Source organism: Ictidomys tridecemlineatus, chromosome 12 (assembly GCF_052094955.1).
Source record: "Ictidomys tridecemlineatus isolate mIctTri1 chromosome 12, mIctTri1.hap1, whole genome shotgun sequence".
In the NCBI taxonomy this organism is placed as follows: Eukaryota; Metazoa; Chordata; class Mammalia; order Rodentia; family Sciuridae; genus Ictidomys; species Ictidomys tridecemlineatus.
In genome coordinates this window covers 34,140,928-34,210,996 of record NC_135488.1, presented here as the reverse complement: position 1 = coordinate 34,210,996, position 70,069 = coordinate 34,140,928, and the positions used below count along the sequence as shown (strand labels likewise).

The window sequence follows — 70,069 nt, the reverse complement described above, 5'->3', positions numbered from 1 at the left end:
GATGACATATAAGTTAAAAAAAACTTACATAAAAAAATAAACTCGGACACATTCTCAGTGTGAAAAAAATCTGATAGTGATTTTTACTCTTCTTGAAATATATCAGAGGTTATAATGGTGCATGGGGCAAGATGAAATGTTATTGTTAATTAAGATATTGTGTTGAAGAAGAAGGGGTTCACAAGAACAGCTAAAATGTGTACAGCAGAATGAGATTTGGAATGACAAAGTTCTGAAGTCTCATAGGCCTACATTTCTTAATTTATGAAACAGAAGGGTAGTTATTAAATGCTCTCTGGTATTTAGAGATTATCCCTTTGTGTTTCATTGGCTGTATTCAGTGGAGATATGTGACGGCTTCCTACCACCCTTAGATGTCGCTCTCCCTGTCCTTACCCGCCTTCTTTCTCTGGCCCTGTGAGCCATGGTTGGTGCTGCTGATGAAGCCGCAGTGACTGTCCTCTGCATGGCTTCACTCAGACTTGAAAACAGCTGTTGTCAGGTTTTTTTCTGTTTATCAAGCCAATACCCTAAAGGCCACTTTCCCTCCAGGGCTGTTATAACCCTGTCACTTCTCTAGTGAAGCACAGAGCTCAAGAATCTGTGCATGCACTGATCTTGCCAGCACTGTCCCACTCCTGCATCACCAGCTGTTCCTGTCACCTCTGCCTTCTTCCTCACCTGACACCGCCATCCCTGGGACTGGTCAGATGGCTTCCTCTCAGACATGGCTGTTCTAAAACCTTTTCTCAAGTAATAGATGCAAGTGGTTAAAAAAAAAAAATCCCTCAAAATACAAAAATGCGGGTCTTTCACATCCAGACTTAAATGCCCCTGTTTTCTTCCACAGATGCAGGTGCTCTTCAGTTTCTTGCATGATCTTCTGGAGTTATCTACAACATGCCTTCCCTGCCTCCCTGTGTTTTGAACATAAAGGGCAGGGTACCCTCTACACATTGAGTCTTGTTCTTCTGAACATTTCACTTGAAGGTCTTTCCTCATCTGCCCACTGCCCAGCTGCATACAGCAGAGGGCGCCATTTGCCCAGAGCAGCCCAGGAGCTTGGGCTGAATAATGCAGGGCAGAAACCCTGGCTGTACAGAGCTTTCTTGAGACTGTGACATCTACTGAGTGAAGCAACTGTAACTTCTCTAATGAGGATGGGCATTTAGCTGACTATCAGCCAAGATTTGGTTTAAAGAACAATTGTCCTCAAATATGATTCTCAAAAGATTCGAATTTTTAGTGACTTTTGTGACAGTTATTTGGTGCTGGCAGCGCCACAGCCAGGGATGTCTAACTTGGTTTTGTTTCATCTCTCTGTAGGCCCTTTGTAACTGCGGGGAGCCAGAGACAGCAGACACTTCACCAGCTTGAGCCATGCGCTGCAGACACAGTGCTATATCTCTCCTCCCAGTAGCTGGTCAGGCCAGCAGTACAGACCCTACAGCTTCTTCACTAAATGTATGTAGACTGGCACACACTTCCACCTCCTGCAACAGGAAAGTAGGGGTGCTTTCCTGACTTGATTTTTAAAGAATTAACATTATAGTGATTGTTAAACTAAAAATGCATGATCTTGTTCAAGAATTATCTCACATGCCACAGCTGTATTTGGAGAGCGCTAGTTTACTTGGAGCCCTTTATTTGGGGCACCTGAGGCCTAAAGGTATTGAATTGTGCCCCAGATACCCTGCTGATTTAGAGTCACACCAAGAAGGCACGCACTGTTTTTAGCTGGGCCCTAGCTGAGGAGATAGGACATCTCATCTTGAAAAGTTCAAGAGACTCACTACCTACGCTTCCTATTTCTGATAGTGTTTGAAAGTGTGATCTGGACTAAATTAGCTCATCAGGCAATCAATGGAGATGGAGTTCACAGTTTAGCAGTAGGTTAAATTTTGGATAACCAAGGCAATTCATGATGATTCTAGAATGTTCAGCAGATATAGAAAAATCAGAAGGGATTAGCTGGCCAGTGATCTGCTGCTCCAACAATGGACTGCCGCTCTTTTCACACAGCACCATGTCCTGTGCCTCCCTGGGCTGTGTGGTGACCGTGGAATTCTCCACTGTGGAGATGCGGATCATTTTAGTGTGGAAGTCTCATGGTACCTGGATTAGTGGCATAGTGACACAGAAATGAGGTCAGGTCATGGGGCTGGAGTACCACAGGCTTGGTTGTACCTGTGGATTTAGGTTCAAGGAGAAGAGAGGTGGCTAGAGCTGGGCCCGCTGGTCTCTCGCCCTCATGCCCACAGCCTCATTTTTTTCTGAGTTGACTTTGACCCTTAGAGGAGTATTTTAGACCCAGAGGCCTTGGGAATTTTATTTCTGATCATCTTTTCCCTGCTTGAAAAAGGCTCTTCTCCAACTCTTCTTGTTCAAGTGTGCCCTTCATCCTTGCACACCTGCAATGTTGACCCACATCTGCCTCTGACTCTCCACCAGCCCTTCTTGTCCTCAGTTATGTGGACTACTGAGGTCATTGCTCCTGAGTCCTGCTGAGCTGGGCTGCAGTGAGAAACCCTCTGTGGAAGCCAGTGTGCTTTTCTATTTCAGGAGTGTAAGGATGGCCTTAGGCCTGAGCCTAAGTGACTCCATTTTAAAAACTTCAGTTTGAAAGCTGCAGTCTCACCTGGCATGCCTAAGGGAGCCCTCCAGTATGGCCTCAGACACAAACAAGTCACTTCTCCCCACCCTGAAAAACAGAGTGAAGCCTCTGTCAGGCTGTTCTCCCCTGAAAAATGGAAAGGTGAGAAAATCAGGGAGGGACCACCAGACCAGATGTTTTAACCCCAGGGTGAATGTTGTCACTGAGAAATCTGGTGGTAACTGATAAGGATTGAAAGGGGGGTCAAAAGCCCCAAAATTTAGTATAAATAATAGAGCAAATGAACAGACATTCAGCCAGCCAAAACAAGGATGCACCCAAGCTGGAGAGTCTGATGAGGACCTGGACTGACATCTCATCACTTGTCATCTTGTGCCTGATCCTTACCACTCTCCAACTCTACAGCCACATCTTGACCCTGGTGAGAGCCGCAACTTCTCCCTGTGACCCTCTCCTCAGCTGGCCATCAGCTCCATTCCAGGAGAAGCCTGCCTTGGTTCCTGACCTGATCACCGCGGTCTGAGTGAGTGTGTGTCTGCTGGACATAAAGCCTAAGGCTTGAGACTTTTGAACTTAGCATGCAGAGGGAATGTCTGTCATTAGCCTGTCATGATTAAGTGTGTTTGCAGTGCTTAGAATTAATCTAGAATAGTTTGCTGTGAATTGATTATGTCTGTTGCAGTGCCTAGCATGAACAATGGTCATCTTCTTGGTTAAGAACTTATAGAGTGAAATTTTATTAAGTGATTCTTGTGAGTAAAGCATTGAAAAGGGCAGAAGTGCAGGGACATTCTTTATTTCTCCCCCTCGACTGCATATGTTGCAACTTTGCCCCTCATGACAATGAGGAAATAGCTTTTGAAATTCTAGATCTCCAAGACACAAAAAATCATGGGTTTTCAAAACTTACTAAAGAGGATGTAACCTTGTACTTGTTGAAACTGTCCCCTATTGTAGAGGCCTCACTTAAATGCCATGGGTCCCATTTAGTAAGTGGTTTTACTTGCATGATTATGAAAGAACTTGTGTTGGGGCTGTGGCTCAGTGGTAGAGCATTGGGCCAGCTTGCACAAGGCCTCAATCAAGTTCAATCCCCAATACTGCAAAGAGTAGAAAGAGTTCAGTATATCAATGTGGATGCTACAATGGATTGTGCATGCGGTGTGTGTGCACATGCACACATGTGTTTCAAACATGAACTTCACTCACATAAGTGTAAGTTAACAGGTGTATAAGTTAACCTCATTGTCCCTCCAGAAAGTGTCATAAAGAGTTGAAATAATAGTAAATCTAAATAGCCTTTGAAGTTCAACAGTCTTATACTTGATATTAAAATAGTAAAATGCATGTTAATAAAGAACTTAATTCAATAGGTAGGCGTTAAAAAATCATGGTTGTGAATAATATTTATGAATGTGGGAAAATATTCACAGTGTAACAGTCAAATAAAATTGTGCCTATGCAGGACCTATATAAAGGAAACAAAAGCAATAAAATAAAAAAAATTCTGATAAACATAAAAATTAAAATAACAAAAATATTACCACTTAAATTGATAAATTGAATAATAATACAATGAATAATAATACAAAATTTCAGTTTTATCTAGTGAATCATAAGTTCCATAGAATTTCTTTTTTTGTTGTTTTTTTAATTTTTATTTTTTATTAGTTGCTCGAGACAATACAATGATCTTGACATATCATACATTTGATTCAAATGGGGTATGAATTCTCATTTTTCCACGTGTACAGATTGCAGGATCACATTGGTTATACAGCCAGATATATACATACAGTAATACTAGTGTCTGTTGTATTCTGCTGCCCTCCCTATCCCCCCTCCCCTCCCCTCCCCCATATCACCTCTCTCTACCCAATCTACTGTGATATATTTCTCTCTCTCACTCTTTTTTCTTTCCTTCCCCCTCACACCAACATATATGTATTTTGTATAATGATGAGGGTCTCCTTCCATCTTCTGTGCAGGGGAATTGCACAAGAGTTCCATAAAAAGTAGCATTGAATTTTTAATTTAAATTAATGATTAAAACTGTTACCTTGTGGGGTGTAGTGGCGCATACCTATAATCCCAGAGGGTTGGGAGCTGAGTCAGGAGGATTTTGAGTTCAAAGCCAGCCTCAGCAAAAGTGAGGCTCTAAGCAACTCAGTGAGACCCTGTCTCTAATTAAAATACAAAATAGGGCTGGGGATGTGGCTCAGTGGTTTGAGTGTCCGGGAGTTCAGTCCCCATTACCCTAAAAAAAAAAAAATAAAAGTGGAACAATCAATATATCAAATTTGTGACACAGCCTCTCTGAATATGTATATTGTTTCTTAAATATCAGTTATATCATGGAATTTAAAGTATGTTTACAAGCATTTTATGTTGGCATCCCCCCATCAACACAAGATATTGAACTTAGGACCTTGTGCATGCTGGGCAAGCACTCTGCTACTGAGCCACATCCCCAGCCCTTCTTACTTTTATTTTGAGAAGGGTCTTGCTAAGTTATCCAGGCTGGTCTTGACCTTGCCCTCCTCCTGCCTCAGCCTCCCCCACTGCATCCAGCCCAGTTCATAGCTTTGGAAAGTTGATCCCATTGAAAGAGTCTTTCATATGTTGGTTGTTTCCTATTAGATCATTCACAAGGGTGGACTCAGCCTCCCTTTTCCTTCAATGCCATTTCCTAAGAAAGGGGCCACCATGAGCCAGAGTCAGCTGCCTTTGAAGCAATTTAGTTGATACTTTCATAGTTCCTGGCCTTTACAAGAGGCTGAAAATATTGGAGATTTTCCTGAAGTTCATAATCAGCAGGTATTTCCAAAGTTTTTATCCTTGTTTCAGCCTCATCCTTAAGGTAGCAAGCCAGTCCAGCCAAGTAACTTCTTATGTTGTATTTCACCATTTCTAAGACACTTTAGTGTCTCTGACCCTGGAATGTGTCTTGCAGTCAGCATTAAACTATTTCAAAGTTCAACCCACAGTGTTTTCTTTCCTGTGGTACATTGATTACGATGGGGTATATTGAGGTATATAGTTGCAAATTCTTTTCAAGGTGATCTCAGTTAACTCTCCTAATAACCCTGTGAAATAGAAGGAGAAAGTCTTATTTCCATGTTGTTCTTGAGGAAATGCTCCGGAGGGAGGTTTCATTTGGGGAGTTTGCTTCTGTGCCTACAGACTGGAGGTGCTGGGCCCCTCACCAAGCCTGTGTGGCTGAGCCAGCAGGTCCTCGTCCTCTACCTCAGAGTTTTCTTCAGCTGTCCTATTGGTGAGCCATTTTATCTTTTAGGAAAGAAATGTATTCAATATGACAGCCAAAGAGGGAAGGAAGAGATGGGTCCATGTCCTGGTGGCTGTGGGGGATGGGCAGGGAGCTGCAGGTGAGGTGACACTGGACATGGAGGTGGTGGTGTGCAGAGGCCTGGCTGCCCAGCTGGGAGCCTGAGGCCCTGCTGCTGGCCTCACTTTCCCCCTCACTGAGTGTCTAGAGGTCTGGGCTCACAAACCTTGTGGTAAACCACAAAGCTTCTCAGCGTAAAGAAAGAAGAGCTCCAAGGCCTACATCTGAGGACAGTGGGTATTTAAAAGGGTTAACTCACCATTGTATTGTATATAATAGTGAAAAATTAGAAGAACAAGTCCAATCTGGCCTAGTTACAAAAACAGGATAGCTATCCAATGTAATATTCTCTAGCTTGTGAAAAATCACTTACATAATAAGTAATTACTTATATGATAAGTATTACTGTGTCAGTAATTAATGTGTCAGTAATCTTGATTTTTTAAAGTCATTTATATGTTAAGGAAAATCTAGAAGACTATACACTGTTAAGTGTTTATGTGGGTTAGTGGGTTTGCCAATCATTTAAATTTTCTTCTTTAGACTTTTCTTTAAAGTTTCCCTAGTAAACATCTAGTTTGTGATATATATTCACATAGAACTGAAAAAACATCAGTTGTTTCATACTGACACTTTCAAAGCAAAAGTAATACACATGATAGTGCGTTGGTGTAAGAAATCATGGTTAGCAGTTACTGTTGTCTCTTTCCAAAAATATCTTTTCAGAAATTTTGTGTCCACCCTTAACCTTGTAAAAAGCTTCACCAAGACATCATGTTACAGCTGTGAGTTCGCATCTTGCCCTTCTTGCTTGGTTTTGCCCTCAGTGATCCTGGGTTAGCACAGCAGATACCCCTCTGTTCTGGTACTGGTTGCCTAGTGTCCCCGTGTGTGCACAGACCTGATTTTTGTTACCTGCTCCCTATTACTAAATATTTTTTGTTTGCAAATTTGTGTCATTTATTTAAAAAAACTGAACTTTTTGTACATAGATTGTTGAACTTTTGCAAGTACAGCAATAGGGAAAATGTCTTGCAATTGCTTGAAATATCTTGAAATTACTGCCATACTAGGTTTAAATGTCAAGTATTGCCAGATCGCCTCCTCAAAGGTTGCAGCAGTTTATGTCCCTCTGTACCACCCCATACTTGCCCTGTGTATTCTCAGACTTTACTGATTGTCATCTGGTCCCTGAAACATCTCTCCTAGTTTCACCTGCACTTTCTAAGTTAGGAGAGTGCAGACTCTATTTTCATGTTCATTGGCCATTGTGCTTTCACTTTGGACATCTGTCAGTTGAGGTGCTTTGCCCATTTTTTAATTGGGTGGTTTCTTTTCCTTGTTGATTGGGATAAGCTTCTTGTAAGTTAAGGACATGAGCTTTCTGGCTATCAGATATATTGACTTTGTTTTAATTTTTTTTTCACAGTAAAGTTTTAAAATCCACAGAAGTTTTAAACCTTAATATAGCAAATTTATCAGTCCTAGATCACTTCTGGCTTGTGTTTTGCTTAGAAAGCCTCCTTTTGAAGGTTATATATTTCCCTCTAGGACTTCCATGGTTTACTTTGTTCTGTTTAAATTAGGAACTGGAATTCAAGCCCCTTTCATCCCAGGCCTCAGATGTCTTACGTATTTTATTTTCCTGTGTATAACTTAAAAACACAGTACTTTTCCCAAATTAAATAATAACTGATGGCAGCAAATAATGGAAGCATTTCTGCAACTTGTGATGAACCTCATTTCTTGGGATTAAGCATTTACAAATTGCAAAATGTTGGTTTTATTTTCCTGGTTCATTAAAATCTAAATTCCACTCAGAAGTTCCATTGATATCATAGTTTTACTCTATAGCAATGTATTTTTCCCCATCCCTCTGGACATTTGAATCTCTTTCCACAAGTGTCCAAAACCATTTGCCTTTTGTAAATATAGAGCATACTTAATTTTAAAAATCGAGTATATATATCATTACATTAGAGATTTATAAAAGATAATGTTATACATCTAAACTTGGGTTTCATAAATACATCCAAATGTAATGCTCCAGATTGCCTCAGAACAGGTGAGCAGGTCTCTGGCTTTCTTCATGGCTGGTTGTGTATGCAGGTGTTCTGTGGGCAGTTGAAAGGAGAAGTGCGTGAAATGTTGTAGGAGCCCAAACTGTGAGCTGGGGAGAGGCACAGGCTGGGCTAGTTTTTTCGCTTTTCATAGTTTGGATTTTTCTTTGATGGTTTTGCTGTTGGGAAGGCCACCAAGTGGGTGAATTTGTTTCCTTGTTGTCCCTCAGTAGATGATGATGAGCTCTGTGTTAGCCACCGGGGCACCACAGGGAGACAGTCACGTGTCCCAGAACCCTCTCCTGGTGCTTGTGCTCAGAGCCTGTGTATTTTGTGAGACGCCATTCAGACCTCCACTGTTGGTCAGACTCATGGCCACTCACTAGAATCATGAGATGGCTGTGAGCAACACTAAGGAACAGTCAGTGTGCATGTGATGATGGTACTGTGGCTACCTGTTGTTGAAAGGATAAAGAAATTGAAATGTAAAGGATAAGGTTTGTTTCAAGACCTGTAAAGCTTTTAAGTTCTGTTAAGTTGCATTTGGAACCTGAAATTCATGTGGCAGTTAAAACAACTCCCGGAGAGACCAGTAAAAGTATGTTGAAATCTCCCCTGACTATCTGGTTGTTCTGTAAAACCAACCCACCCTCCCAGAAAGAAACTGGGCAGTCCAGCACGTATACACCTCAGGGCTTAAGCCAATCAGTTCAAATGTATACCCTTCTTTATGCTGACCAATCATCCCTACCCGACTTGTTCCCGCCAGTGAATGTACTAATCATAGTTAAGAGTTGTTTGATTTTCCCGCTGCGTGTGATGATTTGTTATGACGTATGAAGTCCCGGCCCTTTCCAAAGAATGTATATAAGCTCTGTTTAAGCTGTTCATGGGGCTCTTTGTTCTCTGCTCCTCTGAAGTGAGCTCTGAGCCCCAGCATGCTGGACCCCCAATAAACCCTTTGCTGTTGCATGAGACAGTCTCTTGGTGGTCTTTTCCTCCGATGTTCGCCCGACCTTTACATCATAAGTCTTTATCTTTTAGAAGTTTATAGAATAAATTTTGCATAAGTGGAATTTCTTTTCTTTTTTCTTTTTTTTATTATCATTTTTATTTGTTCTACTTAGTTGTACATGACAGCAGAATGCATTTCAATTCACTGTACCAAAAACGGAGTACAACATTTCAATTTTCTGGCTGTACACATTGTAGAGAGGCACCATTTGTGCAGTCATACATGTACCTAGGGTAAAGATGTCCATCTGATTTCACCATCTTTCCTAGTCCCCATAAGCCTTCCCCACTCTCCCCTTTTGCCCAATCCAAAGATTCTCCACTTTCCCATGCCTGCCCCTCCAATCATAGATCACCATCCGCTAATCAGAGAAAACATTTGGCCTTTAGTTTTTGGGGATTGGTTTGCTTTGCTTAGCATAATATTCTCAACCCTATCCATTTACCTGCAAATGCCATACTTTTATTCTTTTTTAATTCGGAGTAATATTCCATTGTGTATATTACCACAGTTTCTTTATTCATCTGTTGATGGACATCTAGGTTGGTTCCACTGTTTAGCTATTGTGAATTTAGCTATTAAAAACATAGCCACACTGGTGTGGCTGTGTCACTATAGTATGCTGATCTTAAGTCCTTTGGATATAGACTGAGGAGTGGGACAGCTAGGTCAAATGGTGGTTCCCTTCCAAGTTTTCTGAGAAATTCCCACACTGCTTTCCAAAGTGGTTACACCAATTTGCAGTCCCACCAGCAAGGAATGAGTGTACCTTTTCCCCCAAATCCTCTCCAACACTTATTATTGCTTGTATTCTTGATAACTGCCATTCTGACTGGGGTGAGATGAAATCAGAGTAGTTTTGATTTGCATTTCTCTAATTACTAAAGATGTTGAACACTTTTTTATATATTTGTTGATTATTTTTATGTCTTCTGAGAAGTGTCTGTTCAGCTCCTTAGCCTACTTATTGATTGGGTTGTTTGGTTGTTTTTTTTTTTTTGGTGTTTTTTGAGATCTTTATATATTCTAGAGATTAGTGCTCTGACATGTGTGTGGTAAAAATTTGGTCCCGTCCTGTAGGCTCTGTCTTCACCTCAGTGATTGCTTCTTTTGCTGAGAAGAAGCTTTTTACTTTGAGTCCATCCCATTTATTGATTCTTGATTTTATTTCTTGTGCTTTAGGAGTCTTGTTAAGGACATTAGGGCCCAATCCAACTTGATGAAGATTTGGGTCTCCTTTTTCTTCTAATATGTGCAAGGTCTCTGGTCTAATTTCTAGGTCCTTCAAGAGTCCTTGGCTGGTTTTGAAAAGATGATCCACATAATCATTTTATATACCTGTTTAAAATATGAAAATTAAGCTGGACATAGTGGCACATGTCTGTAATCCCAGTGACTTGGAGGGGCCAGGCAGGAGGATCCTAACTTTGAGTTCAGCCTCAGCAATTTAGCAAGACCCTGTCTCAAAAAAAATAAAAATAAAAGATATAGATATATATGTATTTATAATATGTATATATTATGTATATATACAGAAAATATTAATTTACACATAAAATATATTTTATGTACATATAGTTTATGTGTATATTGTAGTTTATGTATGTATGTATTTATAATTCAGATATACATGTATATGAAAATTTTTTAAAAGGCTTTGGATAAAAGATCTCTTTGGAACAGCTTTTGTGCTGTTGGTTTTATTTAACATCCTTCAAAGCACTTCTAAATTCAGGCTTGGTGGACAGTCAGTCATTAGGTGTAGAAGCTGTTGGTTCTCCTCAGGTCACTTTTACCTTTCATGTTTCTTCCACGTGCTGTCTTTGTTTTCTCTTGCACTTTGAGACTTCTGCTGTGATTACTATTTATTATCTCTTTAAAAGGCCATCAGTTAGGGGCTGGGGATGTGGCTCAAGCGGTAGCGCGCTCGCCTGGCATGCGTGTGGCCCGGGTTCGATCCTCAGCACCACATACCAACAAAGATGTTGTGTCCGCCGAGAACTAAAAAATAAAAATATTAAAAAAAATTCTCTCTCTCTCTCTCTCTCTCTCTCTCTCTCTCTCTCTCTCTCTCTCTCTCTCCTCTCTCACTCTCTCTAAAAAAAAAAAAAGGCCATCAGTTAGGACAAGTTGTTTTTTAATGGACCACTCAAAAAGACAAAAATGCCACTTGTTAGGTCAGTTGAGGTGGTTCCGGGAACAAAGCACCAGGAACAACCAATCAGGTGCCAACAGACAAGAACAGCTAGGAAAGAGGAGACAGCAACTAGGCCAGCAGTCTCCATGGGAAGGATCAGTCAAGTGTGGCCTTGGCTCCTCCCCCTCACAGGACCCCTGTTAGTTTCTCCTAATAAGACCACATCTGTTAACTTGCCTACAGAAGTTCCTGCAAGACCAGATATACAGATTCACCAACCAGCCCGTCAATCAACTACTTCTTCAAGACCGCCAGCCCCTGATGCCCAAGATGGAGTCCTACAGCTCATGACCAACTCCTCTAGCTCAACCAGACCCCAAGGGCTGCCCCCTCCATCCTTTGAGGAAGTACCTCTTTTTTGTAACCCCTAGGGAATTTCCCTTACTACTACACTTCCTCAGGTTTGACACCTGTGGCCAGATCCTTCGAATCTCTTCCCCAACCTTTGCTCCTATGGGGTTCTTTTTCTGGTGCAGTGGTGCCCTAACAAAAATCTAAGCCTCCGCATGCCCTTTACTTTTTTTTGTGTTCCTTTCACCTTGGTCCCTCAATTAACTCTGTACAGTGAGGCTGAATTAACCTGGCTTGTCACCACCTCCCTTTCCAGGGCAAGGTGGGCCGACTTTCTACCAGTAAAGATTGGACTCTCCATGGCCTCCTCCCTCGCTGCCTCTGGACTCGGGGCAGGAGGACTTGGTTATGCAGTAACCGCTACTCAGAAGCTTGAACAATTTAGGGAAGTGGAAGGAGCATCTGCTGCCTCTCTCACTTCCCTACAAAGGCAAATAACATCCATTGCCCAAGTTTCATTACAGAACTGTGGAGCCCTCCATCTCCTGACAGCATACCAAGGAGGAACCTGTCTATTCCTGAAAGAAGAATGCTGCTGCTACATCCATGGCACTGGATTGGTCGAAAAGAACGTTGACACCCTCCGTTAATTGGGCGAAACTTAAATAGCAACAATCAAAGGACCCCTGGCCAAGCTGGCTAAACTCAACCCTCATTACGTGGCTGACTCCCAGTCTCACTCCTCTATTAGTAATAGGACTTCTATTAATGGTCGCTCCCTGCCTCCTCAGGTTCGCCTGAAAGTGAAATCACCAGAGTGACCTACAACCAGATGCTCCTACACCCCCACAGTCGCCTCCCCACCAAACTGACACCCTTCCTCCCAGAGCCCTTAGCCAGCAGGAAGTAGCCAGATGAAATTTGGTGCCCTATATCATCAGGATGCTAGGTATGTTGAGGAGGCTAAGGGATCAAAGCACCAGGCAACAACCAATCAGGGGCTACCAGACAAGCAGTGATAACCATCGTCAATCAGTAGGGTCTCCTGAGTGATCCTGGAAGGTCATGGAGCTCAGCAAGATCCTCTGACCAACCCAGGAGGACAAGCGACCCAAAAAACCTCCCTTCCTGTCCCAAGCCCTCCCTTCCTGCCCTAAACCTGATAAATTTACAATCCATCTGAGCCTGGGTGCGACTTCCCTGGACCCACTCTGTTGGACTACAGAGTCTCACCCAGGAGCAAATCTCAATAAAGCCTTATTCGGCAGCTTTTAGTCTGCCTCCTCTTGGTCACCAGTGCCTGACCTTACACCACTAATTTATGTGAGATGCCTTTGATTGATTGTAAGACTCCAATTTAAATTATTTTATTTGATTTATGAAACAGCTTATCTTGTGTTTTTGTTTGTTTGTTTTGGTACCAGGAATTGTACCCAGAGGTGCTTGATCACTAAGCTACATCTCCAGCCCTTTTTATTTTTTGAGACCATGTCTCACCAAGCTTTAGAACCTCTCTAAGTTGTTAAGGTTGGTCTCGAACTTGGGACCCTCCTGCCTCAGCCTCCCAAGCTGCTGGGATTATAGGTGTGCACCATCACGCCTGGCAAAATAGCTTACCTTTTGTCCAGTTTTACACACGTAAAGAATTAGGACAGTACAAAGCAGCCATAGTCTGTCTACATGGGGTTACACATATCAGGTATTTCCAGGAACTATGACTAAACCATCCACTGGATGTATTTGCCCATTTCCAGGCTTCTGTGTGGCACAGAATTGCCACACATTGACCCCAGGGGCCTCTCGTCCCCGCCAGACCTAGTCTTGTTTCTCCACATCACCTCACCCCGTTCTTTTGAAACAAAACTCAGGCACCCTTTCATTTCATTCATATCACTTTCAGTGTATCTCTAAAAGACCAGAATCAGAAACCTCTTTGCAGGGCAGGGATGTGGCTCCATGGTGGGGAGCTTGATGTGAAGACTTAAGTCCCAGGTTCCATCCCCAGTATTGGGGGAAAAATCATGGCTCCATTATCATTCCTAAAAATTACTGGTGACACAGTGTTATCAAATAGCCAATTTGTTCATACAAATGTACCCATTTGTCTGATTTTAAAAATTGTTTTACACAATTTGTCTGCATCAGGTTGCAGAGAGGTCAGCACACCTGAAGTTTCTCCTGTGTCTTTTAAGGCTCTCTTGGTCTGTCCCTCTCTCTTCCCTCCTTGCTGCTGTTGTGTTGAAGAAGTCAGGTGTTTTGTCCCATAGTGTTTCCAGGGTTGAGCAGCCGTGGGGTCCTTGATGTCCTTTCCCCTCTGGACCTCCTATGATTTGGTTGTTAGATCTCAGGGCTCCACCAGGTTCAGGCTTGGTGCTTGGCCCAGCAGGCACATGCTTAGGGAGTTTGGAAGGCGAGGCCTGGCGTACCCCAGTTTGGGGTGGGAAGGTGGGCTGAGGCATCCCCCTGTGACAGCCACTGTGGTTTAACCACCCAGAATCAGCTGGCACTGCTCTTTCCCCCAAGCTCTCTGGTGAGTTCTACACCCCCACCCCCACCCCACCCCTGTGGTGGTGCCTCTCACTCCTATAGCCACAGGGACCCTCGGAGACCTAACTGCTGTTCTCACTTTGGTCTTGCCCAGGAAACCCACCAACAGCTGGCCGACAAGAAGGGTCTCCATGTGGTGGAATTCCGGGAGGAATGTGGTCCCCTGCCCATCCTGGTCGCCTCCCCCCGGGGGGCCTTGAGGAAGGATCCCCAGCCAGAAGAGGAGGTTCCCGACATCAGGCTGGACTGGGAAGAGGTGAAGGCTGCACAGGGAATGAAGAATCTGTGTGTTCAGGTCTCAAGAGGGCCGCCACCTGACTTTCCCACCACTGACCTTCCCACCACTGACCTTCTGCCACCTGGCCTCCCCACTGCAGCACTGTGCCTGCTGCCCTAGGCGCCTGGGACTCCCCACTCACCTTGCCATGTTGCCTGGTTTTGTTTTTGTTTTCTCAGGAAATTCCAACCTTCTTTACTTGCATATAAATAATTCTAGTTTTGATTTATTGATCACATGATCTATGCCAGGCAGTGTGACAGGGATGTTATGTACTGACCTCAGTTCAAGACTACTTTAAATACTCCATGAAACCAGCAAAAGTAAATGGAGCAGGGAGACAGGAAAAGACCCACCCAGGGGTAATGTGCACAAGGATGTGAAGGGCTGTGGTGGCTGTGCCCGAGGCCCACTCGTGCTGGCCCATCCATGGGAGGTGACCTCCTGCCCTGTCCCCCATGGCTGCACCCACCTCCAGCAGGGCCCAGGCTGCCCTGGTGGCAGGAAGTGCCTCATTGTTCCAACTTGCACATCAAGTGCCAGCAGCAAGAACCTCTTGTCACACACTTGACACCGCTTGTGTGATGTCTAGAGAAATGTCTCCTCACCTCTTTTTGCCCATTTGAAAAATTGAGTTATTTGTGTTTTTATCATTGAGTTGTAAAGATGCTTTAGTATTGTGGACACAGGCCCCTGTAAGGGTGTGACCCACCATGTTCCTCCTCCATGGGCGGATCATCATTTCCTATTTCTTTTAATACTTTCTCTGCCCCCATCCTCCTCCAGTCCTCTGCCTACCCAGGTAGGCCCTTCTCACAGTCCCCCAGTTTATTGTCTTTAAGACAATAGAGTAGTTAAAGCACAATTAATGCCAACATGTTTTTTACACATGTAGATGTGCAATGTATGATAACAACACAGAGACCAGGCAGGAGTCCTGGAAATACACTGTCATGTGGTTCTTGCATGGGGTCATTTGAAGGTGGACTGGTTAAGGTAAAGATGTGCACTTAACCCTATTGTAAAGGAGTCACTAGCATGACACAGAGCTGTAGCTATTAAGCCAGCAAAGAGAATGAGATGCAATCTTAAAAATAACTCATTGTGCTGGTGCAGTGGCACACACCTGTAATCCTAGCTGCTCAGGAGGCTGTGCAGGAGGTTCGCAAGTTCAAGGCTAGCCTCAGCAACTTAGCAGGACCCTGTCTAAGAAAGGGCTGGGCAAACATACAATGCTCTTGATTTGTTGATTATACATGTCCTTTGATTAAAGTCCAAACATAACAAGTCTTTAGAGACATTTTGTATCAAAAAAAAAAAGAAAGAAACTGTGTTCTTTTGCAAGTTGCTAGATAATGTAGAAATTTGGTACAAAAGAAACAAAATGCAAAAAATGTGTACATATAAATAGTGAACAGGATTGCCTGAAGCGTGTAATACTTGTTTATTTAGTGTGTGCCCTTGCAGACTATTTTACATGTTTGTATGACATGACATACCTGTATGTGTGAGAGTGTGTATGTGAGAGAGAGAGAGTGTGTGAGTGTTTGTGTGTGTGTGTGTGTGTGTGTGTGTGTGTGTGTGTGAGAGAGAGAGAGAGAGAGAGAGAGAGAGAGAGAGAGAGAGAGAGAGAGAGAGTCTTTTATATACAAAAGAGGCTGAAATGTCTATCCAGGCAGAATATGTGATCAGACCCAAGCCTGTGCAGGGAGTTGGGTGACCATTAACTACGCTGATCTGATGGGTCACAAGTCCCAATGTGTGTCACCCACACTTCAGTCAGCAACAGCAGCCAATCTCCCAATTGTAGCAGCATTAGTTAGTTTCCCTGCACACTCTGTGTTCCTGACATCACAGTGCTATAAGTTGGTGGCCCTCGTTAAGCAAAGTCATATTTGCAAAACAGCATTATTTGTTTTTAAAGCTTTTAAAGAAATGATTTTCTTGGGGGAAAAAAAAAAGGCTTGGGACCCAGCTCAGTGGTGGATTGCTTGCATTGATGTGGGAGGCTATGGGTTCCATCCCCAGCACCACAGAACAAACTCAAAAAACCCTCAATCCAGGAGAAGGCAGGAAAAGAGGAGAAGGGGAACAAGGAACTGGCGGCCCCAAAGAGAAGCCTGGGAAGTTCAAACCAGCCGTTCCTCGACCGCACTAAGTGCAAGCCCTCTGAACACCTGTGCACATCCTGTCAGCGCACTGTGCTGTGTCCTGTTGAGCTTAACTTTGTCCTCCTGGTGTTCCCCTTCAGGGTCTGTCCACTTCTGGCAGCAGGCTGGTCGCATCTCCAGCTTTGGTCATGGCGTCACCCACCTCTCCTCGCAGTTCTCAAGTATTCAATGTTCTGCCGTGCAGTGCATGCTCCCTGAGGATGGTACATCTTGGAGAACTGTCCCATCATCATTCAGGTGGTGTCCCTCTTTGTAACTGGCAGTTTTCCTTGCACGTAGTTAATATAGTCTGAGCTTCATACAGTGACTACTGCTTTCCTTCACTAGAGTTGGCCCCGTGTTTCCCTCTTCAACACTTCACTCTTAATCTACGGTGGTCCCCTCGTACCCACGGTTCAGCTCACCAAGGTTTCAGGTACTTGTGGTCAACTGCAGTCCCAAACTGTTAAGTGGAAAATTCTAGAAATAAAAAAATTTCCTAAGTTTTAAATTATATTTCATTGTGTGTAATGCTATGAAGTCTCGCACCGTCCCCCTGAGGTATGAATTGTCCCTTTGTCCAGTGTGTCAACACTGTATACGCTCCCTGCCTGTTACTCACTCTTGGTAGCCATCTTGGTTATCAGATGGACTGTTGCAGTATCAGTGCTGACACTCACATATCCCTGATTTTACTTAAAGCTTAAGGGGAGCGATGGTGGGAAGTTTATTGAATTATGTTAAAATTATTCTATTTTACTATTAGTTACCATTGTCAATCTCCTCCTGTGCCTAATTTATAACAGTCATAAGAATGTAGATATAGGGGAAAACAGTGTATATAGGGCTCAGTGCCATCTGCAGCTCAGGCATCCACTGGGAGTCTCGGGATGTATCCCTGGGTGGGGGTACTACTGTATATTTTAAGTGGACTTCTAGACACCAAAGGGTTGGAACCTGTTTTTTGAACCCCTCTGATAATCTCTGTTAATTGGTACGTTTAGGTCCCTGACGTATAATGTGATTATTGATCCAGTTGAATTAGTATCTGCTGTGCTTCGTACCGTTCTGTGTAATTGCCCTGGTTCTTTGTGCCTGTTTTTGTCTGTCTCTTCTTTTCCTGCCTTTTGATTCCATCTACTCACATTTCTCAGCACACCTGTTATACTTCTTTTTAAAAATCTTTTTTAGTGGTTGCAATGTACACTGACAACTAACCCAGGTCCACTTTCAGATGACACTGCTGGGTGGAGACTGGTGTCAGTACCTCACAGCAACAAAGCATTCCTGGTGCTCCTGCCACCCCATGTCACACTGTCATCTCACATGTACGTATACAGTTCTCATCGAGGACATTTGTTAATTTTGTTCTGAACAAACTTATCCAAGAAAACTTAAGTTGTTTTTCTTTTTTATGTAAGTCTCTTTCTGGCCGGGATCATGGTCCTTGTCTTTAAAGGACTTCTTTTAGCATTTCTTGCCAGGCAGCTTCCTGGTGACACAGTCCCTCCGTGGTGTGTCTGAGAGTCTCTATTTCTCTTCACTCTGAGGCTGAGTTTTCAGGACATGGCTGTAGGTTGGGGGGCTTTCACCTCAACACTTCTAAGTGTTTTGCTCCACGCTCTTCCTTGAATATTTTCTGAGCAGTTGGATATATTGTGTCTCTGTTCCCAGAGGGCGGGCTTCTTCCTCTGGCCCCTTTAAAGTGTGTGTGTGTTTGATGGTGGTTCTGTTTTGGTGTTGGCTTGGCTTTCTCTTGGTGCTGCAGTTTGGATTCCTGGAGGCTGAGGCTGGGTGGAGTTCTTTTGTTGTTCCTTCTGCTTGAAGTTCTCTGAGCCATTTTGATTTGGTACTAATTTGGGAAGTTCTCCTCTTCTCTTCCTTGGATTCCCATATTGTCTATATGACACCTCTTATCTTCCCACAGTTCTTAGATGTTGGTTCTTTCTCTCCCTGTCTCCCTCCCCCTCTGCCTCCCTCTCTCTCCCTTTCCCTCTCCTCCTTTCCCTCTCCATCTTGCTCTCCCTGTCTCCCTCTCCCTGTCTCCCTCATCTCCCTCTCCCTCATCTTCCTCTCTCGGTCTCCCATCTCCCTCTCCCTCTCCCTATCTTGCTTTGCTTTGCTGTTTTGGAAGATTGTGTTGACATAGCCTCAAGCTGAGACATTCTTTGCTCAGTGGAGTCCAGTATGTTAATGAACTCATCAAAGCTGTTCCTCATTTGTGTCCCAGCATTTTGTGTCTCCATCCCTTGCTGCCTTGTCCCCTCTGCTGGTGCCTGTCTTTCCATGAGAGCCCTTGGCAGGTTAGTCATGGTTGTTTGGGGGGTTCCTGGTCTGAGGGTCCCAGCATCCCTCCTGGTGGGAGTCTGGTGTCCATGCTTGTTCCTCTCTCAGGCCTTTGCCTTTTAGTCTGCCTTGTAACTCTAGCACTGGGGAAGGGAGCTCCTGGAAATAGGCCTTGGGGAGTGTCCAGGAGTGGGAGGCAAGCTTTTTGTGGCCCCTCCAGCGGGTCCCCGTCTCCTGAGCCTGCATCCTGGGCTGGGAATGTCCCCAGTGCTTCTCCCTGTTGCCCTCTTAGGTGGAACAGCAAGCAGGACTCAGGGTGCTGGAGCTGGGTGCCTGCCTTCCCCCAGGTGACACAGGCTCTGGTGAATCCCAGTTGTTCAGACTCTGATAAAGCAGTTTCTCTAGAGGGCAGCCTTGTTAGGAACAGAATGCTCTGGCGTATGTCAGAAAGGTCCAGAAACATGAGGAACCTGGAGACAGTCTCAGTGGGAACACTGAACTCCTGCAGGTAAAACCCTCAAAGGTGGAGGGCCCCTGTGATTTGGCGGTGGTTCTGAGTTTTTCTTTTTTCTTTTTTTTTTTGGTGCTGAGGGTTAAGCTCAGGACCTCACTCTGCAGAACAAGCTCTGCCCACTGGGTTCCCTCCCTGGAGTTTTCAATATTCAACTTGCCTACTGAGCCTCCAGAAATCCATCAATCACAGCCTGCCTTTGCCAAGACTAGTATACACATTTTCATAGCAGCTTTGTTTATAGACAAGAACTAGAAACAGTGCAGGTGTCTATCAGCAGGTGAGTGGATGCAGGCTCCCCAGGCCCACCTTAGGAGACGGGGGGGGGGGGCAGGGGTAGGGCCATACAGCTGATCACTCAAAAATAGGAAAGGAAAGGGTGAGCTATTGGCACTTAACATTGATGATGCTCAAAATAATTATGTTGAAAGAAGCCAGATTTTAAACAAAATACAACATGCTGTATGATTCCATTTATTGAAACTTCTAGAAAGTATATAGTAACAAAAAGCAGATCAGGGGTCACCTGAAGATGTGTGGGGGATGGTGGAGGTGTGAAGGGATTGCAGAGAGGCAGGAGGAAACTTTTGGGGTGATAGACACATTGGTTATGTTGATTGTGGTGCCCTCACAGCTGATGCATAGTATTGGAACTGAGCAGAGTGTGCTTGAAATGTGCAGGTTGCTGCCCTTCATTGAAACTGTTTTTTGAAATTAGCTACAACCAACAGGGGACAGAGAAGCCTCCAAGTGGTCTCTTCCTTTACTGAAGACTATGATGTAGAAATTGATTCCAGAAGAAATCTCTTTCCTGTCCATGCAATGTTTTGAGCTTAGCAGTGCTTACCTGCTGTGTGGCTAAATCGATCCTGCTTCAAATGCTGGGCAAGATCTTCAGGGGTGTAAATACCACGTAGGCAACATGATGCTAAAAGCGAGGTCTCTCTGCCCCCAGATGCAGGTCCCTTCCCTCATGCATCAATCCTTTGGGGATAAAGGGGAGAAGCCCCGCCTGGGGTTCCAAAGCCTTTGGAAAGAAAGTTGAGGGATCCCGGGAGCAAAGAGGGTTGGGGACGTGCCAAGGGATGAGTAGGAGGTGTGCACTGGGAGGAGGGCGCTCCATGTGGGCCTCCACTGTGTACCCAGTGTTCCATGAGGCTGGTTCAGAGCCAGGGCTGCAGGCCAGGCACATCTGGGCACATTGCAGGTGCAGGGGACTCTGCCGAGCCTAGAGAAGGGGATACTGGTGCTGAGCAGCATATATCAGGGAAATCGGTTGCTCCCACCTGACAGATCCCTTTCCAGGGCAATCTTGGGGCCCTGCTGCAGGGACACCCAGTGAGGATGCTCGAGGAAACCTTTCTGTTCAGGAAGGTGGCAGGGCCAGGCGTGCTGGGGTCCTAGGGTGAGCTGGCTACAGGTTTTTACCTGAAGTCCCCCTGTCCCGCCCCTTGATGATCCTCCTGGAGTCGGGCCCCAAGTGACTTCTCCCTTGGCAGCCTTTGGGAGGCACCGAGGAACTGTCTGGGGCCCTGTCCCTGAGGGCGACAGGGCTTTCAGTGTTTGCTGACTTGAGTCATGGGGAGTTTGTAAGGAGGACTCCAGCCCTCCACCTCTACCCGCAGACATCCAATGGATGGCTAAAGGCAGAATTAGAAGGGCAGCATCTCTGCCTCAATATATGGCCCATCCATCCCCTTTGCCTGAGTCACCTTGGATTTGTTACTGGACCCTGCTGGCTGCATCAGTGCCCACCAGCACAAGGAACAGGAAAAAAAAATGAGAAAGGAAGCAAGAAAGGAAAAGAAAAAATGAAAAAAATAAACTTTATCTGTTTGATCAAACTGGGGAGAAGCAGCTAGAGGCTTGGAGGAAGCCCCTGACCCACAGAAGTGGTTACAGTTTATAGAAACAAAACCCAAGTGATCTATATACATAAATTTCTTTGGCCTGAAGAAGAAGCAAAAACGAGACAAAACACAGAAAATTCCTAGGCAGATGGCCTGTGCCCAGGCCTGATGAAGGGCGGGACCCATCTTAGCTTTCCTGGTTCCTGAGGTGGGCGTGGGGGTTGCAGCAGAAGGAAGTTGCTCTTAATTCAGAATCCAGACCCCCGCGCCCATGCAGTCTGTTTCATGTCCCAGGAACAAGGTCTGATTGATGTGCATCTGAGAGCCAAAGCAGGTGACACAGCTCTCCTGACAAGGCCCCAACTGGCCAATCCTGGGATGATGGACAGACCTCACCTGGTCAGGACCACCTGCTTTGGCAGCTGTGCAAAGCCCAAGCCCTTGCCCTCATTCCCCTCTCTATAAAAGCTCCAAGTCATTGTCACCTCCTAAAGACAGGTGAAGGATGTGGGTCCCCTGCCTTCCCCGTGTGGCTGCACTGATAAAAGTTCCTTTCCTGCTGGGCATGGTGGTGCATGCCTGTAATCCCAGAGATTCTCGGGAGGCTGTGGCAGGAGGATCACATTTGAGGTCAACCTTGGTGATTTAGTGAGACCCTCAGCCACCTAGCAAGACCCTCTCTCAAAACAAGAATAAAAAGGATTGGGGTGTGCTCAGTGGTAAGGCACCCGGGTTCAATTCCTAGTCCTTTACCTGGAGCTGAAGCTCCCTGCCTCCTTTTCTTTTCCAGATTAAATCTTCCCCTGTGCATTCTGTCTCATTGCACTTGGAGTTACCATTGACCCAACTCAGAAATTCCCATCTCTGGTATCTCCACTCGCTCTTGGTACTGGGGATTAGACCAGGGGCTCTGCCACTCAGCTACATCCTCAGCCCTTTTAATTCTTTATCTTGAGTCAGTGCCTCACTAAGTTGCTGAGCCTGGCCTCAAACCCACAATCCTTCTGCCTCAGCCTCCCAAGTCATTGAACATAGGTGGGTGCCACTGTGCTCAGCCTGTGGCTGCATTTGGATGCAGTCCAAGCTGCTGCAGGTTTGGGAAATGTTCTGTGGGCATCTATATAACAGTACCTGGACAGGGGTGCTTTCTGCAGGGGGCGCCAGACCCTCTCGCTGTTTTTTTCTGTGGATGTCTGCCTGGCCTGCAGTGGGTTGTTCACAGGACATTCAGGAGAGATCTAGGGCACTGGGCAGTGCCCTCCATCCAGCAGGTGACCTGGCAGGAAGAGCCCTTGCAGCAGGGAAGTGGGGTGGCACTCTGTAGGTGAAAGCACAGAGCTCTCTGATGACTAGTGACTAACACAATGTGAAGCAGAAACATCCCATGAACTTCATGTTCAAGTACAAAGCCGGCTAGGATGACTGGGTGGCATTGCAATCTCCTGAAGGTCCTTCTTGGATTCATACAAAAAGAGAGAGCGAGGGACTAAGGGGCAGGAAGGAAACACAACTTTTTCAAACACTGAGATCTGGAGTCCAGCTCCCGCCATGTAGTCAGTGAATGAATGGATAATAGTTGTTTTTACAGGACCATGTGGCCTGGGGCTGCTCGGCTTCCTGTGGGCCCTCGGCATTTTTATCTATAAAGCAAGGGCACAGACCAAGGGTGCTGTCAGCTTTCTGTTGCTGTGAGAAAGCGTCTGAGAGAATCCCCTGAAACGGAAACAGGGTTTCTTTTGGCTCATGGCTGCATAGGTCTCAGTCCATGTTACCTTAGCCCTGTTGCTTTGGGCCTGTGGCAGCACAGTAGGACATCCTGGCAGCTGGAGCATGTGACAGAGGAGGCTGCTCACCTCTGGGAAGCGGGTGGGGGTGGGGGTGGGGGTAGGACTGGGCTGGGTCCCAATATCCCCTCAAGGGCACACCCCTAATGATCTCATTCCCTCCACTAGGCCCCACCTCCTAAAGGTTCCATTATGTCCCAAGGGCCACAGGCTGGTGACCAAGCCCGTAGCACATGGGCAATGGGGCATTTAACATTCAAACCACAATACCAAGTGATCATTAACTAGTGGCTAACCCCTGGTCACTGGGCCAGCCCCTCACCACAGTCCAGGCCTGGGGAGATTGTCACCCGCAGACCACCCCTGCAGGCAGCTGCCCCAACCAACATGGAAGTCCTTGGCAGAGGCTCGTTCTTGACAGTGGGGTTTCCTTGAAGAGAAAGCTATCCCCTGCCCTGGGGAACATCCCTGGTTTGCCCACAGAGCAGGGCTGTGTTACTTTTTCTTATCTCTGAGAGCAACTCAATTCATACCTAGTAAACCTAGCCAGAAGTTTCTGTGATTAAGAACAGTGCAGAGCTGGGGGCAGTGGTGCATGCCTGTAATCCCAGTGGCTCAGGAGGTTGAGGCAGAAGGATTGAAAGTTCAAAGCAGCTTAGGGAGGCCCTAAGAAACTCAGCGAGATTCTGTCTCTAAATAAAATACACAAAATGGCTGGGGATGTAGCTCAGTGGTAAGGTGCCCCTGGGTTCCATCTCTGCTACCAAAAAAAAAAAAAAAAAAAGAAAAGAAAAAAGTAAAAAGAAAAAGAATAGTGCAGAAATAAAGGAAAACTCAGCTAAGACCTTAACCCTACAAACGCAGCTGCTTGAGAAAGATGCTGTCTCTGGGGCTAAGGGGATTCACCTCACCAAGACTCAGTTAGCCAATGCTGCCAAAACACATCACCCTCAGGGCTGGGTGAGCTCAGTGGCAGGGCACATGCCTAGCTCATCTGAGGCCCTGGGTTCAGTGCCCAGCACTGAAAAAACAAATTAGAAAAAATATATCATCCTCAGGTCCAGGGAGAGCAGTCAGAGCAGCTGTCTGCCCCTGAGACTGGGCCTGGGAGGACTCACTGGGAGGATGCCAGGGGGCTCATCAAAGGTCCGGGGAATTGCCACCAGTGCGGCCAAAGTCACTCCTAGATGGCAAAATGAAACCTGTGAGCCACGTTTTCTGTGACTCTCAGGAATCCCTTCCACACCTCTGTCCTTAAAACAGGGAAGAGTAATAATGTCACTCAGTCCCTTTGTACTGCTGGGACCACAGTGGTCTTTGGAGGAGATCTCATGGCTGCCCTGGGTCACCCCTGCTTCACATCCCCTTGGTGACCAGTGGTCTCTTCCCACCTGAATGCTGTCCAGACCCGACTCCTGGGGTGCAAGCCTTCCCCTCCACCCTCCACCAGTGCTCACCAGCTGCCCTGGGGCATGGGAGGCTGTGACCCAGGCTTGGGTAGGGCTTCCCCCTTAGCCAGAGCCATCCTGACAGCCCCAGGCTGCAGCCCCAGCCTGGAAGTGGCTGCCTGGAACAGAGCAGGAAGTTGCTCCCCGTGGCCCCTCTGGTCCCTCCCTTCCTCCTGTTGAAGGAGCATGTGAGGAATGGCTTGTCCTGTGCAGAAGCTTCCAAAGAAACTGCTTCAAAGCCCTGGAGCAGGGGAGGGGGTTGAAAGGTTTGGAGATGGAGCCATCTGAGAAGAAATGGCAGAACTTCAGAGAATGAACAAGAGAGTAGGAGTTCCAAGCCTCTGTCGATGGAGTTTCTAGCAAAACAGGATGTTGGCTTGCAGGAGCCAGAACAAATGGCCCTGGAGTGTGCCTGAGATGCAGTGTCCTTTCTCAGGCCCTGCGTTTACTCAGGACCAAACAGAGTCACCCCCACCCCTCCCTGGAGAATGGGGCAGAGCAGGGGATTCGAGATGGTTCCGGAAAGTGCAGGGCTTTGCCCACACTCATCTCAGGCCCTACGTGTTCCCAGGATGGTGCAGGGCCAGGGCTTCCTGTGCCCTTGGGACTGGTGGGAACGAAGCTTGCTGTCCGCTCAGCAGAAAGCCCTGTGGAGCTGCAACAGTCATTTTAGTTTGAGCCTCTGAATTAGCTTCTCACCAGATAAGCCATGTCCATGGTTCTACTCACCTAGGATGGCCGCATCCTGGGTTGGCTAAGGGTGTGTTCATGGTGTCTTTGTGGACATTACCGAAGCTCGGAGGTCCTTGCACCTAGGCCTTTCTGCCCAATGACAGCAGGTGGGGAAATCCCTTAGAATCTGAGTCAGCTGGAGTCAGTTGGTGGTAGGGACTCAGTAAGCTGAGGGCCACCTGCCCTCTCCCACCCCAGGCTGTGCCCTCCCCTTTAATGGAGCTCTCATTGTCACAGACTAGGATGACACAAGCCCTGGAGAGGGCCCCGGCCAGCTGGTCACCCAAGTGGGGTGGGGGTGAGGTGGCTGCCTGCTTAGTGGCCAGGGCAATAGCCACCTAGCTACTCCTTAACTAAGAGGTCACTGCTGGGCCCAGAGAGGCCCTCGCCCTAGGATTTCTCCATGTCTGAAGAGCCCTTGTTAATTATTTTAAATTAATTCACAGATGTAGCTCCTACCCACGACACGTATTAATGGCCAGTACACTTCTAGTAACTTTTGATAGAGAATATCAAAACCTGTGCTCTGAACTCAGCAGTGTTTTAATGTGGGCATCACAAGCACATCTAGACATACTTTATAAATAGCAATAAAGAGGATACAGGCTCCAGGTGTGGGGGCACACGCCTCTAATCCCAGGGACTTGGGAGGTGACACAGGAGGACTACAAGTTTGAGGCCATCTCGGCAACTTAGCAAGGCCTTAAGCAAACTTAGTGAGATCCTGTCTCAGAATAAAAAATAAAAAAGGGGGACTGGGGATGTGGCTCAGTAGTAAAGAATGGAATGCCCTGATTCCATCCCCAGAATGAATGAATGAATAAACAACAAACAAACATACACAGACAATATGGCCCCAGAATAGGACAAAAATATACATATATATTGGCACTTGAACTGCAGGTGGATCCTCAGATCGGGTCCCAGGGGCCCTTTGCATGGAAGCTACAAGTTTAAAAGTCATAGAGAACCCCTGCTCTGGTTCCCCAGGGAGAGCAACAGCTGAACATAGCCGAGTGCACAGAGGCACACACACCCCACCCCACTAAGGCCGAGCTGGCACTAGAGGGACCAGATGTGTCCATGTCATCCTCAAGACCTTCCAGAAGCCCTCCATCACCAGCACAATGAGGCCAGGACCTTCCAGCACCTTCTGAATCACTGAGTCCTTGAACTGGCTGCCTGTAAGAGTCTCTAGAAGCTTCTTAGAAATGCAGAGTGCTATGTCCATCTCTAGGCAATGGGATGAGACTCTCCGGGGCTTGTATTATTTTGCCCAGGAAACACACACAAGAAATCTGCATGTCGATCTCACGAATGCACCCAAAAGCCAAACCCCAAACACATTTGGCAATGGAAAGCACATTGCAGCATTTCTACTTGGAAGCTGCGACAGTTGGACATTGCTCCTTTTCTGGGGGAAGCCTCACTCTAATTTCTTTGGTGTGGAAGATAAGTGTCAAGACACCAAGACGTGGAGACCTGTTAAAGGGCTGCTCATCGGAGTGGGCCAGGGGTTTAGAGTACTTTTGAAGGTAATTCTTACAGGTACAAATAAATTTTTTTTAATCAGAAAAAAAAATAAATAAAAAATAAAAAAATAAAATAAAGGGCTGCTCATCGCTGGCCATCTCTCAGCCAGTGTGAGGTTTCTCCCTAGCCAGAATGTCCTGGACTCTAAACAGTGGCTCATTGGTCCCTGAGCAGGCTGCAGAGGGCTTTGGCTGGAGTGCACAGCAGACTCTTGAGGGCCTGACAGGTGGGCCTGGGGCATTTGGGGGCTTGGTTCTATCCCTTAAGCAGAACCCACAGGTCTGCCATCTTCTGTCAGAACCTGAAGCTGTATCTTCCCACTAAGCAATAAGCAGGCACAGTCCCCAAGCTTAGCAGACAGGGAAATGGCAGCCCCACCCTATATAAAATGTGTGAATTTTATTATAGTCAAATTATCCCTCAACAAAGTTGATCATAAGTTATTATCCTAAAACTTCCAGACATTTTATGAAAGCCTTTAATGTGAAATAAAGAGATTAAGAAAGAAGAAGTGAGCCCAAGGGAAAAGCAAGTGTTCATAAAATTAACACATTAAAAGAAAAGGGGGGGGGAGAATAGATACATGAAGCAAAGAAAAATGTCTTTAAAAGCAAAAATCGGCATAGAAAAGAGCTCTTGAGAACAAACTTTTAAGAAAACAACAGTAAAGTGAAAAATTCAGTAGAAAGTTTGGAAGATAAATTTGAGGAACTTTTCAGAAAGTAGAGCAAAACGACAAAGAGAAAAATGGGAATGTCAAAAAGCAGCTCAGAAAACTGCACTCAGCCCACAGGCAGAGCGTGCCACTCTGTGGTGGAGCACTGGCCCAGCATCTCTGTGTCCTGGGCTCAATCCCCAGCACTGGATGGGTAGGGATGAAGACCAGAAGAGAATGCTCAAGTAACACAAGTCCCCAAACAGAGCAGAAAAAGCAAGAGAAGATGCCTCCACTGGGTGACACGGCACCTCTGCAAGCTTAAGTGCAGGGGCGCAGTGCCTCCCACATTTTGAAAGAAAATCACTCTTAGCCCAAATTCTATCCCCAGCCAAACTGTCAACCAAACATGAAGGTAGAATAAGACATTTTCAAAAAGAAACAGAGTGATTAACAATCAGCTGGACTCCCATTAAATTGTATTCTAGGAAACTAAGGGAGCACATGTTCCCCCAAAAGAGAAGGCAGTCCAAACAAGAGGCAGGGATGGTAGGGGCTATAGGAAGCAGAAGAGCAACCTGGGAGAGAGACGATGGGGACATCCAGGGCCACGATGCAGGGACAGTTGGGCACAGGTGTTGAGGGGAAGCAATGCAGTGCAGGTGGACATGGCCAGGAGAGGCCTCCTCAGCATTGGAAGGCTGATGGAATACCTGGTGTGTCGGGGGATCTTGGGACTGATTTAGAGGACAGTCACAGTATTGAGGGTGAATAAATATAAATAAGTAGAAGAAAATAAACTCAGTGACTCTGGGAAAAAATAAGCACACGTGCGTGCGCATGCACACACACAACACACTCAAAAAAGCCCATAGGAAATCGTTAGCTCCATGGGAAACAAATAAAAAGAAAGAAAAAGTAACTATAGTTCACTAAATGGCTTATTTCTGAATGCATAATTCAATATGTAACATGGTTTCCTACCATAAAGAATAAACTCTGATCTGAGCAAGATTACCATGTGTGTTAGCCTGTTTTCTGTTGCTAGAGCAAAGTACCTGAGGCTGGGTAATTGTTTGAGTCAGGTTTTTTGCTGCTGTGACTAAACGATCTGACCAAAACAATTATAGAGGAGAAAAAGCTTATATGGGGGTTCACAGTTTCAGAGGTCTCCATCCATAGACAGCCAGCTCCATTCTTTGGGGCTGAAGGTGAGGCTAACATCAAGGCAGAAGAGTGTGGCAGAGGGAAGCAGCTCACATGATGATCAGGAAGCAGGGAGAGAGGTCACTGGCCAGATGCAAATTACCCCCCCCAGGGACCCACCTCCTCCAGCCACACACTTCCAATCTTCAGGTACCACTCAGTTAATCCCATTAGCCCACCAATTGGGTTAAGGATCTCAGAACCCAATAATTTCTCCTCTGAACCTTCTAGGATTGTCTGACCCGTGAGCTTTTGGGGGACACCTCACATCCAAACCACATGGTATGTATAAGGAAGGAGTTGACTCTTGGTTCTGAAAGCTGGGAGCCCAAGGGCCTGCTGCTGGCAGGGGCCTGGTGCTGGGTGAAGTCCTGGTGGAGTGGAAGGGCCAGTGGGTATCTATCTCCTGGGGAGGAAAGCACGAGGGCAGCTGGGCTTTATAGCAACTGTTCTTGCAGTAATTAATCCAGTGGGTTTTTTTTTAAATATTTTTTTTAGTTGTTGATAGACCTTTATTTATTATTTATTTATATGCGATGCTGAGAATCGAACCCAGTGCCTCACACAAACCAGGCGAGTGTGCCACCGCTGAGCCCCAGCCCCAACCCCCATTAATCCAGTTTTGAGAGAGCAAGAACTCTCTCCCTCCAGGAAGGCACGAACCCCTCTTAGTGACCTAATCACCCTCTTAAGTTCCTGCCACCTTTCAGCACCAGAATCAACCACAGGACATGGGAGTGGAGGGAGGGGAGAGTGGAGGGAGGGGAGTGAAAGCAGAGGGGGCAGAGATGTAAGAGAACTACCTTATTAAAAAATGCAAGAAGCAGCTGGGTGTGGTGGTGCACGCTGCAAACCCAGGGTCTCTGGGGGCTGAGGTAGGAGATCACAGTTTGCGGTCAACTTGGGCAAATTAGCAAGACCCTGTGTCAAAAAAAAAGGGGATGAAAGTGCTGGGGATGTTTCCCAGTGGTAAAGCACCTCTGAGTTCAAACCAAAAACAATCAAACAAGCTAAACTCAAAATATAGAAGCTCCTACACTTGTTTATGTCTACAGGCAAACACCAAAATGATCAGCCCCAAGAGATGAAAGAGGATGTGGTTTTGTATTAAATATTTGAACTCTTTAAGCCATGATCAAACCGTATCTAAGCTTGATAAAAGTAAAAATTTTTAAATCACTAACAAAGATGAAAAGAGTACACTGGATGTAAAGGAGTGGACGGCTGTTAGATGACGAGCAGTTGGGTAGCATATACAGCATGGATACACTGGACGAAGGCAAGATGAAGGATAGCTCAAGTTTCCATCATGCTGTGCAGAACAGCACATGCTTTAGCACTTATGAATCATGGAGTTTTCTATGGCAAGTGAAATCCTGGGAAGTAAAACTGTTGAAAAGGGAAGACAGCTGTATACGCTATGGAAGACACAGCAGGAGCAGAGTCAGCCCTGGAGATGGGGGGTGGGAAGTGTGTTGGGAGGAAGCCTGAAGTCCCCAAGTGGAGAGCAGTGGCCTCAGGTGGGTGAAGGGACATGAGGTGACCCAGGGGGTGGAAGTAGGTTTGTAGAGGGGAGGGAGGGGGAAGAAGAAGGGAACCAGGAAAGGCCAAGGCAATGGGGAAATTTCTCTGATGGAAAACTGCTTTAATTTCTCTCTCTCTCTCTCTCTCTCTCTCTCTCTCTCTCTCTCTCTCTCTCTCTCTCTCTCTCTCTCTCTCTCTCGTTTTTATTTTTTGGAGTAGAAGGCAAATTACTCCCTGTTCCAGAGGGAGTGACAGCAGGTTCTGGGGAGGAGGTTTCACTTGTCAGTCAGCGGCCATGTGCCCCAGGGCTCTGGTGCTGCAGAATGCTCTTCACACCCCTGGTGGAAGGACAGAGCTGGCCCTGCTTGATGGGGGGAAGCAAGGGTCTGTACCTTGGGCAGGTGGCAGGACAGCCACCTCTCCTGTACCTCGTGCTGGCCCGAGGGCTGAGGTGGAGCTCCATGAGGACCAAGGCCACACAGAAACCAGGACCCTGAGACCACGGCTGCCCGTGGTGTAGGGCAGCCCAAGGAAGGACCGGGTTCTTCTGTCCCTGCTTGTCCCTTGCCCCTCTTGCTGCTGCTGGACACCTTGTCACAAGACTTCCAGTGGCTTCCGCAGCCACATGTGCTCTTCCCAGAGCTCTCTGGAAACACCTCACGTGGAGCTGGCCTAAGCCAGCCGGGGCTCCTGACTGCTGCTCGGAGGCCATTGGAGAGCTACGGACTCCTTCTCCCATCCTGGCAAGAGGAATGGTCACACAGAGATGAAAGATGCTGGGCAGGAAAGGGGGAGATCGGAGCCAACTGGCCTCTCCCAAAACCTGGTATCCTGGGCCCAGACCTGGCCACTGTCAGGCTTGCAAGCCAAGAAGGTCAAAGGCTGGAATTCCATCCCCTCAAACTCTAGGGTACCCAGAACAGTCCAGGTGATTGTCTTCTGCCCAGGTCACACCCGGGTCCTCGCAGGTGGTGATCACTGGCCCTGTTTGGGGTGGTTGGAACTCAGCACTTGGTGAAGGTGGTTTTCTGTCTTCTAGATCTCCAAGTTCCTGTTCTGGTGGCTGCACATCACCACGAGATTCTGCCTCCCCAATTTTCAAGGGTCTCTGGCTAAAATGTCAATGTCTTTGGGAACAGTCACCCTTTCGAGTCTCCAGGAGAACCCGGAGCAGCTGAGGGTCTGAATCCAGCCTGAGCTGGGGACCAGGGTGCGGGTAAGGCACTGTGGGAACTCCGGTGCCTGAGTCTGCGTGACACCTGAGCCTGGCCGTCTGGCCTGGGTGAGGCCTGGCGTCGGCCTTGGCGGTGGCCCTGGCTAGCTGTGATTCAGCTCCAAGGAACCTGCTTCCTCATCTGCAGGGTGGAAAGACAGCAGCGTCCACACAGTAGAATGCCTGTGAGGGGTCACAGGGAATTCGGGCAGCATTCCTGGTGCCCGTCCTGCTGAGAACGCCCGTCAGTCATTTAGAGCTCAAGTCTAACACCGAAGGCAGCGGCCAGCGGATGGAGGGGGGCAGGAGGGGCCCCACAAGGAGAGCTTGGCAGTGACCTCTGTCCCTCCAGAGCCCCTCTCCTGCCGCCTTCCTGCAGAGGCCAGAAACCTCCATCCCATCTGCAGGGCCTGGGCATGGGGGAGACCCATGTGCCTCTCTGGGCACCAGGACAGAACGTGGCCCGCTCCACTGACTGGGCAAAAGGTAGGCCAGGTGCCATGGGGCACTGTGCTGAGGCTGGCGGGCATTCCTGTCACTGTTTGTCTGAGGTGGGGCCCAGGCAGAGGCTGGAGACTCCAACCCCAACTGCAGATGGGGAGAAGTCCGAGAAAATATGCTACCTGTCCACCTGCACCTCCCTCGCAGGTCATCCCTTCCTGGCTTTGGGGACAGGAATGAGTCACAGGATGGGCCCTTGGGCCAACTCACTTCCTGTCCCCCGGCCACAGCCCGTCTGGGGGCTGCAGAGCTCCCGAGTCCTTCCAGACTCGCTCTGTCCTGTGGGGGTGAGTGGGAGAAGAACTGGAGAATGGCAGGGACCCTGAGGGGTGGGGCTTGCAAGACAGGGAAAGAGCACAAGGGACCAAGACCCCCAGGAGGAGGACAGGTGTGAGTCAGCTCCTGGAGGAGGGGGCACGTAGGCGGGGCTGGGTATAAGCTGGGCAGCCCTTTGTCACCATCATCATCATCATCAAGACACACACGACGATGTACCAAGCTGGGTGACTTGTGCTTTCTGCTTGGGGACAGCCGTGGCCCTCAACCCAGCCACTGCTATCACCAGCGCTCACCCCAGAAATTGGAGGCCACGAGGGCCAGACTGCCACAAGCCACAGCCTCCGAAGTCACAGCCAGCGAGTCCCCAGGGGCTCTTCCCGTGCCCTGGCCTGTCCTTGGTGTGGCCGCTAGCTGGTCCAGCTCAGCCCCTGGCCTCTCTCCCACCTTGATGCACAAAGCCCTGGGGTGGAAAAGGAGGAGGGCAGCAGGGGTCAGAGGAAGAGGGGTGTGGCTGGCAGAGGAGGGAGCCTGGCCTTCCGGGGCTGAGTGCCCGCTGGGGCTGACCGGCCTGTGTTCCCGGTGACTCTGTTGTCCTCTGGGGGCCTGGGCTCCCTCATCTGTAGCCCCCTCCCACCCTCCCTGCGCTACCCCCCCCACCATGAGTGACGCTACTCAGGCTGAGGAGACCCCAGGTCTGGCCCACTGTCCTTGATGCACTCAGGCCTTCACCTGCGCCCCCCTTGGTGGCCAGCAGGTTTTGTGGGAATGGCCTCCTTTCCCAGGGAGGGACGAGAGCCTGGCTAACCAGGCAGGGCTATTTTAAAGGAAGTCACGGCCAACCGGAGAGCAAAGTCTCCATCTGAGTTTATGACAGGATGACAGGAGGGCGGTCAGCCATTGTCTGCTGGGCTAGAAACTTCAGGACCCTTCCAGATCTTTCCATAACCGCAGCTGGAGCTTCCTTTGGTCTCAAGGTCCTACCTCAACCAAGTTCTCCAGCCGTTCAACAGCCTGGGGGCAGGGTGGGTGTTCTGCAGTGGAGGGGACAGAGGCCACTCACCTGGGCCAGCTGGGGGGACTGTGCCTCGGCCCCTCAGTTCACAAAACCTGGTGGAGTTTAGCCCACCTTTGGGTCCAGCCTGCCGGCCACCCCTGCCACTGCCCAGGCCCAGGGCCACACTAGGGGGACCCTGCCACTGCCAGCACACAGCCCCACGGGTTTGCTCCTGGGGTGAAAGCCAAGCACAGCGCTGCTTTCAGGATCAGCGCAGGCTTCATAAGCTCCTGAGACCACTCCACTTTCAGTACCGGTGAAGTCAGGGTTGTGCATGTGACATGTCTGGGCCCACTTGCCCAGGGCACAGGGACCCTACTGTAGTGAGATCTTAGGCATGACAGGCCATTGGAACTGGAATCCATATCTTTCTTCTATGTGACTTTGGGCAAGTCTCTCAACCTTTCTGTGCCTTAGAATCTTTGTGTAAATGGTATAGACCTGCACGGGACCCTGCGATAGTTTGGATCTTGAATGTCCCCCAAAGGCCATGAGTTGAAAGCTTACTCTCCAGTCCATAGTGCTTTTGGGAGGTGGCAGAACCTTTAGATGGTGGGCCTAGTGGAAGGAGTTAGATCACTGGAGTGTGCCCTTGAAGTGGGTATTGGAATGCTTATCCCTTTCTTTCTCTTTTGGCTTTCCAGTTGCCAAAGGGCCTCCTCTGCCAAGCCCTCCCACCATGATGCACTGGGCTCCCACAGTCCCAGAGCAACAGGGCCAAGTGACCGTGGACTGAAACCTCTGCAACCACGAACCAAGATAAACCTTTTCTCTTATTGAGTTGATTATCTCAGGTATTTTGTGATATGACAGAAAGCTGACTCATGAGACCCATGAGGTTGTCTTGGGGATTAAACAAAGAAGTGCTGAGAGCAGCAGGGGGACCCAATGGCACTGCCTATGTCCTAGCAGGTGCCTGATGAACGTGTGCTGCTCAAGGAAGCCCAGCACTCTCCAGGTGCCACCCAGGGAGCCTGGCACTGTTCTTCTGCCTGGCTACCTATGAAAGAGGGTCCTAGCTCAGAGCCAGTGTCTGCCTGTGGCATGCCAGCTCCTTCAGGCTGTAAGCTGGACACTGTGGGGACAGAATGAAGGCCTTGAACCAGGCAGAGAGTGGGGAGAATCACTGTCAATCTGTTTTTCCAAATTGCGCTACTTCAAATGCCCTGGGCAGATGCCCACGTGTGCGGGGTCACTCAGCTGGGCCTTTGTCTCCTTTAAAGGCCCCATTGTGACCCCACACCGGCCCCAACCCTGGAACAAGAGGCCCTTGTGTGGGCCCTGCAGGCCAGCATCTCTGGCCCTCGGCTGGCAGCGGGGATTCTGTCCCTGTGGGGTTGGTGCAGGGCACCGTCCACCCCCACGGAGGCTGTGCCTGCTAGGCTCCAATAAAAGCCAGTGTTTCGTCGGGTTCTAGAACGTGGAGGAAGCCTGACTTCCCCAGAAGTGGGTCTTCTGCAGAGGGGCAGATGCCCTGGGGACCTACTATGAGAGGACAGGTGGGGAGGTTGGCTTCCAGGGAAGGTGGGCAGCATGGGACCCTCCGGGCCACCCTGCCCTGAGGGGAAGGTCACCAGGAGGATGCCCCCAGGAGGTGCCCCTGAGCCTCCAGGAGCAAGGTGAACATGAACGTTCAGTGCCCTGTTGGAGCTGACCCACAGCGGCCTCCCCGGCGGCCTCCTGGGCTGCACTGTCCCCGAGGGAGCCCCAGGGAGTTGCGTGAGGGCCCCAGAAGGCAGCAGGGACCGTCTGGGTGGCTCTCTGGGCTGAGTCCAGCCAGAGCACTGTCCACAGGATCCAGAGGCCCAGCTCCACCCCTGAGGTCCCTGCCAGCTGGCCACTCCACTGGGTCTGCTCTCCCGTCACTTCCCACTGAGCCCCGGCTCGATCTGGCCCGCAAGCTTCGGCTCTTGGTCACATGGCGGACAAGAGTCCCTCCATCCTTTCTCAGGCCCGGGGAAAGGTGAGCTCTCTGCTCTGGGGGCCCAGGAAGCCTCGGGTCCCTCCCCTTGGCAAGGTGCGCGCTGGGCCAGGCAGGCCTCTGGCTCTCCGAGGAGAGCCCAGGGGCTGCCTGACAGGGCACTGTCATGGCCCCGCTCTGGAAAAGAAGACGGAGTCCAAGGCCCACGCACCCCCGCCTGTGAGGCCCTGGTCCAGGTCGGGGCTGTCCCTCTGCCCACGCAGTCCAGTGCCCGTGCCACGTGCATGTCCACCAGAGGTGCTCACCGTGGCTTCTCCCTTTTTCTCTCCCCTTCAGCCCTGGGGATTGAACCCAGGGCCCCCCCTAAACTCCATCTCCAGCCCTTTTTATTTTTCAAGTTGAGACAGGCTCTCGCTAAGTCGCAGCGGCTTCCAACATGTGATCCTCTGTCTCTGTGTCCCAAGTCCCTGGTGTGTGCCACCACACTGGCTTCATTGTCGTCACTTCTTGAGAGGCCAGCGGTCAGATCTGCATAAGGACAGTTCTGGGAGTCATCAGGGCCCCAAGGCCAGAAGGGGCTGCCCAAGGCCCCCATGCAGAGAAGCCTGGGCACCAGATGCATCCCTTCCTGGAGGGGCCAAGGGAGCCAGCGTCAGGGGCTCAGCCACAGCTCAGTCTCTGGGGTCTGGGTGCCTTTGCGCTTGCCCAGCGGGTTCCTTAAATGTCCTCCCTTGCCACCCCTGGCTCCCCAGGCATCGTGGGTTCTCAGAGGAGTGGTGCCCTGAGCAGGCAGGACTGCCACTCAGCTGACACTTGCACCTGCAGACACCCAACAGCTGGGTACAGACAGCTGAGAGTTGATGCAGGAGCTTAGGGGGCACCGGGTGGGTGGGTTAGAGGGGCAGGAGAAGGGGAGCAAGATCTGGGGAGGGCATTTGGGGGCCTGAGGAAACCACACCTGCCCCATTCACACCCGATTCCAGTAGGATGCAATTCAGGGGCTGAGGTCACGGCTCAGTGGTGGAGCACCTGCCTGGCCCGTGTGAGGCACTGGCTTTGATCCTCAGCACCACAGTAAGATAAATACACAAAAAGAAAGATCCATCAATACTGAAAAGTATTTTAAAAAAATTGGATGCAACTCAAAGGGAAATGAATCTGCAGATTTCTAAATGGTCTTGGTTTACAGAAGGGACAGGAAGCTGTATCAGAGTCTTCAGCAAAGCCATGGACTAGTAAGGGCTTTATCATTAGCAAAAATGAGAGAGGTCCTATGAAAGTTTATTTAAATGATTAAAAAATTTTAACTTTGGGAAATTCAATTCAGCGTTCTTGCCTCCCTCCCTTCCCTATTGCAAAGGAGCCTCGCTTGCACCAAGTTCTGGGGTGAGTCCCTGCGGAGGGCAGTTTTGAGACTTCCCTCCATCGACACTGAGTGACAAATTTTGTAAACACATGACAAACCCCTATTATTTCATAATTTGTAGTTTAGTTTTGCTTTTTAGCTACAGCCCCTGCCAAGCCTGTTGCTCATGGTTTCCTATGAAATTTCGGTCATGTTCAGTGGACTCGTTGCAAGTGGCTAGATTTTGATACCAGTGACCCAGATTTTGGTACCAGTGATCCTGGAATGTCACTCATTCTTGAGCCATGGGATCAAGGGGACTCAGAACAGGGGCTGGGCTTCCAGATTCCCAACTTAGGGACCTTTGTCTACTTACAGCCTGGACAGCTAACACCAGAAACCCAGTGTCCACCGGGTGTTTCTGCCTCCTTCCACTCTGCAGCCGGGTCCCCTTTCTCCCCAGGGACATTCTAAAACCAGTTGGTTATCCATGCCACCAGAGAACACAGAACAGACCACACAGCTCAAAACAGTTCGGATCAGCTTTACAAAAAGTGAGAGGAAACATCTGTACCTAGTTTTCTTTGGGTTTAAGAAATTTTTTTTTCTTTGTTTCTTTGTTTCTTTTTTTTTTTTTTTGGTACCAGGGATTGAACCCTGGGGCACTAACCCACCGGGCCACATCCCCAGCCCTTTCTTGTATTGCATTTAGAGCCAGGGTCTCACTGAGTTGCTTAGCGCCTCACTGAGCTGCTGAAGCTGGATTTGCCATCCTCCTGCCTCAGCCTCTGAAGCCACTGGGACCACAGGCGGGTGCCACCACGCTGGGCGGTTTAAGGGAATTCTAATTGAGCACAGACTACTGGGGGCAATGGCTGGGGCCCAGGCTGGCATTTGGCGAGTTTCCAGGGAGGGGATGCCATCGGGGCAGTGGGATTCTGGGAGGGTGAGGGCAGTGGCTGAGCGTGCATGATGTCATCTGACTGTCACTGAGGCTGCCTCCTGATTAAGTCAAAGGTCCTCAGAAGGCTGCCAGGAGCCGGTTGCACAGGGCAATTCAAACCAAACCCCCAGCACAGCCACAGAGGAACTGTACACACGGGCACTTTATAAAGTCAGAGGGTTCTCATCTTCCGCTGTGGCATCTGGAAATGTCAGTCGGGTGAGTTTCAGTTCCTACGACGCTTAGAAGCACCCCATGAAATGGGTCTCTACGGAGCCCGTGGGAGCTCCCATCTGCTGTTCTCAAGACCCAGCCCAGGGGCCAGCAGGGGATGCTGTGGTCTTCTGAGGTCATGCTCCCTGTGTCCCACCCCACAGGCCCTCTCGCAGACAGGAAGAGGCCCTGGACAGCTCAGCACTGCAGGTTAGCAGCCAGTCCCTGCCCTGGTGGAAAGGTCAATGGGAAGGTCAACAGGATACCCGTGGGAAAGTGTTGCTTTTTTTTTCTCTTCTTTTTGCCCCCTTGAGAGCATGTCTGCCTTCTAGAAAGTTACGCTGAAGGATGGGCTGATCCGCCAACACCTCTGGGTTTTCAGCTCAAGTCTGGCTGCTTTATGACGACTTCCACCTAATTAAAGAGAACACGGCGTGGACCACGTAGAGCAGCGTGGCGACGTAGGAGAACACCTGGAACCCAGAGAGAGCCCCATTAGTGTTGGGGGTGGGGGGCAGGCAGGGAGGCCCACGGGTCCCAGCTGCCTGGAGCACCGCATGGTCCTTGGGCTGCCACTGTCCGTCACTCACGCACACACCCTTTCCTGGGGAGCCCAGGTGCATCCCTAATCCTCTCCCCACACAGCCCCAGGGGACCTGACTCAAGATCCCTGGGTCCTAGACTGCAAGATGAAACTACCAACTTCACCCAATGTCCAGGTGTGGTCAGCTGACTTAAAATGGGAACACTGAGGGCCCCTGCAAGGAAAGCATCCAGGCAGGTGTCAATGACTCAGTGGAAACTGCCCCCCTCCCCCTCACAGGCATCAGCAAGACAGCGGCCACCAGCGATGGTGGTGGCTGAGCTATGAGATCTGAGACATGGGCCTGCTGGCCCTCGCTGGGGTCTCCAAGCTCCTGGACATCCTGACACACCCTATTGGACTCTTACCCTGGGATCCATCATTGCCCAGGCAAGGGTGAAGGCCAGGGTCCAAGGGAAGTGTGGGTCAGGGAAGGTAAGGAGGATGTCCAGCTTTTGTCAAAAAGAAGGGGCTCCTAAGAAAGCTGTGGCAATTGCTTACAACGAATCAAAATGCATTCTGCTGCCATATATACCTGATTTAAATGACTTAATTAATCAAAAATAATAAGGCTGTGAGAGGATGTAGCCATTTTGTCACTGGGAACAACGGCCCTGGGGTGGTGGCAATGGTCACTAGTGACTTGCATGTCACTTGGGCACTGCCTGCTCCTGTCACCCTCCTTCCTAAGGCTCACCTGCCCCCAAATTCAATCTCTGCACCTGTTTTTTGACCTTGGGCAGGGGCCAAGAGTTTCCAGCCCAAGCACAACACTTAGGGTGGCCACGCTTCTGTGACTCTTGAAAAATGCCATAAACAGCAGTCATCAGGGTGCCCGCTCTCACCCTGCCCCCACGCTTGGGCAAGCTCTCTCCCCGGCCCAGGCCAGAGGCGATGAGTAAGCTGAGTTACTTAATAACAAGCCTAAGAGAATTCATCTCGGCACTCCTGGGTCTGAAGGGCGCGGTCACACCCGAGTGAGCAGCCCCGAAACCCCCCTGTGCCCATTGGGTGGCACTCCCAAGCCATAGAGGCCCTTTGGCACAAGCCCAGCAGAAGTCCCCACTGTAACAGGAAATAGAAACTGTTTTGCAAATGGGGTGAAGAATGGCACGCTGTGGGCGGTTAGAGCCGGGACATGCAGGGATGGGTTCTGGCTTCAGATACCCTGCCATTAGAAGAAACCTCCAGATTTCTCTAGAAATCTCCGGGTCTCTGCAGGCAGCTTCCACCAATCCTGTTGGGCAAGGAGGTTCTGCCACCACCAAACAAGATGGGGAAGAAGCTCAGGTTCTGAGACACGTCCCAACCAGGAACCACACAGAAGCCTCAAGATAGGCCAGAAGCCTTCAAAGTGAGAGAGGCTTGGAGACCCCTCCCCAGGCCCCCATATGCCCTGCAATGGCCACCCCAAGATCACCTGAAGGGCATGCTATGGCTGGGAGTGATCTGGGGTTAAATCCTGAGGAACGATGACTCCCTCTGCCCCATGTCCTGATCCAGTGGATGTTTTTAGTGGATCTCATGACTGCATGGAACCTGGTTTGCATTTACCTTCATGATTTTGGTTCAGTGCATCTGCCTGCTGAGAACATTTGGATCTTGATTCTAGCACTCTTGACTTTACCTGGGCATGCTCATGACTATCCCACTCCACTAAAAAAATGTGGGGACATAAGCAAACGTGGAATGGAGAAATGTCACTAAATACTAAATATTTATACTAAATACTAAACTGCAGTGAAAATAAACAATACACATCTATACTTGACCACAAGATGAATCTCACAAGTACCAGGTTGAGAGAAAGAAGCCGGTCATAAAAGAATGGACCTGGTGTAACCCTACTCGAGTGAAGTTCAAAGGCAGGCAAAACTGAATTGGGTGCTAGAAATCAGAAGCTGACAGGTGGCAGAGTTGCACAGTGGTAGTGGTAGGACAAGAGGGGTATTTCTGGAAACTATTTACTGAGTCCTATTTCTCCATCTGGACGCTAGCTGCACAGGGAATCTCACTTTCTGAAAATTCAGGCTGTATACTTGTGGCCTGTGCACTTCTCTGAGTGTATACTGCCTTTCAATGAAAAGGAAAAGTCACAATACAGCACAATCCACTAGAGCCCAGTGGTTCTCAACTGGAGACCTGTCCCGGCACTTATCCGCCTCACCTGGACTTTTCCATCAAGCATAGACCCACCAACCATAATCCATCTATGTTTTGCTACCACAGTCTGCAACAATTTTATGGGAACTGCCAAATGCTTTGCTGATGTCTGTTGAGAGAGCAGCTTCTGGGATTGGATAGGGAGAGGTAGAGGTGCCCCCGAGACAGAGAGAAGAATCGGAGTGGTCCGAGGGATGATGGTGGAGATGGAGGACCAGCGTTTCAGGGAGGGAAGAGCAACCAGGCTCCTGGCTGGCTGTGCTACTGCTTAGAAACTGGCCATGTGGGGAGACGTCCTCACACTGAGGGACACTTCAGGGGGTGTCAGGGACCCCGAGGTGGCCATGATTAGGGAAGTGGCTGTAAGTTGGCAGTTTATCGAGAGAAAGGGTCTGGCCCAAGGGATGAGGCTATGAGGGACTTTTTCACCAGACCCCATCCCAAAGCTGGCCACTGCCCATCCCCATGGGCTGCTCTCTGCCTCTGCCCTGCCCCTTCCTAAAGGAGGAAGAGCCGGTCTGGCCACCGGAACAGCTGTCTGTGGGCTACTACCATATTTTGCACCAGGATCTGCATGACATGGGTTGACTTGTAGAAATCTGAGGAGCTCTTTCTCAGGAACTCGTTCTGGTTTTGCACTGTACCCAGTTAGAAATCCACCGTCAGCGGGAGCAAGTTCATGGGCCCAGGCACACCCCTGGGCAGCCCTGGAAAAAGCTTCTGTGAAACATCCTTTCTCCCTGCCCTTCCCACCCATCCCATTAAAAGAAAACCTGTCCCTGATCTTAGTGTCCGTGTCCCTGAATGTCTGCTTCAGTGGACAACCCTCGGGAGGGCCAGGGTCAGAAGGCCCAAGTGTCCAGACACACTGCTCCAAACTGGTGCCAAGGTCACGAGTGGCACAGCACCTGGCCACAGAGAACACAGGTTCGCTCTGCCCTGCATAGGTACCCAGGTCATGGGGTTTTGAGAGGGTTAAATAAGATGGTGCAGGATCCATCAGACACTAGGGGCGCTCAGACGCCTGCACTCCAGGCCTGGCCACCGGGGTGCCTTGGGCTTAGCACTCCCTTCTCAGGGCACAGCCTCCGCTGCACCTAGGGGGCACACAGCAAGAGCTGCTTGTGCGCATGCGCCTGCTGGCCGGCGGGACTCACCACGGCCGCGATGTTCTCGCGGTAGTGCTTGTAGATGAAGCCGTCCTGCATGGAGATGGTGGCCAGGGCTTCCAGGACGGAGGCGCTGAGGTAGAACAGGGCGGCGACGCACTGGTAGGCTGCGTCCTGGGAGTCAGAAGGGGCAGGCATCAGAGGGATGGAAGGGAAAGAGTCCAGGACACAGCGTCTCTCCCCACACTTGTCCTCATCTGGCCTGGCTCAGGTCCCTTGCAATCCACGGCTGCTTCCTCTGACTCCTACCCGCCAGTCCCCAGCCTGTCTCCTCACAGAGGTGGTGTGACCAGTGCAGCCCAGGGGAGCCGAAGTCCCTCATCTTGGGGACCCAGAAAGCACTGAGATGAAGGGTCCCTGCTTGCCCTGCAGGTGGCGCCAGCAGGAGGTGGGGACAGCTTGGAGTCTAATAGGTGGAAGCTGGCTCAGGGCCTGAGATGTGCATAGTGGTCACAGACCTGGCTCGAACACGGCCTCCTTGACCAGTGAGAGGACAAGGCCATTTCCATTGTTCTGTTTTTTCCCATTTTGTTGGGTTTATTTATTTATTTTTTCTGTTCCTGGCATATTTCAAAGCAAAAGAGTTGAAACGCTGCTGTTTTTAGTTGTAATTTAGCAGAGATTTCAAGAGTCCAAGCAGGAGGCCTCTTGAGAGTGGGCGCCTGGGCCCTCTCTGGTGGGCAGGTATCCAGTATGAGGGTGCTGCTGGTCTCCAGGGCCTCACAGTGGATCTTACACAGAAGAAAGGCCACATGCCATTTGTGTTCCCAGATCCTTTCTGTCAGCCCTGTGTAGAAGCCAGTGGCAGGGGAGCCCTGCAGCACATGTGGTCTGGCCACTGGGGAGCCATGGCAGGGGCCAGCCTCCGGGACCCTGCTCCCCAAGGTGAAGGCAGCCCTCCTGGTAACAGAGGTGCAGGTGGATGGGGAGGGGTGGGGCCGTGGTTATGGGTGAACAGTGGTCACGGGAGAGGAAGCTGAGCAGCCCAAGAGGACATCGACCAGCAGCACAGACATCGACCTCTGCTTCCACCTCAAGCTTCCTAGCTGCGGGAGCCCTGGCTGCTGGCTGAGGCTGGGCCAGCTCGGCCTTGGAATGTGCCAGGAGATGTCTCCAGGGCAGCCCCACCATGTCCCAAGAAGCCAGTTTCCCAGGGCAAAGGCCCAACTCTCCCGCCTCCCACCAAAGCCCTCAGCTGGCACTCACCAGGGTGATCCAGGACGTCTCCCCACCGTGGGCGCCAATGATGTACAGGACAAGCAGGGCAGTGGTGGCCACAAAGCAGAACACGGACACAAACATCACCCAGCCCTGGATCAGGGGTATGGGCACCAGGGAGGATGCGATCAGGATCCATACCAGGCCCCCGAAGATCTGCAGAGAGGAGCAGGAGTGGGGTCAGACCAGAGGGGTACACAGCCCCCAGTGCACAGCCGCAGGGGGGGTCTTGGGGTGCAGAAACACAGGAAGGAGACCAAGACAACTGGGTGGGCATATTCCTTGCCAAAAAATGACCCTTTCATCCCCCAAAGTCCTGGACTAGGTCTCCAACCTCAGTCTTTTCAGTCACCCTCAATATGGCTTTCCTTTATTTTTTTAAAATACAGTTTAATTTTTTTTTTTTTTAGTAGTAAGCCTTATATCACATTAACAGGCCCGGCATCGTCAGACACACTTGACAAATATTAGCTCAGTTAGCTCTCACAACAACACTGGTGGAGGAAGACCCATGTAGAGAGGACATGGACATAATTTGTCATTTCTAAAAAGAACTTAACATCATTCAGCACTGTCACGAGAAGGCTGTCCTGAGAGTCTGTCCTCACTTACATGGCTATGAAAATGTCCTTTCTTTTATGAAATACTTACAATCAGTCGATTCTTCTGATCTTGGCAAAGCAAATCAGCTGCACTATGTTACTGGGTTTTGTTGTTGTTTTGTTTTAAGATTTGACCCCTTCCACCTCCAAGTTCAGGAAGTGCTCTGTTGGAGCTGGGGTTGGAATGGAGAGGGTCCAGTTCAGTCCTGTCTCCTTGGATGGCCAAGGACAGGTGTGAAGGCTGCACACCCTGAGGTTAGCCAGGGGGCACCCCAGCTGATGTCCCCGGGGTCGGTGAGCTATTTTCAGAAGGGAGCACGGGGACAGAGCAGAGGCCCTAACATCCTCAGTGACCCCACGCTGGGGCTGCCTCTACCTCTCCTTGATCCTCTTTACCCCAGTGGCCATCAGCCCAGCCTCATCCGCCTGACTCCCTCCAGGTGAGGCCTGGACTAGGACACGGTGGGGGTGGCTCTGGAGGTGGAGGTCTCCAAGGACCTGCGGAGTGTGGCACCGTCTCAGCACCCGGGCCGAGTTCCCAGTCCTCCATCCCCTGCAGTGACAACCCACATGGTGCCTTGACCCCATCTTGTGGACCTGCTGCCCACCTGCTAGGTAAGAGGTACCACCGTCTCCACAGTGTCCTCCGAGCCTCTTGGCTGGGGATCATCAGGGACAGTCACATTGGGTAGAAAAATCAGTGCAATAAAGTATCTGGGTTCATCAACACGAAGTTGTTCTGAATGAACCAGATGTGGGCGTCCCCCTCCCTGATGACACGCAGCAGGGCCAGTGGCACACACTGGACACCCTAAAAAATGAAAGTCCACTGGGCATGGTGGCACATGCTAGTAATCCCAGTGGCTCGGGAGGCGGAGGCAGGAGGATCATGATGAATTCAGAGCCATCCTCAGCAGTGGCGAGGTGCTAAGCAACTCAGTGAGACCTGTCTCTAAATAAAAATACAGACAGGGCTGAGATGGGGCTCAGGGGTCGAGTGCCTCTGGGTTCAACCCTGGTAACTCCCCACAAAGAAGTGAGAATCCTCCAACCACCTGGGAGAGGGTGTGTGCAGTTTTTTTATCATTGTGTTGAAGATTGACCAGACGACTCGGCCTCTTCCTCAAAGGCACTGACCCAGGGACATGAGCAGGTCAATGGGTGTGCAGGACAGGGATGAGGAGGAGAGGGAGGAAGGCATGGAGGAAGGAGAGTTGGTCAGGCATGTCCAGCTTGTGGGCAGAGAGAGGCATCGGCCTGGGACCCCCTCTAGTTCTGGTCACCTGTGCCCATCTGAGGAGCTGGATCTAAGGTTCCTTGTCCATATGCTCCCGGGGGTCCTGCACATCTCCTTGGGCCTCAGCTTGAGCAGAAGTGTACCTGGTTGGTGGTGACATGGCCCTTTCCCCAACCAGGGGATGGTGGGAAGGAAGTCCCCCTTGCATGTAGCTGCTGACTCCTGGGGGCCCTAGGAGAACCACTGGCTATTCCTCCTGGGTTAATGGGCCTCGGTGTTCTGGTGAGTGGTCACAGCTAGACTCAAGTGCCTCATGAACTATAACCCCCGAAGGAGCACCTTGGGTCACCCATGGTGGGCGAGCACTCCTTTATGGACCTGTGGGACCCTTGGGACTGAGGTGCTCATGGTGGCCAGTGGACTTGGCATTGAGGAACACTGTCGCTCTCTGGGGGTTTTCTGATTCACGTAAGAAGGATGCAGCGTGGAGCTGGGTGCCTGGGCTTCCCCTGAAGCACCGGCAGGCAAAGATGAATTGGATCGTGGCTTGTTTTTATGTTTATGGTGGCAATATTGTAATTGTGGCTGAATCAACTGTAAAATACGTTCAAGGTCACTTGGCCCCCAGGTGGCACCTGGAAACGGCACAGTCGGAAAGGGCACTCAGCTCCTGGTGTGCAGAGTCAATTCAATTCACCTCTTACAACCAGATTCTTCCCTGTGTGGCCTGAGGTAGGAATGGGGGTCGGCAGTCAAGGGCAGGACAAATGCCTGGAGATCAGAGCGGGGGCCCTGCTCCACGTGCTCACCCAGGTCTCACACATGCTGGTCGCCAGCTCTGGCTCTGAGCTTCCAGCAGCCACACAGAAGGAACTTGGGGATGGAGCCAGACCTGCCTTGGGTCTGCTTCCCAGCCTGGCAAAGGCGATGTCCCAGCCTCCTGGGGAATGCACCGTCCCTGTCACTCCAGCTCTCTCTCTCTCTCTTGCACACAGATGCAAGATCCTGGAATCCACGATCTGAACCTCTGTCCACAGCTGTCCATAGACCAAAGCCCAGATTGGGCTCAGCCCCAGCCCCCAGCCCCTGGGCAGACCACAGGACTCTGCCCTACCTCATTTAACAAATGGGCCCTTATAGATTGGGTTTTTCCTTTGCATGGTTTATCTATAGTAGGTTTCATAGTAAGAGTGTGAAAGAAAGTTTCTCTCTTTTTTTTGAGGGGGGTACTGGGGATTGAACTTGGGGGCACTTGACCACAGAGCCACATCCCCAGCCCTATTTTGTATTTTATTTGGAGACAGGGCCTCATGGAGTTGATCAGCGCCTCACTTTTGTTGAGGCTGGCTTTGAACAATTGATCCTCTTGCCTCAGCCTCCCGAGCTGCTGGGATTACAGGCAGGTGCCACCACGCCTGGCAAAAGTCGCTTTCTTTAGATAGCTTTAAAGAGAAGAGTTTTGCATACGGCAGGGCCCACCCATTACAGTTGTCCAGGTCAGTGGGCTTCACACAGCCAGATACACGCAGCCCGGGCTGCCCTGTGTCTCCCTAAGCAGCTACTAATCTACCTTCTGTCTACAGAGTTCGCTATTCCGAACTTTTGCACGAGCGGAATCACAGGGGAACATCTTGCAGGTCATCCTTTGTGCCCTTCACTGCCCTGGCCAGAAGGTGCCCAGGGTATGGACAGCTGGCCAGCCACTGCCACAGGGTGGAGCTCAGGGACCAGAGGGGCGAGGGCAGAACAGCCTGAGGGGAGTAGCAGGAGGAAGGCAGCAGGCGAGGCAGGGCCCAGGAGAGGCCTCCGTGCCCTTCTTCATCCCTCTGCTTGTGACAGAGATGAGTCCTGTCCAGCCTCGCCCTGGACTAGTCCCCTTCCCCTGAGCAGAGCCCTTTGCTGCTCTTCCCTCTGTGCGGGTCCCCTGCAGAAGCTCTTTGGCAGCGGCCACAGCTGTGGTGAGCAAAGGCTCCTCCCTCTGCTATGGCCCCGGGGCCTCCGCATCCCACAGGGTCCACTGGACATGCGAGGGGCTCCGCAGGAGCAGGAGGCTGTGGCAAGTGGCCCAGCCTCCACTTTCTCTGCCACCAGGCAAGTGGCAGAAGTCTTCCCACGGTGTGGGCTGATGTGAACTGGCTGAAACTGTGGACGTGAGTGTGAAGCGTCTGGCACTGTGCCCGGCACCACCCAATAACTGGGATAAGGCACTGCCCACCCCGGAGGCCAGCAGCCCATCAGAGACAGATGCGTGAGCAGCAGCCATGTTCATCTGCCCCTCCCCACCCCTGCAGGTTCCACATCTGCAGATCCCACCAGCCACACACCTAAACTATTAAGAAAAATAGCTGGTGGTGGTGCACACCTGGAATCCCAGCAGCTGGGGAGGCTGAGGCAGGAGGATGGCAAGTTCCAGACCAGCCTCAGCAACTGAGCAAGACTCTGTCTAAAAATAAAAATAAAAGGGCTGGAGACGTGGCTCATGGGTAAAACACCCCTCAGTTCTATCCCCATATGTCACCCCACCTAAAAAATTCAGAAAAGTAATTTCATCTATAATGAATATGGTAGGGGCTATTTTTTCTTGTCACTATTCCCCATATAATATGGTATAACAACCAGGAACACAGCATTTACGTTGTATTAGAAAACAGAACTCCCGCAGATAGGATTTAAAGTATACAGAGGATGCAAATACCATGCCATTTTATACAGGGACTTGAGCATCCCCGGATTTGGGTAGCTGAGTGGGGAGGGGTGTCTTGGAACCAATCCCTGACAGCACAGAGGGGCACGTGTGTAAGGAAGGTGGACAACCCAGCCCTGGATGGCAAAGCAGTCTGACCTGGTGCATGGTATCCATTGACTCTTTTTTTGGTGCCAGGGATTGAACCCAGGGACACTAGGCCATTGAGCCACATCCCCGCCCTTTTTACTTCTGACTTTGAGACAAGGTCTCACTGAGTTGCTTAGAGCCTCTCTAAGTTCCTGAGGCTGGTTTGAACTCAAGATCCTCCTGCTTCAGCCTCCTGAGTGGCTGGGATTACAGGCTTGCGCCCAGCTCCATGACTTTTTAAAAATAATTTTTTAAAAAAAATGATGTTGATAGACCTTTATTTTATTCATTTATTTCTGTGCGGTGCTGAGAATTGAACTCAGGGCCTCACACGTGCTAGGCAAGTGCTCTACCACCGAGCCACAACCGCAGTCCCTCCATTGATTCTTGAAAGAAGTGGACTGGGCTGATCAGCAGGCCAAAGGGTGACGGAGCAGCTCTCCAGGGCGAGGAGGAGTGTGTGCCCAGCCCAGAGGGTGCTGAAGCTAATGCAGGACCTCCCCATGACCGGGGAGCCCAGCACGAGGTGGGGACACGGGGCGGCAGGAGATGGGCTCAAATCGGGGTGAGCGTGGAGAGCGGAGGTGCGGCGTGACTCAGGGGAGCCGGCGCCCACCCCTCTCCGCCTACTAAGTGGGCAGAGAGCAAACAGAGAGCAGGCGCAGCACCCACACCCGGCAGATAAGGCACTCGTGGGCAGTGAGCAAGCCATTCCTGCCTGGCCTCAGGACCCGATGGCCAAATATTTGTCAAGAGCAAGGGGTAGGTGAGGGGTCAAGCATCTCCCTTTGTAAAGAAAGCTCCGGGCAACTTGCAGCTGCCAGGGGGTGAACGCTCAGAGGCAAGTGTTTTGAAAACGTTACTCACCCAAGCAGAGGCACTGCCCGGTGTCTGCTCACCCGCGTTAAAGTCCAGACAAGTCCCGTCACCTGTGACCTGCACCCCTTCACCATCCCTCCTAACAGGACAGTGCAGCTTCTAGCAGCCGTCACAGGTAGAGCTCTCTATGTGGACATCCCGGTGGATTCTGTCCCCAGCTTCCAGCTGTGGTCCCCAGTCCTGACTCAGCATCTCATCAGCTGGGACACCTTAAAAAAAAATGTGGTGCCCAGCACCATGCCCAGGGCTGACTCAAGCAGAGAGAAGCAGGGCTCAGGCCCAGGAGCAGAGGACCCGGCTCTTTGCTCAGGGCCTGGAAACACATTTTCATAACATCAGGCTCCTGGTGATGTTCTGGTAACTCCAGCCAAACAGAAGAGGAGACGGGTGCTTCCTGAGTGCCCTGCTTTCCAGGGAGGCCTGAGCTCGCCTCCGCAGCTCTGCGTACCTCTCTGTGCAAAATATCACCCTAAAATTTCCTCTCTTCCTGTTTTGATCTCTATCTTGCCTTGAACATGAGACTAGCTTGTCCCTGTGTGTCCTCTAACTGCCAGGACACAGAGTCACTGTGAATGGGGGAGCCGTGCGGGTTCTTGGAGGTGCCTCCCTGCCCTGGTATTTGGGGGATGGAAATCACCTTCTTTAATTCAGTCCGGGGTTGGATGCAGGGCAGAGCTGAAGTTCTGTAAGAACCAGGGACCACGTGCAAAACTCTACAAGATGTTTTCAAAGATTAAAAAAAAAAATCCCCTAAAGAGATAAGTGTTTGAGGGAACTCTCTCTATGTGACCCTCAGGAAGATTCTTTTTCTTTCTGAATTAACCCATGGGAAGTATACTAGAGTGGGTAAGGGGGCGGACTCCAGAGACCAAGTTAGCAAGTTTGTATCTCAGCTGTGTTGACCCTGGGCAAGTTCCTTAACCTCTCTGTTCCCTTATCTAAAATATAGTGATGATGATAATCATGGAAGCTGAGAACCAGTACAAGTGAGAGTTCTACGTGCTTATAACCATTGTCACAGACGAAGCAAAGTGTCACCTGTGGCCAGGTGGAAAGCCCAGGGGTCTATGATCTCTATAACTCTCCACTTCCAAACTTGCTGAGGGCTGAAATTTAATAATTACCTCCAAAGCATCAAAAAGTGCAAAACACACAATCTCCCACAAACTGAAAGCTGAGAAAAATTCATCTGCCTCTGCAGAAGGAAACGGGTCAGGCGTGAAGACAGAGGGAGGCCTTTCTCCTAACAATGAGCCTCAGTCCCACCAGGGGAAAGGAATTCTCTAGCACATTCTCGAGATTCATCTGCAGCTTCCTTTGCCTGTGTGGCTGAAAGGGCTCTTCATCCTCGTCCCCAGCGCTTCCCTGCAGGCCTTGGTGACTGAGGTCCATGCCAGGGGCTTGCTGGAATTCTCTGGATGCTTCCCAGGCGGGGCTCACTGGACCCTGTCAAGGTCTCTGCAGCAGAGACTCCTCCCCAGCAGGACAGGCCAAGACCTCAACCAAAGCCGATCCCCACGCCTGGCTCTCCACCCCACCCTGGGAGCCCCCTGCAGGCAAATGCCACCAGAGTGAGAAGCAAGAGGCACTGGCCACAGCACTCAGGCCCTGCACCCAATGCTGAGCCATGCTGCCATTGGGCCAATAGGCAAAAATCATGTCCCCAGGGAGGGAAAAGAGAGATAGTCTCGCCAGATGCGTGGCACGTGTGGACGATCCAGGCTGCCTGGGGCTCTGGGCCCGGGGAAGGGAGCTCTCCTGAGACCTCCAGGAAGAGCAGCCCCAACCCGCCGCCAACTCTGCTCTCACCCAACTAGTTTATCAGTCAAGGGTTATTTCAGCGCCAGGGGGAGGTATGTGTGGGCGGTTTGTCCAGCACAATCACTGTGTGCTCTAGGAGAGGCCAGCGGCCTCACCAGCTCCAAGGGCGATGGCTCACGAATCCTCCTGCGTGTTCTGTGGAAGACGGATGGTTTTCTTCTGTGAGTGTGCATGCGTGTGTGATTTTGATGTGTGAGTTGTGCATGTGTGGGCATGTGAGCTGATTTGTGCATCTGTGGGTGTTGGGCATATGTGTGTACCCACGTGTGCATGCATTCTTGTGTGCAGAGGCTGGTTAAAGAGGAGCCACCATGGAGGAGGGACATGGCCTCACAGGATGACAGACTCTGAGACCAGGGTGAATGCAGGGCACCAGGTCACAGAAGAACACAAAAAGGGGAAAAACAAGACCCCTAAACAGCGAGGCCTTCCCAAGGCCCTTGGCCTGCCCCGCCATGATAGGTCCAGAGGGAGGCTGGGGGCCTCTCTCCCTGTTGGGAGGGAGGCTGAGAGGGCAGGAAGCAGACACCACAGGTTTCTCTAATCCTTGGGAAGCCCACCTCCCAGGTGTGGAGGCACAGGTCTCCTGACTAGTCCGGGCAGGCCTCCTTCACCCTGCCACTCAGTCATGCACTGGACAGACTCCAGAGTGACCACAGTGAGCCCTGGGGACAGGCACACCCAGGGAGATAAGCCTTATTCAATGACACACACGGAGGGCGGGCCTGCCTCCTTCCTCTCCTCTGCAGACTCGCTGCTGGTCCCCACAGGAGCAGCACTGGGTGCACCAAGGGTAGATTCAGGCTTTGGTGAAAGTGTCAGGGCCCCAGAAGGACCGGCAAGATGCTCTGCCCGGGACAGGAGCAGAGTCCAGGGATCTGCACTGCTGCCCTGTCCCTGATGCTGATCCCATGGGAGGGACCTGGGGAGGAGGTCAGGTAGCTCTGTGTAGAGAACCCCCTCTCCCTCTGCCCTCTGGAAAGGCAGGTTATTGGGGGTCTGACCTCTGGGCTGCCCCTGGGACGAGCCCTGAGCGTGCTCAGGAGGCCACCGAGCTCAGCTTACCTGTGCCAGGGGCTCCCTCCTCCGACCCCTTTGGTTCCAGGCTCCTTCCTTTCATGGGGGGGACCCATCATGCCATTATCCCTCCCAGGTAGGCTTAGACCGTGTCCCTTTATCCAATCTGAAGTGGACAGCAGGACTTGGGGGATTTGGGTCTGTTTGTAAAGAAGGCAGGTAGAGACTTGGAATTCCAAAAAACGGGGGCCAAGTTCAGGCCTGCAGTTGATATTAACAGGTGACCGTCCTGGGCAGATCCCCGTCCAGACCTGCACCTCCACCCAGCCTCCAGCCCCTGGGAAGCCTGTCCCCGGGCACCAGCCACCACAGAACAGACGACAGCTGACTTCACAGCCACCCCCCAGCACTAGCTACAGGACATTCACTAGCTCCCAAGTGAATCAAAATGCCTCTCGGATCCAGGTCCTCATTTGGATGGAAAATTTCGCCTGCCACACCTCTACCCGCCGGCTTCAGCCAACAAGATAAACAGAAACCCGGAGTTTCCGTGAAAAACACAGGGTAAGCCACCTGGAAAAGACAAAATCAGTGGAAACACTAGACCAGAAAGCTGCAGCTTCAGTGCAAGAAAAACCAAAGGTATCGACAGGAGTCACCAAGCCGGCTGGAAATGTGGCCAGCAAACACACAGGACAGTGTGCGCAGCCCTGGGGGACACTGCCCACTGGCCCGGGCGCTCTTCCTGAGGGTCCCAGGAATACCCTCTTGGAGATTGGTGACCGATGTCGGTTGCACCCCTCTGTCTGCCCTTGAGGCCAAGGACTCCTCTTATGACCTGTAAATGTTGGCCAGGTGGGAGACTGGGTGGAGGGAACCGTGGGGCTGGCCTGCAGGGCCACCTCTGGCAAAGGAGCCTCCCCCCGGCCCCCATGGCAGTGGATATGAGTGAATGCTGGGGTGGATTTCGGGGGCATCTGGAGACCCACCACGGGTGGTTCCCTTCCTGCCAGGCCCCTAGATCTGACCACGCCTGACAGGGAAGGCAAGGGGGGAGGTGAGGGCAGGTTCTGTGCCAGGGCAAGCCCCTCCCAGAGAAGATGCCTGTCCAGACAGGCCCTGCACTGCCACCCGGGACAAGTCACTTTGGAAAGGCTAATCCCTGCCCGCGGTAATGGGTTCCTACACCTGGGGACAGGTGCAGCCATCAGTCTGACACCGGGAACCACAATGCTGCCCCACCCATCCCGCACCAGTCTGGCCGAGTGGCACACAGAGCAGCCCAGCAAGCGCCCGGTCACCGATGCAGAGAAGACAAGATGGGGCAGCCACTGTGCCTTCTCTTCAGCTGCCCCATCAGGCTGGCCAGGATGGCCCTCGGCCCAGCTGTCCCCTCTCAGTGCAAGAAGGACCACTGGGAAGGTTCTATAGAAAGTGGTATCTGAATGGGACAGGGGACAGAAAGAACAAGCTGAGTGTCCTCCAAAGCCCCACCAATCCCAAACCTCACCCCACCTTGCCTCGCACACTTGGCCCTGAGAGTGGCACACAGGGGCACCTGAGGTGCCAGGTGGTGGTGGTTGGGCAGGTTGACCAATGATCCCAGAGCACTCTGGCTGGACTGAGGGAGTCCTAAGACCCACAGGGGGGTGGCTCCCTTCCTGCCACACTCCTAACCTAACTGTGCCTGACCTGTAGCCAGGAGCTGCAGGATGCATCATCCTCCTGGTCTTGTTCTGTGCAAATCACTCCGTGATGTTCACACAATGACAGACTCGCCCATGGAAGGGTTTCTCAGAACGTACAACTGTCCTCCCACAACTGTCCAAGAACCCCACCATAGTCCTTGAGGTGGGGCTACTACAGCGCCATTTTATTGGCATGGAAACTGATGCACCCATTGCCTGCATGCAGACAAGCTGGCCTCAGAGCCCAGGGTCACCCAGGGTCACCTGTCGGTCACCTAGGGTCCCACCGGCAGTTTACCAAGAAATTGCCCAGAATATTGGCATCAAGGAGAGAGACCAGCCCCCTTGTCCTCCCTGGCTGGCAGCCGCCAGGGCGTCTGGACAGGAAGGGCAGGCAGAGGAGGTGGCTCCAGGAAGCTGGCTTCTCCCTGCCCTACCCTCCACCTGGACAATGAGCCTCGGTCAACTCCCGGCCTTGGAAGGAAAGGAGTAGTACCTCACCCCTCATCTGCAGGCGCAGGGTTCCTGTCCCGGGACGCAGTCTTGACCCCTCACCCGCCCCCCCCATGGGCCAGGGATGTCATCTTCCTCCCTTTCTTGGGGTGCTCACCCCTCACAGCCCCTCTAGGGACCTTCCAGAGTCAATCCAGCAGCTTCACGGGGACCTCAGTGTCTCTCCCAGTGTGTCCTGGACACCCTCACAGGAATCTGAATTTCAGGTCAACTGAGAGTGGCCGTGTCACCCCACCTCCCTCCTCCTTCTGTCCATGTGTGTGAGCCCATCATGGTTGGTGACAAGCTTTCCTTTAACTTGCTACATGTTCTCCCCAGGCCCAGGGCCTCACTGCATTAAGACGACTCCACGCTAGGGGGTGTGTGGTCCCACAGGGACATCCATGAGGAAGCAGCGGGGGCACCCTGAGACCCAGAATGCTAGAGAACCCTGGGTGGTGCGTCTCTACCCTGGGACAGCCTGGGGCAGCTGGAGGCCCAGCAGGCGCTCTGGAAGCCAGGCCTCACCACCAGAATGTAGAGGCATCTTGGACCCACCATGATGCAACACCAACAGAGACCTACTCCATTCTCCATGCTCCTCAGAACCACCTAAAACCAGAGGAGTCAGCCACATGACCTGGGTTTCCTACTTCAAGGCCATGGGTCACTGCTACCACCATCCTCACACCCATCCACACCAGGGGACACCTGCAGGAGGATCTCTCCCGCCATTGCCTGTCCCTGGAGACTGTGGGCCCAAAGTGCCATGTCCAGGGACTGATGGTTCAGGAGGCCCCAGACTGGCTCGAGTCAAGGTAGAAAGCACCCAGACCCTCCTGCTGGGCAGAGCGGAATCCATCAGAATCAGCCCCCAGCCCCTATCTCAACACGGGCTGGCCCTAGGTGGCCCTGTCCCAGCCCCTTCTCTTAGGGAGGATGCTCTGGGCCCAGAGCAAAGCCCAGCCCTTCCTGAGGTCCTGAGAACTGGCGTGGACCGGCAGCACCACTGCTCTCGCAGTCTCCTGGCTGGTGTAGTGGGTGGAGATGCCAATGGTCACCCTCTGTCCCTGGCCATCTGAAACTTGAGCGCTCTCCTCCTGGCAGCAGCATCCCGGGTCCTCCCACTCTCTCCTGAGAGCGGTCAGCAGAGGGGGTGCCTCTGTTCCCCCACAGCCAGGGCCTGTGGGGTGACTTGGGGAAAGCATTAAGGCAACCTGTGGAAGTGTCGCTGGGCCGTGGGGCAGCAAGCAGGCAATCCCACGGTGGCCACACTGAGTTTCCAGAGAACAGCTCGAAGTCCCTGACTCCTGATCAAAGCAGGCCTCGGGTTCTTGAAAAACTAGAAAAGTCACTTCTCAAAGCCAAGATCACCCCTCACCCCGCCCCCAGCACCAGAGACCTCTGTCTATAATTCTCCTTCCTTCAGCAAAGACGTAGGAAGGAGAAAGTCGGGCAGCACGGGACTGTACCCCTCCCTGAATAGCCCCATCGAGGGGCCCACGACAGAGGCCAAAGACCCCGGGCTGGGAGCCAGCGGATGCAGCAGGAAAGGTCATCCCATCTGCTGTCCTGTGCTGTCCAAGTAGGGCCAGGCCCACTCCCTGGGGACCACAGGCCAGGCTCCTGGCTGAGGCCACCGGAAAATTTCTCCTGGGACAGAGAATCCATGCCCTGGACCCATGAGAACCCCAAAACACCTTTTGAAAAAGCCTGAGGGGTGGTCTGGGGGCAGATGACCACTCCCACTGAACCCTGAACCCGTGTGTGTGTGTGTGTGTGTGTGTGTGTGTGTGTGTGTGTGTGTGTGGCGGGGTGCGGAGCTTATCACTTGCAGATTCTGGGGCCTAGTGACTCAGAACCTGCTGAATGTGTTTTTGATTAGGGCGGTGGTGTACTGGTCAGCTTCCCGTGGCTCTGAGTTTCACTCCCTGCAGGGAGAGAAGGAACCCAAGCCCTGCCCAGGGTCCTTTCTAGAAGACAAAGTCCCTCTCAGGTGCCTGGATGGGACAGACTTGCCATCACAGTAGGATGTGCTCCAGGGACCCTGGGGACCCAGTGACCTGGGCAAGATTATCCTTCTATGAGCCTCAATTTCCCCCCAGTTCTGAAAATTAGGTTTCATGATTGGGCGTCTCGTCTCCTAGGAGTCAGGCTGCCTGTTCAATGAAGCCGGAGTGTGGACCACCCAAGGGAACTCTGCCATCACCCCGCAACCCCATCCTGGCTCTGTGGGGCGCCTCTTCCCCAGACGGAGGAGCATCCAAGACTTGTCTGGTCACTCTCAAGTAATAGCAAGACCCTCTTCGCTTTGGGTCACAAAACAGCTCTGGTTTTAGTAATTACCTTAGAAATTAAAGCTGCAAACCAATTCCATGGCTCCCCTATCCCTCCTCCACCCCCAAACACGGGCTGGCTTTCACCCATGGACGGCTGACCGCGCCTGTTCTGTGTGCTCCTGGGGCATGCCGGGAGGGGAAACACCCACCCGGGGTGGAATTCCTAGCACACTCTCATCCAAGAATGGTTCTCCCCATTCTTTCTTTGCCAGCCTGCCTACAGGGGAGGAGGGAGGTGGGTCAAGGGTCTTGGCAGTGTCCCCAGGGACGTCCTTCCCACGTCCTGAAAGGGTGGAGGTCTCTTCTCTCAGAGCACTTTGTGGGAGAAGTGGCCTCCTGGGGTCTTGGCATTCCATGGGAGCCTCCTACCGGGCAGTGGCGGTCTGGGGTTCATGGCGGCCCTGGCTGGAAAGGGAGGAGAAGAGAAAGCAGACACTGTGGCTCCGAAAAGAAGCGTCCTCAGTGGGTAGGGACTTTTTTTTCTTGCAGGGGAGGAGGCCATAAGCAAGGCCTGGACATCTCACCCCTGGGATCCAGGGGGATGCCATGACCCCACTGCCTGGGGGGGTGCTTGGAAAGATGGGGGCACGCTGAGGGGCTGGGCCTGCTTCCCACTTCCTGTGAGGACCTTGTAGCCTTCAGAGTCAGGAGCTCTGGGATAGGGGTGCTGAGCCAGGGGGAGCTTGCCAGGCCCACCCCTGCCTGCTCCAGTGGGCAGTCCCCTGCCGTGGGAGTGGACTGCAGCTTCACCCTGCCTGGCCCCAGACATCTGCACCTCCCAGGCTATTGGGATGTCAGGCCTGAGAAACTGAACCGTGACTCATCATCGGCTCGATGCACTACAAAATTAAAAAATAATGAAGCGTTTCACATGCGACGGGTGAGCGAAAATTACAAAGTCTGACGCTACCAGAGGGGGACAAGGATGAAGAACAATGGGGACTTTCATAGGCTGCCTGAAAGAGTCAGAGAAGGTCCAGGTCTAGCCTGAAGCTTATTTATATAGTTTTTTTGGGGGGGAGAGGGTTCTTTATAAATTAATTCAAAATTAGGCAGAGTCTTGGAAGGAGCCTGGGCAGGTGGAGGTGCTGAGCTTTCTACTAAGTCCCCTGCTGGGGTGGGTGAACAGGGATAACTCTTGGGGACTGTGGATACGTAACACCTGGGAAAACAGATTGTGTGCCCTCTGACCCAGCGAGCTATATCCTCCCTGCATTCCCAGAAAAATTCCTGCAGCAATTACAAGAAGGGTCTTGCCAGTGTTGTACACAACAGCTAAAAGTGGCAAACCAGAAATAGCCAAAATGTCCATCAAGAGAAGAATCCATAAAGAGCATCAACATGTGTAAACCTCAAAACATCATGTTGCAGGGTTTGTGCAGGATGCTGCTGTCATTAACAACACCAGGCTCATTGTCATAGTGCAGCCTGATGAGCTTCACCTTCAGCCTAGGGATATCCCTGAGGAAGAAGGAAGGAGAGAACAAGGTAACAAGGGGCCCTCTAGCAGGCTTAGACACCATCGTATAAGCTGTTTCCTTAACACTAAGAAACAAGGCAAAGCATTAGGCTTTGACAATTATTATTGTACGAAGAACTGAATCCAGGGTACTTTACCACTGAGCTGCATCCCCAGCCATTTCTGTGTTTGTTATGAGACAGGGTCTTGCTGAGTTGCCCAGATTGACCTCAAGCTTATGATCCTCCTACTTCATCCTCCTGGGTTGCTGAGATGATCAGCAGGAACTCCCGCGCCTGGCCAAACCCAGTCATCTTAAATCAGCCAGTTGAGTGGTGTTCAACATGTTCCTAGTGTGGTGTAGCCATTGCTTCTATCTAATTGCTCCCCAATTCCCACCTCCCTGAGTTCCTGAAAAACCACCAGGATGTGTTCTGTCTCTACAGATTTACCTCTTTGGGATACTTTATATAAATAGAATCTTACAATCTGTGACCCTTTCACTCTGAATACAGATTTTTCCCTTCCTTCCTTCCTTCCTTCCTTCCTTCCTTCCTCCTTCCTTCCTTCCTTCCTTCCTTCCTTCCTTCCTTCCTTCCTTCCTTCCTTCCTTCCTTTCTACCAGGAATTGAACACAGAGGCACTTAAACACTGAGCCACATCCCCAGCCCTTTTTGATATTTTATTTAGAGACAGGTTCCCACTGGGTCCTTTAGGGCCTCCCTAAATTGCTAAGCCCGGCTCTGAACTTGCCTTAGACTCTGGGGATTACGGGTGTGTGCTACCACACCCGGCTTCTGCATACAGTTTTCAAGGGTTCCAGACAAGAGCTGCTTTCAAGGTTGATCAATTCTGTAAGATGAATCAGAAATGCATTCCTTACAATTACTGGATAATTTTCCACAGTAGGGATCTATCCTAAGTCGTTTATCCAATTCATCCATTGATGGGCACCTGGACTGTTGGCCCCTATGGGTCATTGCGGATAGGGCTGCTAGGAACACATGTGTACATGTACTTATTTGAGTCCCTGGTCTGAATCCTGTGGTTAGGTATGTAGGGGTGGAATTGCTGGGTCCTAGGGTATTTTTTGAGGAACCACCAAACTGTTTTCCACGGTGTCTGAACTCTTATATTTTCAGAAACAATGCACAAGAGTTCCAATATTTTTCCATGCCCCAATCAACCCTGTTATTTTCCACTTTCTTTTTGTTTGGAAGTTTTATTGAAGGCCTTGCTACTGGACCCATTTAAACCAGAACAGCCAGCCTAATGGTGTGAAGCAATATGCCCCATGGCTTCCATCCCATTCCCCTAGTGACTAACATGGCAGAGTATAATGTGTGTTTGTGTGTCTGTTCAAGTCATTTGCCCATTTTCTAGTTGGGGTTTTTGTCTTTTTGTTGAGTTGCTTCATAGTCCACAATTTAAGGAAACCCTCCCAGGGGCAGCAGGTGCCTCTCAGACCCTTTTCTTCTCTACTCCTTCCTCACATCAAAACACACACAGCTCCATGTGCATCATCCATGCAGAGGAAAACCTGAAGGGTTAGTGTGCACCTCTTCTCCACCCCCGACAGCAGCGACCCCGCCTCTAACACAGAAAGCAAGAAAGAAACTCAGAGGAAGAGTAAGACACCCAGGGCCTCCAGGGAAGTGACAGCTACAGGGGGAGAATACAGAAGTGGAAGAGAAGCAATTTCTAAGACAGCTGACAGGGAAATGGTATGAACCAAGGGAATTTATTCATTCTAGAAACTTCTACTTCTGGTAGGTGATAAAACCAGGCTAGAGGAGTAAGTTTAACAGAAGGTTCTCAGATTTGCACCCCCCCCCCAACTTTGACCAAAGATGGCGGTGATGGGTTGGCTGGGACCCTCCTCCCCACTCCCCTACAGATTAGATCTTGCTGCCTGGCTGGGCTGTTCCTACCCTCAGGGGCACTCCTGCCCCCCTGCTGAGCCTCTAAGAGGAGGCCAGGGAGCCCTGGGAGGTTGTCCCTTCTGGGAAGTCAGGGCAAACCATTTGCCTTCACTGAGTTCCATAGGGCTTTGAAGACTCTCAGTCACTCACAGGACATTCAAGAGACACTAAGACCTTTTTTGTTGACAAGCCTCTCTGCCCATCACATCGCACCAGGAGACATGATTTCTTAGGGTTGCAAAGCTCTGCCTTTGTAAAGACCTGAAGGGAGGACTCACTCCTTAGTCCCAGGTTCCAGACAAGACCTGCTCATTTTCAGAAGTCCAACCTTGCACAGACAGGAGATGGGAAAGAGAAGCTCCCAGAGGAACCTCATGAAGGAGGAAAACCCAGTGGGTATTCTCAGGCCTAGGCCAGATAGAAGGGGATTCCTGTACGGAATCCATGTGCCTGGTGCTGTTGGGGGTTTTGCCAGATAACCTGGAAGGTGGAAAATCCCCAGGTGGCCCCAGAGCCAGCTAAAGACCCCTCAGAACTTGAGCAACCCCCTCCCAACTTGGGGCCTGGCTGTCCCTGTCTATAAATAGTGGGGCTGGGCTCAATGGTGTCCAAGATTTCTTTTAAATATTATTTCCATGGTTCTGGCTATGCCCAGGATGCGAAGTCAATCTGGATGAATGATATCCCTGCCACGGAGCAACTGGGTTTCCCATGGCCCCTCTTCCAAGTCCTTCAAGGATGACACTGCCTCCTCTCTTCTATGTAAACACCTCCCACCATCAGACAAGAAGCTGGGGTCCTGCTCTGAACCTTTCAGCTTCCCACACTGTCCTCTTTAACCAAGCCTCTGGCTTCTGCACCGGGTGGTACACACAGGAAAAGGTCTCCCCACCTGCCAACCACACCCACAGAATTAGTAAAGCACACGCCCCCCCCCCCAAATAAAGCACCAGAGGCCCCCAGGGAGTTGTTGCCGCTGGGGATCTAAAGCCTGGCGACACAGTGACACCTCACCGGGAACCCACAGTGAAAAGATCTTTGCTGCAGCCACAGGGGCTCAGTCCCTTCAGCGCAAGGCGGGACCAGCCGCAGGTGCTGAGCCTTCTCCAGCCCTCAAGGTCAGCCAAGCCGTGGGGACTGGCTCCCCCCCCTCCAGGGGAGAATGACTACGGAGCAAACGCTGGCCTCTATTTTCCTAATTCCAGGTCAAATTTGTCTCACATACATTCATTCGTCGGAAACTTTTAAGAGTCCAGAAGAGAATAATTCGGATTCAGTTTCTCTTAATCTCTAAACTTCGGTCGGCAATACTAAGGTTTCTATTGCTGATCTCTTTCTTTTCTTTATTTAAACAAAACCTTGTCCTTTGAAAAACTCTAGGCATCCTTACAAGGACTTGGTCCGACCACAGGGCAAAGAGCGGGGTGAGCTTTCCCTGCACAGCCAGGCAGAGCAAACTGGGCGCGCCGGCCTGAAGACCCAGCGCAACGAGACCCCGCCAGGCTTGCTCCCAGCATCTGACCTGGGGTGCGAACTGTCATTGGTCTAGAAGGGAACAAAAGACTGGGCGGTGGGAAGGATTTTCTGAGGGTGGCCCCCTCACCCTGTCCGCGCTACCTTGACGCTCCGGGGACCCGCGCAGCTTCCAGCTTGGGCCCGGATAGCTGCGCAGTGCAGCGACAGAGCGGCCGCTCCAGCCATCCCGTCCCCTCCCGGCCCTGGGACAGGGCGCGCGCGCCACTCACAAACTCAAAGACGAAGAGTAAGTCTGGGAAGGTGGCGAAGACCGAGAAGCCACTGGGCAGGGAGCTGCCACCCGAAGCCGCTGCGGGAGCCATGCCGGCGAGCTGGCGTCGGCCTCGGGACTGGACGCGCGCGGCTGCGGCTCCGGCTGCTTGCTGACCACTCGCTTGCTGGCGAAGCCCAGTGGCCGGGCACCTCCGCGCGCGGGTTAAGAGCTGGGGCGTCCGGGGCATCAGAGGGCGGAGCCCCAGGCCTGCCCCGCCCCCGCCCCACCAGGGGACCTGGTCAGGGCGCCGCAGGCGCAGCCCAGAAACACACCCAGGGCACTCTGCGGACTAGCGGAGCCAGGTACCGGGACCTGATGCCCGCGTTCCACCCAGGGCTGCCACCTCTCTGCCGAGAGCAGGATCCGTGGGGCGCTTCGAGCTTTGCGCGCCTTGCAGGTGATCGCAATCCTTTGAGAATGATGGCCACCAATAGTCTGGTCTCTTAATCCTCCCCTAAGGGACCCCTCGGGTCACTATTGCTTTAACTCTTTAGTTGGGTCTCCATCTTTCCGCTGGGTGCTTTAATGTGCAAGACCTCCGCGTCCTGGTTCACGGTGGGCGGGTTCCCGGGCCACTCTAACCTGCTGGGTCTGCCTGGGAGTCTCTGAGATGGCTCTGGCCATGGATAGATCCCTTCTTGGGTGGTGGGAACCCAGCAAGGGGAACCTCGCACCCGCCCCGCCCTGGTCCTCTTGATGCAGCCGCTGTGTCTGAGTGAGGGCAGGGCTTGCTCTCACCTGCAGCGGTGCTGGGCAGGGCCACAGTGAATTCCCGCGGCAAGAAGGAGCATTGATAGAGATTGGAGTGGGACGACCACGCACCCCACCCCAAGAGCTTTGACTCTGTTGACCCTCGGGTTGTTTTATGTTTTTATCGTTTGTTCGTTGTTTTGCATTTTTTCTTAACAATTTTGAAATTCTTATTTGCTTTTATTTTTAAACAAGCATCACACTCCCCTAGTTGCCCATTTAATTTATTATTCTCAGTATCACTGCCGAGTTTCCTTTACAACCTGATAACCCAAGGCATGCCAGGAGGCAGTGGCATCAGCTTTCAACTCACACCCTACCTGTACCCAGGGTCACTTCCCCCTCTAGCAGCTCTGCTCCCTTTCCAGCTGCTAGAGAAAGAGGAAAGGAAATTCCTTCACTTGTTTTCCAAAGCAAATGCCCTCTCCCTTGACTTATGAAAGGGACCCGGCATTTGAAATGAGAAAGTCCCATTCTGCCTTGGTGAGCCTCTTCCGGGTCTTCCACCTTGGTGTCTTGGAACTGGCAGGACCTCTTTGGCTATGAGGGGCTGCAGGGTTTTCTGGGGCCCTCCCCTCTTGTCCTCACTTACGCTGGGCGTCTTCCAGCTTGTAAAGTGGACCTCATGACTCCCAAGAGAACATTTTCCTCCCAAGGAAACTGTAGACAATCCTGAAAGCCAAGTGGCCACAGAAAGTCACCCAGGGCACAGGATGACCATAACCCTCCAGCAAATCCGGCCAGAGTGGCTTAGCAATTTCTCTGTGGTTTTTACTAATTGGAAACTCACACAAAGCTCCTTCCCACTCAATACTCAATTAGCTGTGTTTTGGTTTGGTTTGTTATTTCACTACCTCTTTCAACCCTTTATTGCTAAAGTCCTTCATGCTTGGGCCAGTGACTTTGGGGGAAAACCTGGTTCCTGGTGCACCCCACGAAGGCTCCAAAGAGCCAGCCCTCCCTGGGTAAGGTATGGGTGGAGGAGTCTCTGCAAGACACTACAGAGGATTAGGAGGGCTCCTGGGTCCAGGACAGGAGGCTTGTCCTTATCTGGTGACCCTTCATTTCACCTGGAGTCCTTTGCCTGATGTTCACCTTCTTTTCCAAACTCGAAACACTCTGGAATGTCTCCTGTCCCCATCCCCACCGCCATTTCCATCCCTGATGCAGTATATCCTTGGCAGTCAACCAGGGACCCAGCCCTGTGTTCTGTTCTCAGTAAATATTTCCCACTATCAGAAGGCCCCAGTCTCATCTGGGCCAGGTGCCCAGAGAAGAAGTGGAACAACCCGGGTTGAACATAAAGAGCACTGGCCAGTCCAGATGGGCCTCTTCATTTGACAGCAAAGCCTACCCAGGAAGTTCTGGGCCCCTCCTGATGATTTGGGAGGTTTGTATTTGTAAGAAGTCTAGGAACTTGGTTTCCAGCAGGATATGAAAAAAAAGACCCACTTCAGCCAGCAATTCTCTGCAGGGGCCTGAGTCTTCCCAATAGCACAATGGGTGTGAATGCTGTGGGTCTGGTGTGAATCTGGGCTTCCTCAAATTATTTGATGGCCTAGGGCAGGTTTCTACCAAGTAGAAACTGGAGGTCATGATTGCTGTGCAGCTGAGTCAGGAAAAGGTCACCTCCAGCTTACGTGTGGGTAGGGAGGGAACAGATGGGAAAGTGGGATGTGTTCAGGGAAAGACTCATGGGGTAGGAATTGCCGATGAATAGCAGCAGAGGCAATTTGGTTTTGAGATCAGTAAGAGGACTCCCTCTTTATGGATGAGGTAACAACCTCAGAAAGGTTAGGCAGCTGCTTAGTGGAACTCAGCCTTGAACCTGAGGCTGCCGACCTCCAAAGCTGCAAGCACTTGATTGAAACCATGCTTGAGATGGGCAGATGCCCGTCAAATGCCAAGCTCCATACATCATCAGGTGTGGCTCTGGCCCTTGCTCCCTAGAGCATCTATATGCTGCTGAAGGCCCTGGGACCTTCCTTCCCCTGACAGGGGACACAGGAAGGTGGGGTCATTTCTTCCTGGTACAGGTGAGAAAGCTGGGAACATGCCTGCTTCAGAGCTACCCAGAGCAGTGAGTTAATTTCCACGGATGGCATGAGACTCTGAGGACCCCTGCTGGGAGGATGGGGTAATGCAGCCACAGCTGGCTTGACCCTAGATGTGGAGAGGAGACAGCTTTACCAGGGCCTAAGCACCCAGCTCTGCCACAGCTACTTAGCCCACGTGATCTCGTTTGGTCCCAGAGTCTCTCTGGTGGGTATCACCCCACCATCCAGGCTCAGAGTGGGTGGTAGTATGTCCAGGTCACGTGGTGGCCAAGCAAAGCTGTCCTCTTGAATCTAGCAGGCAGGCTGCCCCACTCCTCTGTGTGCCCACTGTACAAAGCCACAGACTTGAAAACTAGAAGTGGCAGTTGTTCACCAGAGAGCTGTCCTCTGTTGTGTGCCCTGCCACCACTAGGGACAATGAGCCGCAGAGACGCTCTTTCTTCTTTCCCAGCCTCCCTGGCCTCGTGCTGTCTAGTGCTCTGGGATTCTGAGCACAGAGCTGGGCTGGCATCGTCTGGGAGTCTCCAGGAAGAAGGCAAGTCCTTCTCCTCTGGAAAGTTCCACCTGAAAGGGATGTCACACTCGTGTTGGTGGATACTTGGCCAGGCCCCTCTTTGGCTGGCTGGGTCTGCACTGGGCCCTTTCCCTGTCACCATAGGCCAAGTACCAAGGGGTGGCATCTTAGTCTGTTCAGGCTGTTGTCACAAACTGGGGAAGTTATAAACAACAAAGATTCAAGTCCAGTCGAGGCACTGGCAGATTTTTCTGGGGAGACCCACTCTCTGGTTCTTCTCTCTGATGGTACCTTCTTGCTCTCTGAGGGGTCTCTGGCCTCTTTTACAAGGGCACTCGTCCATCCTCGGGAAGGGGGTCCTCCCTGTGAGCTTATTACTTCCCAAAGGCCCCCCTCCTGATAGCACCACCTTAGGGGTTAAATTTCTACACATAAATTTTTTGGGGACACAACATTCAGACCAAAGCAGCTGGCACAGAGACTAATCCTTCCGCAGTAAGTTGAGGTGGGAGCAGTTTGCAGCAGAGTCCCCACTTCTGGGCACTTCTAGGGTGGCAACTGTGTTCCTGCCCTGCAGATGCAAACTGAATAGAGGTCCCCAGCCTGCATTCCCTCATGAGTCCAAGTTCAGTTTGCGCTGGGCAAAGAGGAGCCCATAGAGGAGGGTGGACATCACCGTGGCCTTTATGAAGTACATTCTGGGATCCAGACATAATAAATGTGTGCTGATGTTTTGTGCTGGATGTGGGGTCGGGGAGCCCCAAGAGCATCCACCAGCATAGCCTGTCCTGGCTTAGGGCTGGGTGCTCGAGGAAGGAAGTGCCCTATAGCTGCTGGGTGGGGGCAAACCAGGTGGTAGGGAGAGAGGTTTCTGATACAGGAACAGACAGCCCCTGGGCCCTCATCTCCTGGGGTTCCGGGGGCACACGGTGTCTCATGCTACACACCTGAAAGATTACATAAGGACACCAATAGGTAGAGTCAAGCCAGGCAGTGGAGAGGAGAGAAGGCAAACGTGAGCAGATGGGAGTCCAGGGCAGAGGAAGAACTGCGGCCAGGGCTGGTGCTGGCCGCAGGCTGCACTGAATTGGGGTGTGCAGAGGACAGGGAGAAGGGTTGTCAGGCCCGGGCAAGGGTGCAGAAGCTGGGGAGCAGGAAGCCCTTGACCCATGTCAGGGGCAGGGTAGCTGCTGAGCAGGGCTGGAAAGAACTGGGCGGTTCTGGGCACAGGGAAAAGAGTCAAAAGTCCTCGGGCAGGAAGCACAGGTGGCACTGTGTGGCTTCCCTCCAGCTAACCCAAGGGCAGCTGTCGCAGCTCCTGCCTGCTAGGAGACGGTCCTCTCTGCCCAGGGAGGGGGCCCAGCACCTCTGCATGGCAGCTCAGCACCCGCCCAGCAAGTTGCACCAGGAATTTGGCCCAAGTTGACTGAAACCTCAGGAAACGTGAACTCCACAGAGCAGGCGGGGCCAGTGGGTCCTGGGAATGCAGTCTTAGCAGGTTCGGGGCTGGGCGGGGGCTCCTTTTCTTGAGGTTTCACTAACAACACCCTCAGATAGCCTTTGCCACACAGCAGGCCTCCTGAGACGCCCAGCTGGCTGCTGAGAAAATACCAGAAGTGAGCAGCCGCGCCCCAGAACCAGCCTGACCCCGGGCTTCTCCTTCTCAAGCGTGTACTTGGGCCTTTCTCTAAAACCCTCTGGCTCTGGAACTGACCCCCTCATGCGTGGCCAGGAGCCCACCTTCTAGAGAGACCATGTCGCCCTTCGACAGTGGGGGACCTCTGACCTCGCCCTCCTGCCACCGATGGTGACCGTGGACACTCTTGGACTGTAGATTTTTATTGAGTGTTCCTGTTTTCTGTTGGAAAAAATACTCCCATGCTTGGAAAGCAGCAGAAGAGCACTGGACTGGTGCCCACCCTTCTTCCAAATCAGGGCAACTGTCTCATCTCTGTAGGTGGTGGTTGTTGTTGTTATTATTATTATTTTAGAATTCATGTAGAGATGGATTCGTTCATTCTCTGAACTTCTATTTCCAGGAAGTGATACGTCCATTCATTCAGCCTCCAGGTGAAGACCCTCCAAAGTTGACTGAGCACAGGCCACCAGGCTGGGCATGGAGGTGCCTTGGGAGCCTGGGAGGTGACAGCAGGGCCAGCGCACCACAGGCATTTCAGGGTGGGGGCCGTGGAACCCTGGCGGAGGCTGGGGGAGTGCCCCTTTGGGGAGGTGCCAATGTTTCCTCAGTCCTGAATCAACTTGGAACAGAGTTCAAAGAGGTGGTACCAGCCCAGAGGTCCCTGAGTTGACCCACCGGCCCTGGAGATGTGGAATGGCATGAGATCAGAAAACAGTAAAACCATAAATCTCAACCAAAGCAGAATCCAAACTTGCTGCAAAGGAATGGAATGTTCTCCTGGGCGCGAGCAGGAGCTTGCTCCCTGGTCTCTGGACGCCCAGTCTGAGCGCACAGGGAGGGCAGTGCGTGCTCAGTAAAGGACAGGGAGAGAGGGAGGGGCCCGGAGGGAGGGACAGAGGGGAAAGCAGGCAAGGGAAGCCCATGACCCCTCGGGGTTTCCTAACCTCCTCACTCTTGTCACCAAGTGTGTTCCTTAGTGATTGCTCCTGACACAACAAATAGGTCAGTTCTCCCAGCTCTAGGGCCTAAAGAGGCAGGAAGAGCTCCCGGCTGCCCCGGGGCTTGTTCTGTGGCTCAAAGCAGCCGAGCTTGAAAGGAAGGGAGGGCCTCATCCTGACCCCCTGGATGGCAGAGGAGGCCTCCAGAGGTGCACCCCAGAGGCTCATGGGAGTGGAAGCCCAGGAGGTGGGGGGGGGGGCTACAAGGAGAAGGGCTGGGGCCTCAGCTGACCAGCCATTACACCACCGAGGTGATTCAGACCCACCACCTCTGCCTCACCTTCCAGATCCTGCACCCCCTAGACTCTCTGCACCCCCAGACCCTGCACTCCTCAGACTCTGTACCCACAGACCCTGTACCCCCTAGACTCTGTACCCCCAGACTCTGCAATCCCAGACCCTGCACCCCCTAGACTCTGCACCCCCAGATCCTGCACTCTTCAGACTGTGCACCCCCAGACCCTGTACCCCCTAGACCCCACTATCTTCCCAAACCAGCAGTTCCCAGATCTCCTCACTTCTCAGATCCATCAAGTCCCCAAATTCCTTAAAAAATTGGAGAGACCAGATCCCTGGCCCCAGCAGATCCCCTGAGCATGTCACCTCTCCCCACCGTGTCCAATCCACTCAGCTCAGGACAGTCACCAGACCCAGGACCTCTGTGTCTGCACCAGGGGACACCCTGCGGGGGGGTGGGGGTGGAAGACAGTAGACATCTAGATACTGGCAGGAAGGTGGCAGGAGAGTGTCCCTGGGAGGTGAAGAGAGGAAGTCACAGGCCAATATATAAATATAACCCTTTTTTTCTCTTTAAAAAAATAAATAAAAGCTTATACATTCTTGGCTAAATAAGCACTAGGAAGCCAGAGCCACGTGTTTCACGGTGGGGACAGGATTGGTGGGTGAGGGAGTGGGTATCAGCATGCAGAAAACACTCCAACATAGAGGAGGGGCTCGCGGGGGCCCCGTGGTGGGCGGAGCCCTTGCCTGGCTTGTGTGGGGCCCTGGGTGCCATCTTCAGCACCACATAGAAATAATGAAATCAAGGTCACCGACAACTAAGAAACACACTAAAGGAGGGTCACCTCTGCTGCGGCCGCTGCCCCGCTGTGCCACCTCTGCCTGTGGCACAGCTCTGACTGTGGACAGAGACTTTGTACTCAGAGGTCCCCGTTTCTAGGGACAGTTCCCCCCCTACTGCCCCACCTCTCAGGACAGGCCTGGAGGTATGGCTGGACAGACTGCGGCATGCCTGAGGCCTGGGACGGCTGATAGACCTATGTCCCCGTCCCCAGAGGCCTCCGACCTGGGAGCACCCGGCTCTTAGCTTGCTGGTCTCAGGCCACGGCATGGAACCTGGCCCCTGAGGTGCCAGGCAGGACTGAGCCACTCTTCTTACCACGTTGCCCCCCTCCCCTGGTCCCGTGTTGAAGGCACAGAGACACCTGAGAGCCCTGAGATTCCAGAGTGAGCTCGGGATCTGGCTGGCTGTGTCCCTTCTGTTATGTACTCAATATGCAACTTCAGACGAGTGACTTGGCCTCTCTGTGCCTCAGTTTCCTGGTTCTATGCAATGGTGACAGTAATCCCTCCGTCACAGGGTTATTGGGGATTAACAAGATAAAACATGTTGAGCGGCCTCTTTGGAGCCCAGGAGGAAGTGAACCTCAGGGTGCAGGCACGGGCACTAGCAGGGCCACAGGTTGACCGGGGACTCATCCCCTGCCCACACACAGGGCCCTTTCACATCATCCTCACCCAACAGAACTGCAGAGCCACAGCTGAGGGGTGGGTGCGTTGCCGGTGATCACACAGCTCCGTCCACCATGGCTTTTCAGGGCTCCGGGGAGAACTGAATTCATAGAAGCCCCAGGGTTTCCCTCCACCCAGTGGAAACCCCGCCCCATGGGCTCCTTCCTGCGCTGCTCCTGTGCCACCACCTGGCACCATGTCATGGGGTGTGTGGGCAGGTGGCACTGGGCCTCGCCAAGCCTTAGTCACCTGGTCAGCCAGCTCTGGCGATGTCACCTGGGTGGCCTCTCCCAGGGTGTTCAGAGCCCTCCAAGTCTACATGTGGGGACCACCCAGGCCTGCTGGAGGCTGCGTGGTCCTGCCACATGAGGCCTGGCTCTGGTCCTGAGTGGTGGCTTCTACCCAGCAGGCTCCCTTGGCCTCTGTGATGACCTTTGGTTTCCGGCTCTGTCACGGTCACATGAGGGGCTGGGTGGCCTTGCCCACCCTGCAGCAGGGCCTGCTGGGAGCAGTGGAGGAGAGTCCTGCTTTCCTGTCCTTGTTCTGCCCTGCTGCCATCTGTCCCCCCTACCCCTAGCTTCCAGTCCTGAACCAGCTTTGTCACCAAGTCCCCTTCCCTCTCCAGACTGCACAACAGTCTTTCTTCTGGTCACTAACTGTAATGTGATTGCCGCAGATGGCCTGATGAGTAGGGGCTCCCCTTGGTTCAGGGGTCCCCTGGGCTCACTGTTTGTCCTGTGCTATCTCATGGCACTGCCTGACCACTTTTCCTTTAACTGGCAATGTCACCCTTGTAAATAGAAAACACAGTGTGTGTCACGGAGCTGAGAATACACACTTCGGAAACCGGCTGCAGGGCGGTGCCAGGAGATTCTGTGGCCAAGCAAGGTCTCCAGGAGGCTGAGAAAGTGTGGAGATGTGTCCCAAGGGCAGCCCGGTAACCACTGGCCTCCACTCTGGCACTGCCAGCCCAGAGGTGCTGGGCACCCTATAAGGTCCCTGCCCCGGATGAGGTCAAGGTGAGGGACTTGGGCAGGTGCATCTGCAGCCTAGTGGGCTGCACCTGGAGAAGTGGCAGAGGCTGAGCCCCACCTGGGGAGGGGTCCTGTCACTCAACCGCTTGTCACCTTGCCTTCTCAAGCTCCTTAAGCGTTGGCAGTCCCAGGGACCTGGGACGGTATTACAGGCCCTCTCTGCTGTTGTGCTTCGGATCTTCAGTGTCCCAAAGGCCCTATGCTAAGGGCTTGGTCACCAGCCTGGGGAGGGGTGGAAGCTCGGGGCGGGGCCTCATAGGAGGATGGACAGATCCCTGGGGGCTGCCCTTGAAGCGGGGATGGAGCTTCAGCCTCTTATGAATCTCTCGCTGCTCCTGACCTCCATGAGGTGAGCATTATCCTCCACCATGTGGTCCTCACCGCCAGGGGCTGCCCTGCCACAGGCCCCAAAGTGGCAGATCCAAGCGACCATGGACAGAAACCAGGGCCCTGATTGGATGGACCTTTCCCTGTCTGAGTTGTTCGTCTAGGGTTCGTGCTGAGAAGGGGAGCGAGCACAGTAGCTCCCCAGGCGCCAGGCCGGGGGCAAATCTCTTTCCCGTCGTCTGGGGGTTCTCAGGGCCTGCGGCTCTGGCACCGGGGCTTGGAGCCCGACGGT

The 70,069-nt window shown here is 51.5% G+C and overlaps 1 protein-coding gene and 2 long non-coding RNA genes across 4 annotated transcripts; 2 read left to right on the top strand and 1 right to left on the bottom strand.

The window, feature by feature from the left end:
- The first annotated feature begins 31,188 nt into the window (after positions 1-31,188).
- LOC144369206 (uncharacterized) lies at positions 31,189-33,853 on the top strand. Its single transcript, XR_013428686.1, has 2 exons — positions 31,189-31,725; positions 33,718-33,853. It is a non-coding gene; the product is annotated as an uncharacterized LOC144369206 (long non-coding RNA).
- Positions 33,854-36,254: 2,401 nt separating this feature from the next.
- Mal (mal, T cell differentiation protein (MAL blood group)) lies at positions 36,255-60,871 on the bottom strand. Its single transcript, XM_078028397.1, has 4 exons — positions 60,663-60,871; positions 42,617-42,784; positions 41,399-41,524; positions 36,255-37,968 (listed from the first exon to the last, which is right to left on the bottom strand). The coding sequence occupies exons 1-4, from the start codon at positions 60,753-60,755 to the stop codon at positions 37,894-37,896; spliced, it is 462 nt and encodes a 153-aa protein (XP_077884523.1). The 5' UTR covers positions 60,756-60,871; the 3' UTR covers positions 36,255-37,893.
- On the top strand, positions 60,863-67,519 carry LOC120891205 (uncharacterized). Of its 2 annotated transcripts, XR_005735581.2 has the most exons (3): positions 60,863-61,103; positions 65,599-65,980; positions 66,067-67,519. It is a non-coding gene; the product is annotated as an uncharacterized LOC120891205 (long non-coding RNA). The 2 variants fall into 2 exon arrangements; XR_005735580.2 differs by having other exon boundaries at positions 60,863-65,980.
- Positions 67,520-70,069: the final 2,550 nt, after the last annotated feature.

What these genes read in the sequence shown, in the direction of transcription:
- Mal (XM_078028397.1), bottom strand. Translation starts at nt 60,755, where the DNA reads ATGGCTCCCGCAGCGGCTTCGGGTGGCAGCTCCCTGCCCAGTGGCTTC. An exon ending in TACTCTTCGTCTTTGAGTTT is followed by an intron (nt 42,785 to 60,662) that starts GTGAGTGGCGCG and finishes TCCTCTCTGCAG; the next exon opens with ATCTTCGGGGGCCTGGTATG. An exon ending in GCGAGAACATCGCGGCCGTG is followed by an intron (nt 37,969 to 41,398) that starts GTGAGTCCCGCC and finishes TCTGGGTTCCAG; the next exon opens with GTGTTCTCCTACGTCGCCAC.